Consider the following 72,089-nt stretch of genomic DNA (forward strand, 5'->3'; position numbering starts at 1 on the left):
CTTACTCCCTTTCTGGACAAGACTTCCATTATCACAGGTGGGCAAGATTGTCATCTCCAAAACCCTGGTGCTGCCCAATCTCCTTTATTATTTCACAGCCATTCCGGTGACCCTATGGAAGCCCTTATTTAGGGAATTATACAGATTGTTGACAGAACTAGTGTGGGAAGATGTCAGGTCCCGGGTGGCCCTTGGCAAGCTTCACTCTCCATTAGAGGAGGGTGGACTGAGAGTGACCAGTTGTGAACTGTATTACACTGCAGCCTAGTTGCAGTGGCTGTTGCGTTGACTGTCTCAGGCACTACCATTGGAGTATGCAGGTATACTGAATGAACTAGATGGTCATCCCTTCCTGCAATGCTTACTACATGTCACCCCACCCAGTGCGTATTACTGTGTGTAGCCCTTCAAACTCGGAGGTGGTAAATTCACTGAGGTGTAAGACCTGCATCTTATGACCCCAGTCTCCCTATTTGGGCAATGCCGGAATGTACTACCCTCCATATGGCATATTGGACTAAAGACAGGACAAAGGTGAGGATTCAGATGTAGGCTGACGTGACGTCAGATGGTGGGTTGTGCATCTTTGAAGACTTACTGGATGACTATGGGCTAGGACCAAAGTAGTTTATGCTTTACTCTAACCTGAGGGGGTTGATGCAGAAGATGTGGGGCACTGATCATAGCGTGACACACATGGAATTCCCATTGAGACCCTACGGGTAGGTAGTGCGCTCTATAAATGTCTTTGATTGATTGATTGATTGGAAGTACTATTGACTGGTGGGAGATGTTGAAGGGACGTTACCTACCTTTATGCCACATTGAGGCAGCACTCTGTCGTGGAGGACTGGAGCATTTAAGGAGTAAGTGGCTGAGCTAGCCACTGATATAACACATAAGTTGTGGGGGGTCGGTGCTCCCAATTGGTTCGACAGGTGTTGTGAAATGCTTGGTTCTGATTTGTTGAGTTCAATTACCTCCACCACACTTACCTGAACCCAAAGAGAATTGGGAAGATATTCCCAGTGGCGAAGAGTGTGTACCCTAGGTGCAGGACAGCCAGTGCAGACGTTATACACATGGTTTACTCGTGTCCGGTGATATCCCAGTTTTGGATGCAGGTGACACAGAGTACATCAGGGGTGACAAATGTCAGCTGTATCCGCTTCGGTTCTTGTTAGACATAGGACCCATTACTCAAAAAACAAAGTGTCTCCTGCACTTCCAAAATCTGGCCCTGATCTTAGTGAAGAGAAGCAAAGCATGGAAATCGGCCGTGGCTCCACCTCTAACCCACTGGTGGGCTGATGTGGTGAAGTGGCCCACGGCTGAGTTGGCTGGGCACAAGGTAGGGGGAGGACCCATGTATGGCAGGGCTGCCATGTGTGTCAGAGAGAGTGTGGTCTTTGGGGGTTGTACGAACACGTGTGAGTATGAATGGGATATATGTGTAAGGGTGAATGTGATTTACATTGTACTTGTGACACAGCACATACCTTTCGCCACATTGCTACATGTATAACACAAACATGCAACCATTTTTTTTAAATGAGAGAAATTCAAACTACAGAAAATAATTTTGCAAAAAAATCTTTATAAAATGAAACAATTTTCTGCACTTTAAATTTCTCCCACTTAAAAAATGGCTCTATTTTGCATTTATAAATATGACACTGCGTCTACCAGACACTGGGAGCAAGATGCTGTGTTAAAATGCAACACTTTGAAAAAATGCCTCATATCGAACAGAAAATCGGAGGAAAAGCATTGTAAGTGACAGTAAAGATACAGTACTCGTTTCCTCATCATTTTAAAGCCTGGAAACTAAAAATAGATCCGAAAATATGTATAATACCCTCCAGATAATTAACACAGTAAAGTGACAGTGCAATCCAGTACTTGTATGGTTGAGCTAATTACTGACTTGGCAGCAATCAAGCAACAGTGCAAAGGACCTATTGTTAGCCAGACAGGTGACGCTATAAAGTGACAATGCAAAGCCAGTAAAGTGCTAACTTCCCCTTTTATCTGAAACTAAGTCGGAAAAATGATAATGGCAACGAAATGTCTTGCACAGTGAAATGATAGTGCAGATACAGTGCTTACATGGCCAAGACTAACTGATTACATGGTGGCAGAATAAAGTGACAGTGCAACTAGAATACTAGCTACCCTCTAGAACACAACTAAAAAAAGTGACAAAAAGTCAAAATACCAGCATTGTAGCAATAAAGTGCTGAGTGGAATCCATATCTAATTCTCCTGTGCCATATCTTCCGCTGAAAATGCCCCCCCCCCCCCAAATCTTTTTATGACCCTGTACATTCTTCACCTGTGCATAATACCAGTATCCCCTTGTACTGATTTCCCTCATCTTACTGAACCCCTCCTCAAATGTAGGATTTGCAGGCGGCTTCCAATAGCAAGTAATAATAGACCGAGCCACAAAAGTGGAAATATAAATAAGTCATGAGCATTGCTTCCCAAACCGTAGAGGGATTGCGAGGCCTAACAAAATGGAGCTCGGTGAAGGTTAACCTCGTGTCCTACCTTTAGTGAGGTACGCTCAAAAGTCTGAGACCAAAATATGGAAACAGCCTTACATGACATAAACGTGTCTTACATTAAAGGGCACTTTCTAGTGGTGGTTCCAAACATTTTATTTAGCCTCCCAGGGGCATAGTAAAGCATTCAGGCATTAAAAACATGTTTCTAAGAAAGTTTGCCCCTTTCAGCAGCAAAAATCCATATTCGAAATACTATGACCTGGTGTCTCTGTCAATCTCTTTTAAGTCAAGTCAAGTCAAGTCAAGAGATTTGTATAGCGCGCTACATACCCGGAGGGTCTCAAGGCGCTTAAAGAAGGGAGGGGGAATTACTTGTCAAATATCCAAGTTTTAAGTTGCTTTCTGAATGCTAGGTGGTTCTGAGTGAGACGAAGGTGAGTGGGGAGTGAGTTCCAGGTTTTAGCTGCGAGGTAGGAGAAGGATCTACCTCCCATGGTGGTTTTATTGATGCGAGGAATGGTAGCAAGGGCTTGGTTGGAAGATCGTAGCTGGCGAGAGGGGGTGTAGAAGGAAAGTCGTGTGTTGAGGCATTCGGGTCCAAGTTCGTAGAGTGCTTTGTGAGCGTGGGTTAGGAGGCGGAAAGTAATCCTCTTATTGACGGGGAGCCAGTGGAGGTTTTTTAGGTTGCTAGAGATGTGGTCTTTACGCGGGATGTCTAGTATGAGTCTGGCTGAGGCGTTCTGGATGCGTTGGAGTTTTTTCTGGAGTTTTGCGGTGATACCGGCGTATAGGGTGTTTCCGTAGTCCAGGCGACTTGTAACCAGTGCATGGGTGACTGTTTTTCTAGTTTCAGTGGGGATACAGCGAAATGTTTTTTTGAGCATGCGGAGAATGTTGAAGCATGAGGATGAAACGGCGTTGACTTGTCTGTTCATAGAGAGTGAGGAGTCCAGGATGACGCCCAGGTTCCGTGCGTGGTCCATCCAGATGGGTGCTTTTCCAAGGGCCTCTGGCCACCAAGAGTCATCCCAAGCGGATGGGGAGGTACCTAAGATAAGGACTTCTGTTTTGTCTGAGTTCAGTTTCAGACGGCTGTGCTTCATCCACTCGGCTACTTCTTTCATTCCTTCATGTAGGTTGGTTTTGGCGGTGTTGGGGTCTTTGGTGAGTGATAGGATCAGTTGGGTGTCATCCGCGTAGGAGATGATGTTGAGGTTGTGTTGGCGTGCGATGGTCCGAGGGGGCTCATGTATACGTTGAAGAGGGTGGGACTAAGTGATGAGCCTTGGGGTACGCCGCAGATGACTTCAGTGGCCTCAGACTTGAATGGTGGGAGGCCGACTCTCTGGGTTCTTCCGGTGAGGAACGAGGTGATCCATTCCAGTGCTTTTCCTTGGATTCCGATGTTTCTGAGGCGCTGTAGAAGGGTGCTATGGCAGACTGTGTCGAAGGCTGCGGAGAGGTCGAGGAGATGAGGGCGACGGTGTCTCCATTGTCCAGTAGAGTTCGAATGTCGTCTGTTGCTGCGATGAGGGCAGTCTCCGTGCTGTGTTTGGCTCAGAATCCGGACTGTGAGGAGTCGAGGGATTTGTTGCTTTTGAGGAAGGCGGCGAGCTGGTTGTTGACGGCTTTCTCGATGACTTTGGCCGGGAATGGAAGGAACGAGATGGGGCGGTAATTTTTGAGTTCGGTGGGGTCCGCTGTGGTTTTTTTTAGAAGGGCGCTGAGTTTGGCGTGTTTCCAGCTTTCCGGGAAGGTGGCGGAGTTGAGGGAGCAATTGATGACGTCTCGGAGGTGTGGTGCTATGATGGAGTCTGCTTTGTTGAAGATGTGGTGAGGGCATGGGCCTGTAGGGGGTCCTGAGTGGATGGAGTTCATCAAATGGATGGTGTCCTCAGTGGAGATTGGGTTCCAGTTATTAAGGATGTTCAAGGGGGGTGAAGGTACGGAAGAAGGTAGGGTGGGATGGTCTCCGGGTTGGTTGTCGAAGCTGTTGTGGATGTCTGCGATTTTGTTGTGGAAGAACGAGGCTAGGGAGTCGCAGAGGGCTTGAGAGGGGGTGATATCATTGGAGTTGGCTGAGGGGTTGGTGAATTCTTTGACGATGTTGAATAGTTCCTTGCTGTTGTGGGCGTTGTTGTCTAGTCGGTCTTTGAGAGCGGCTTTCTTGGCAGACCGGATTAGTTGGTGGTGTATGCGGGTGGCGTTTTTGAAGGCGTCCCTGGTGCTGGTGTTTGGGTCTTTTTTCCAGGCCTTCCCTCCATTTCGTCCAAATATTAACAGCAACTGAAGAACTATCCCGCCGGAGTTCCTTAAACCAGTAACTCAGAGAATAATTCACTTTTTCTGGCCTGAAAAGTTTCCTAACTAACCAGGCTGTACGATAAACTTCGGATAGGGAAAGACTATTAAGTACAAAGACCATTTGTCTGTATGAAAAACGAAGAGATACATCATATGGGGTATTGCGATAGCAAATCGCTGCAAAGACTTTATTTTATTCTGATCTACGATGTCTCCTATTTTATGGATGTGACTCTTTTCCCAGTTCTTGATGGCAACTGATCATAGACAGGAGAATAATGGGAGCAGCATGCCAGGGGAGTTTTGGCATGCTGGTATTTTAAAATTATAGAAAAATTGTCACTTCTCAGCAGTAACGTTCTGCAAGGTCTTATACCTCACTTTCTTTGATATTTTTGGTTCGTTGATGGCTCTCGTCAAACTAGCTATACTATAGTGACAGAGCATATATAGGATTAAAAAATTGTCAAACTGGGACCCCTGCATGAAAAAACAGTGCACCTGACAGCGATGGAAGCTAAATAATAAAGGCCTAATTTATGGCATTTTGGCATAGAGGAGCGCATCAAGACACCTTGCTGAGCTGCCCTATGCTACAGTGAAAAGGCAGGAATGCACTGTATTTTAGCTATACAGTGCATTTCTGTCCTTTCTGCCTACGCTGGCACCATTTTAACAGCCTAGCATCAATGTAGCCACATTTCCACATGGCACAAGGGGGCCTCCATTGAAGGCAGGATTGTTTGTGAACTGGCAGGGGCACCTTCCTGCACAAAAACAATCCTACCAGGTGTTTTCCGTTTTCTATGTGTGCTGCAAAATGCGGCACACATGGAAAGAGGAAAAAACTAGAAATAAACATAATTCTCCTCATTACGCCTCATCTCTGGAGGTGTATGGATCTGATGCTTTCCCAGGTTTACATGACTTTGTAAATATGGGGCAGTGTCAAATTCAATTGGTGTTGTGTGGGCAAAATGCATTTATAAAACTCTGCCCCAATGCCATCTTCCCCCGGGACTTTGGACCCGGGCAGCTCTTTCCTGATCATTATTACCTCCTCAGGACAGATTGGATGTGTTAAAAGAGCAAGAGAAGATCTGGGTTGAATCCATCATTATTCTTTAGCTAAAGAATGATGATGGATTCAACCCAAATCTGTGACTGGGGGTGAGTGTCTGAAAGGTTTCAGCACTCTGTCCGTCATCTGCTTGTGTTTGCTTTGTTCACCCAAAGTTGGCATGGTATGCCCAGATGTGGGTCCCTTGCTCATTTTACCACTGGATTCAAGCTGGCCTGGCTGATGAGGGGTGTTACCCCGAAACCGGTCCCATGAAGCTTGTTTCAGGTCCAGGGAAGACATGGCTTGGCAGTTCAGGCTGGACTGTTCCCATGAGGCACAGGGTCAAGACTGATTTGCATATAGCTATGTCTGAACTAGGGTGGCAAACTGAGCTAAAGAATGATGATGGATTCAACCCAGATCTGTGACTGGGGGTGAGTGTCTAAAGGTTTGGGCACTCCGTCCATCATCTCCTTGTGTTTGCACTGTTACGTAGTGCACAGGCCTTCTAACTGGCAGTGCTGTGGGTGATGTCTCTTCTCTTGTGCACCTAAAAGCAAACAAGCATGAAGAACATCAGTCAAACATAGCATTGTTGCAGTTCAATTAGTAGTACAAACAAACAATATAATTTAGTGTGGTTACTTAAGTTAATATAAATAATTAGTAAAACAATGTAACTATCTATTCGTAAAACCACACCAATACACACTTTTATTGTGTACACTCAGGAAGGAAAAGAAAGAGCAACAGCAACAACATACAGATGTAACTGTTTGCTTTATGTGCATCACGTTGGGATGTGGCACTCGAGAGGCGATAGTGATAAAGGAATAATCCTTAGACAATCAATGCCTTTGTGCACCTATAGCGGACATGGGGTGGTTGATGCCAGATGTTAGGAAAATGGAGGGGAATTAGGATATACAAATGTAAAAAATACATAGAAAATATTTAAAATTAAAAGAAATTAAAAAAATTACAATTAAACAAAAACTAAAACTAAACATTTTAATAAAAACCTAAAAAAGAATATTTTTTAAAGTAAATAAGTGAAATTATCCTCAAGCATATAATTTATTAAACTGCTATCCAACCATCCATGCAACCCTATGGCAAAAGGCCACACTGGCTGGACGCCTAAAATGGCTGCCTGCCAGCCAGTGCCACACAGTCAACAACAACAACACTGAGCAAGAAGGTATGGGGAACAAGGAGAAGACATGCAGGCTTATGGCAAAAGCACTGTGGCTGCCTACACGAAATGGCTACTGGCCACATGTTCACAACAACAAGCAGGAAGGCATGGGGAACAAAGAAGGCATGCAGGCCTCTTGCAAAAGCACACTGGCTGTTTACACAAAATGGCCACCGACCACAAGGTCAAACAGCAAGCAAGGAGGCATCGCCAGCATTGGCCACAAACAAAGAACACATGCAGGCCTGTGGCAAAAGCACACTGGCTGCCTACACAAAATGGCCACCAGCCATATGGTCACAACAAGCAAGAAGGCATGGGGAAAAAAGAACACCTGCAGACCTATGGCAAAAGCACACTGGCAGCCTGCACAAACTGCCCACCAGCCACATGGTCACAACAACAAGCAAGAAGGCATGGGGAACAAAGAACAAATGCAGGCCTATAGCAAAAGCACACTGGCTGCATACACAAAATAGCCACTGATGACACATAGTGAAACAGCAAGCAAAGAGGCATGGCCAGGCCACAGCAAAGGAGACATGCATGCACATGGCAAAAGCACACTGGCTGCCTATACAAAATGGCCACCAACCACATGGTCAACCAGCAAGCACGAAGGCATGGCCACAGACAAAGAACGCATGCAAGCCTATGGCACTGACTCTACATAATGCCCCATGCCACATGACATGGGGAACAAAGACAAATGGTGCCTTCTGGCAAACACACTCGCACACTGGCCAGACAAAGGAGACATTGACTGGTAACACAGAAAAGAGGAACATTAATTCTGCAATGCCAAAAATGAAAATTAACTGGTCTAAGAAGTTTTACAACAACACACATCCTCCAAAGGCATCAAATATAATTACCCCACCTATACACTGTTTTCAGAAAAAAATATGAAATACCCCCAAAATCACATTTTACTATTTAATTTAATGCCACCCATGGCCTAAATGATGTTTCAATTCAACAGACACCACAGACACAGTTGTTTCATGTACCCATGACTAGTAATGGGCCTTGTGGCTGAAAGGCCCTTTGGCAGACTGGGCCACATATTGAATTAAATCAATGTTGCAAACTTATTATAAACATGGAGAAGAAAATGTACTAAACTGTTCAACATTTTTCCATTACAAAGGAAGAGAAATTACATGCAAAAAATAACTAGGCCCTACTAAAACTGCAAGCCACCCACCACAACTTAAAGTACAAATAAATCAAGGTGCATGCCACCAATCAAACAAACAACACCCTTATACACCAGCTTTTCAACTTACTTGCGAAATCTCAAATACAAAGTCCTTAAATCCAATGGTATATATGCAGCAGACAATGAGAGTGATCCTTGCAGCTCCAAATCCCAATGAAAAGTGACAAGGAGAGGGACAAAGCACTGCGAGGGGCCTACTGGACAGGAACAGGAAGTTGGAGTCTCTGGGGCACTTCCTTCTTGTTTGAAAAAAAAGTTAATAAAAATGCTACTCACACAAAAGAACAACTCCAACGGCCAGTTTGAGAAGAAAAGAAAATCCACTCCAAAAGACATCTCGAGCACAAAAGCTGCTCAAGAGCTCCATTTGAGATCCAGATCGGCACTAGATTTGTGCCGCTGCAGGCGGTAGCCATGCGAGTGAGCACAAAGATTGGCTGGAGCTCGCTAGTTGTGCGAAAAGTCTTGCATGTACTCGTAAGTGGCCTGATAGTATCTTGCCGCTCGCGGTCGAGTGGCAAAAGAAAACTCGAGGGTGTGAGTGGAAAAAAAATGCCCCTTCATACCCGAAAGTCGGAATTCAGGAACTCGGCGTTACTCTGCAGAGCTCGGAGTGTCCGAACTCCGCAAACCCCAAGAGCTGGTCAGAGTTTTACACCCAGGCCTAAAAATAATGTATGGTCTACTTAACCTCTTCGCCGCTAATGACAAGGGTAACTCGTCATGGACTTTCCATTGATTTCAATTGAAATTAAATCAGGGCAGGAATAATGCCTTAGCAGTAAAGGGGTTAATTATCAAAATGCATCTCTTCCTAATAGACATCATAATATGCTAATCTCTTTTTTGATAAAGTCTTTTATATGATATAATGTTTTATGTTAGCATTTGAAACATGAAAGGTTTAAAAGAAGAATTTGTGCAAAGCTTACAGCATCCTTTCATGCATTTTACATATTTTATGAGATTTTACACTTATTCATTTTGATGTTTCTTCTGATTTTATGAATTCATTTTAGATATGAAAGTTTTATGTATCCTTTCCGATAGCATGGATTTTACTTAATGATTTTTACAGAACAGAGTCCCTAAAACATGAGGTCATACGTCTGACTCAACTATATCACATTCAGACGTACAAGCCAGGGATGTCATACAGACCAGAAGGCCAGACTCCATTTTGCTTCCTATTGTTAAGTTAGCCTGTCTACCTTTGACTTATTTACTGCCTTTCCTTATCTTTTGAAGAATCTTTGAAAGTGTCAAATCAAAGTCATCCAGCCAACCACCTTTACAAATGCCAAAAGTGACCTAAGTCTGGAACAAGTTCCTTGTCATCTATCTTTCAAGGCCAGACAGGGAATGAATATTATAAACAATGTAGTCTGAATTGATGTAATTATGGCATACTGGTTTAAAATGGTTTGTCTTGAACAATCTTTTATATTCATACCAGAATTAAGAGGCAATTCTCCAATGTAGAGATAAGGTCGGTGGCCAATACCATAAAAACCCAGGGAAATGGCTACTGATTCAAAGAGGTCTTTGCCCCAAGTTATCAAATGAGGTCCTTCCAGAAATCCTGTCTGAGACTGCCACAGGCTGCCAGACTGCTGTACTGCCATAGCATCCATTCTATGCTGAGAGCTGATACTGAGCCTATTTTGAGAGGAGGGAAGCTCAGCTCAGCTGACGTGTATTTTCCTTTCGAAGGACACTCTCTCCCAGCAGAAGTTAGAAAATCACAGCGTCTTTGCCTAAAACAGGTATGCAGTGTGCTAAATCCCAAGAAACTCCAGATGCAAATCAGCTTCTCCATGCTCTCATAGTATAGTGTATAGAAGTAGTCTTTAGGGTGTTAGGTTGCCAATGTCATTCCACCTTTGTTAAAAATGTTCATATTATTCTCGCTGTTAGTGACATGCATGAGTGGTGCTTTAATTATATTCTGTGTGGTTACTGCTCATGTGCTAAATAACAGGATGAGACAATTGATATAAAGACTTTTAAATATAAACAGTTTTTTCATAGTATACTACTTGTGTGAGAAACTTTAAATTGGGTTTGAATTACCACTGTGTCCTTGACCCCTTTTTAAGGGACTGTTAGTAACCCAGAAAGCACGGACACCCCATTAACAACTATGTTGAGCGAAGTTGTGTGGGGTGTGTGGGGTTACAGCAACCTGGACATTCACGCTCAAGCTTCATTGCACTGAACCAAGTTAAGTTACTCATGAATGGGAAAGCGAGACTTTGTAGCACTAAGCCAGACCATTAGTTCACGAAACAAACTCACACTCACTGAGTGGGCGAAGAAAATATCATATGTTAAGCCAAAGTTCATTGCCTTTGCACAAGTATAGGCAAAACAACAAGTGGTTCGTTACTGGGGTCAAGGAAGAGCTCTAATGCATACACAATGGCTGCCAGACCTATTATACTAAAGTGAACAATTGGAGGTATATGAGGAATTGCTCCCAGAGTCATCTCGTCTGTAGCATATTTGGTTGCAATTCGACTCTTTCTGCTTCAGGACACTACTGCTATAGAACATAACAAGCATTAAGCTAACTACTGAAGAAGAACACAGAGGCTATGGCAGGTGATTAATACATTTGTACGAAATACCAGGGTAGCTTTTTAAGTGAAATGTCAATACTATATGGAACACTATTGAATATTTGGGGCAGATTTACAAGCCCCCTGCGCCACCACTACGTCACTTTTCGTGACGTACTGGTGGCGCAGGGGGCTCCTCCATACTGAGAAGGAGAAAAAGAGCAACCCTGCGTGACTTTTCCTCTCCTCGTAAATATGGCCCCTTCACATGCAGCACTGTGCATGGAAGGGTCATCCCATGGGTGTTGCTGTGGGTGTTCCCACCAACACCCATGGAACAAGACACATCTCCAGATTTACGAGAAATCGTAAATCTGGAGATGCGTGTGAATGCTACGTCACCCTAGAGGTGGCGCAGTGATGCGCAATGAGGAAAAATGTTTTCATTTCTCCTCGTTTTTTCATCTTTCAATGCGTGCTGCATTCTATTTTTTGTGCAGGAAGGAGTCCCTTCCTGCACAAAAACAATCTCCCCATGACTCAGGCATCCTTGCACCATGGAGCAAGGGTGCCTGTGCCGGCGCATGGCTGGAGTTTGTGTCCCAGCACAGAGGAAGCACAGAGATGCGACATAATCTTGTAAATATGTTGCATCTCTGTGCTTTCCAAACTAACGCAGCGCAGTGCAGCAAAATGACTTGCTGCACGGTGCTGCGTTACTTTAATGTAAATCTGCCCCGTGGTCTGTTCAAGCCCTTTCCTAGGATTTCGTGCTATGTCATTCTGCACAATTATGGGAGATAATCGCACAGTAGTAAATCCATTTGCATATGACACCTATCCTTATGTGGATGCTGGCAGGTATAAATTAAACCATTTACAGACATAAAATCAGGCTCAGTACATTTAAATCAAATTTAATAAGTGCAGTACTTAAGGCCGGTTTCTAGTACAAATTGTAGTAAACATAATCCCTTCGTGGACTGGAAACATTTACACGTCAAACCCCCTTACTGAACCACAAATATAAATGTATTTGTGGTCGAACCTTAAGCCAGCCCTACTTGTTCTTACAGGGTAAATGCTTGAGAACAAAACTGTTTGATGTCATGGCAGAGCTCAGTCTAACAATTACAGTGCTGTACAGCAGCCAACAGCTGATATATTTAATGACTGTGCTCGCTTGGTCTGCACTCGGACAAAACCTTTAGCTGCAGGCACAGGTAGTCTGCTAAAAAATGATAGTTATTTACTGAATGCGTTCTAAGCTTTGGTTTCGGCAGATACTTTCAAATGGGTTAAGTGCCCAGACAGGGTGTTGGAGATGTGTTGTTTGGCTAAAAAGCAGCCCTCTGAGGCGTTTCATTAGGCAGCAGAATTGGTCCCTAGGCAAATATGGCCAGGTTCCCAATTGAAAACATCATTTGCTGGTTAGCCACTGAAGTTCTTTGCTTTGGTTGCCTGCCTGTTTTGCTCTTATCTGATCCTATAATTGCTACCCACCATCATGCCTTCAGTTGTCAACACACTTTGATGCCAATCATTTGCTAAAAGCCAAATGTTATTCTACATCTCCCAGACCTGCCACTAATAAATGAATAAGAGGGTGCCGGCATTGAGGAAGAAAAACATGCCTTGCTGTAAATTCTACCACTCCTTTCATCGTCTTGTATGGGATGCTTGCGGCTCCAAACGCTAGATATTTAGAATAAGTCTATTTATTTGTTTGATTGAGAAATCTCTGGGCTCTGTTTTCCTGGATTTTTCTCTCCAAAGCTGGCCGCCTGCATCTATCTGACCCCTGCTTCTCACTTTCCCTTATTTCCTTGAGGAGGTTCTATCCAGATCATACTTATCATGAAATCTGAGTCGGCCATTAATCTCTAAAATCCCATGAGCCCCTCCATCTTTTTCTTTATAGTTATTATTTTATCATTGGTTCAGCAACCATGGCGTTTAGAACACAAATGTTTTACAAAACTGCACTAGCATTACCTAGCCTGTTATGCATCATTGGCATCGATTTGTGAGCGTAATAAGTGATTTTATATATATATATATATATTCACTGAAAAAACCATAGGTTTCATACCAGTTATAGTTAGGAATTAGCATTTAAAAAAACCTAATAAATTCATTGAAAAAACCATAGGTTTCACACCAGTTATAGTTAGCTGGAAATTTTACTGACATAAAACCAATGAAATTCCCACGTTATAGTTAGTTGGACTCACTATAACTTGCGCGTGTAATGCACTGCTGATGACATCACATATTACATCACTCATGACATGGTCAGTGACATCACTCATGACTTCACTGATGACACCATCCAGTGAATGTGTGTCTTTCTGAAAAATAAACATGTTTTATATATGTATATGTAAAGGTCGGTGGAAGAATGAATGTTTCAATAAGTGTCGTAATGGATGATTTAAAAAAAAAAATTTGATTGGTTAACTGGCTTATTAAGTGTATCATAGTGAATACATATATTAGCGAGTATGGTTTAAATATTTAAATGTTTGTATCAGTGTTTCACTTTGTGTATAAGTGGCTGCATGGGTTGGTGAGTAGCTACATGTGTGTGTATATGGGTTATTAGATGTTTTTTTTAGTATCAGTATAAGTGTTTATGATTTGGTGAGGGTGTTACTTAGCACATAGATGCATCAATGACTGACTCACTGTTTGTATGTGTTTTGAAGACAGCATATGTGCCGGACTGTATGGGTGAATGAGTGTGTATATGTATGTGTTAGTAAGTGAATGACTGTCTTACTAGTGTCTTTATCAGTAACTACATATGTTTTAATCTAGTATATGTGAGTATTGATGTATATAAGTGGAGAAGTGTGGCTCACTGGTTAGAGCAGGCAGACCCTGAAGCAGAGGTCAGACCCGGGACCTGGGTTTGATTCCCGACGAGGCAGGGTGTTGAGCTCAAATGTCCACGGACTCGATAATTCTCGCTTCGGTGCCTGACCTAATCATGGGTTCACACTCTGCAACTCTGGGCATTAAGCTTGCTTAATCTCCACAACGCCCCCCCGCGGCGGGATGCCTGGCTTTCACCTTGGGGATGCCCTGTAGGGGCTATCTCACAGGGAAAAACCAGGACGGGTTCCCAAGGCAAGCGCGGAGATACCACTTTGGGGGTCGATTCTGGCGCTATATAAGAAATATAATAATAATAAGTGAGTATATGTGAGAGATTGAAAGAGTTCCTGTTTTAATAAGTATGTGTTTCTATAAGTGATTGTTTAAGAGAGTAAGTATGTGTAAGTTTCCTTAGAAGTAAGGTGGTAGTGTGTGTATATCTGTATATTTAAATAAATGGATGTTTATTAGTTTATTTGCATGTGTGAATATGTGTGTGAGTAACTTTTGGATGACTGTCAGTGTGTAACAGGATGTATAGGTGTTTCACTACATATGATGAGTGAATATATGTATGAGTGACTATATAGAACTGTTGGTGAATGAGTGGATGTGTATATAGATGGTGGAATTACTGAATTGGTTGTTGTAACTGGTATGGGTATCTCCATTTTTTTGGAAATGTTAATTTCTATTTTTGAATATGTGTTTCAAGGGTTACTTTACAGTGAAAGGAAGTCTGTCACTCTGTCACAAGGATGGTGTCATCAGTGATGTCATGAGTGATGTCACTGACCATGTCATGAGTGATGTAATATGTGATGTCATCAGCAGTGCATTACACGCGCAAATTATAGTGAGTCCAACTAACTATAACGTGGGAATTTCATTGGTTTTATGTCAGTAAAATTTCCAGCTAACTATAACTGGTGTGAAACCTATGTTTTTTCCAGTGAATTTAATAGGTTTTTTAAATGCTAATTCCTAACTATAACTGGTATGAAACCTATGGTTTTTTCAGTGAATTTCATAGGTTTTTTTAATGCTAATTCCTAACTATAACTGATGTGAAACCTATGGTTTTTTTCAGTGAATTTCATAGGTTTTTTAACTGCTAATTCCTAATTATTTTATATGGACTCATACCTATGTGTTTTTTAGTGAATTTTTATGGTTATTTTTTCGCAAATATCTATAGCTTAGAAAGGTACGTTTTTCTAAAAATGAATCCTATATGGTATATTAATATAATATATTTTTTTTTAAAAAGAGTATTCTTTTTTTTAATATTTTACTTAGGAGCTCTCCCGGTGCGCGTACAGGTCTGCGCCCCGGTGCGCGTACCGGGCCGCGTTCCGTCAGAGCACCAACAAAAAAAGAAGAAAAAAAAAGGAGTGAGCATGAGGAATGGGGAAAAAAGAGAGTGGTGTAAAGAGAAAGAGAGCTAGAGAGAGAAACACAGAGGGACTGTGTAAGAGATAGTAAAACAGAGAAAAGGTATAATAGGAAGTAACTGAGAAAAGGAAAATGAATAAGGGAGCAAAAGAAGAGAAGAAAGAGGAAGAACACTAAAGCAGATGTTCTAGGAGAATGTGAATGAGTGATGACAGTAAAAGGAAGGAGAGTAAAGGATGAGGAATGAAAGGTAGTGACGGAACCAGAGAAAAGGAACAATGGTGATGGAGGGAAAGAAAATAGCAGTGAGTGTAAGTAAAGAGGAGTGAAAGAGGGTGGATAAAAGTGAATAAGGGTAAGACATGGGGAGTGATAGAAAGAAAGAACAGAGAGAGTAAAGGAAGGATTGTCAGAAAGGGACTAAGTGAAGCAGAAAAAAAAGGAAAGAGAGGGAGTGTGGGTGAGCAGGGACACTGAAAGAAGTTGAATATGGTAGGAAAGTAAGGAAAAAAGAAGTAAAAGGTATGTTCTCCAGGCACTGCAACCATTAATGGCACTGATAACCTCTAATTATACACACATATGCCTCATTTCAACCAATAAAAACTCTTCCCTCACTATTTTCAAACCAACACCTTTCCCCCTCTCAGACCTTTCTATCTGTTACCATAGCAACTCCCTCCTAACTGAACTCTCAGATTCAAAAGTTAATTGTACAATGTTGCAAATTAAGTCAGCAAGGATGTTTGCCCTCTCAATACACCAGCTTATCCAGGGCATTATTGCTTTTAGTGACTTTTTCTTAACCATTCAAATTGCTTCTTATATACAACACAACCATGCACCCTAACTTTCTGTTTTCAACTAACTGAATCCACCAATCATTGCTTGTGATTCAACAGCAGGGAAACTCCACAATTATTTTTTTGTAAACTCCTACTGTACCAACTGCCATTTCATTCCCACACTTCATCTGACTGCACCTGAACCTTCTCACATCATGTATTCTGTATGGATTATTGGACATAGCTACATCCACTGGGCTCAAAGGTATGCAGCAAGCAGAAATTATCACAACCTTGATTTATCAAATGTGGAAATCAAATGGATTGGCCAGAGAGGATTGAGATGTCATCAATTGATACCATTGGTGAAAACCTTTTTGCATCTGCCAAACCCTGACCGCTTAATAGTGTACTGTGGTGGAAATGATTTGGGCACTATGACTGGGGTTGGTCTGGAAATGCTTTTAAAGGACACCTTTGATCAATTGATGACACGTTTTCCACAAACTGCCTTGGTATATTCCAATATATGCCAAAGACAGAAATGGAACTGGTCCAACCAATTTTGTCCACAATTTGAAAAAGCACGGAAACATGTGAATAAATCTGTTTCTGCTTACATGAGAGACTTTGGAATGGGTTCAATATACAACAACAACTTGCGTTACAACATGCAAGACATCTACAGAGGAGATGGTGTTCACTTCTCAGATGAGGGGAATAGAATATTCCTCTTGAATTTAAGACTGTGCATTGGAACCTACTTGTAGGCACCTAAATCAGCCACAGAACCCAAAAGCTCTTTTCAGAGCTACCCAACCTATGATCATTCAAAACATTTATCTTTTTCTAACTTTTTTCACTATTTTTCACCAAAGTACTCTCCCCGGTACGCTTACCGGTGCGCGTACCGAGTGCTCCCCCGTGAAATATTTCCCCCAAAAATTTCATTTTTGGCCTATATGAGCGTCCTAAGCCCCCCTCATTAAACCTAGAGGGTCAGGAAGTGACTACCGTGCCCCCTTCTACCCATTCCCAACGTTGTTTGTCCTCCATTTTGTGTCTCAATTCTACCGAAACACAAAATGGAGGACTCCCGTAACGCTGCCGGTGCGCGTACCGGGGCGCGCACCGGAAAGCGCTCCCTAAAAAAAGGTGGGAAAGTAATTTACAGAAAAACCACTGGAGACACTTACACCAAATATAGAATAGGCCCAACTACATAGCAGTCCCTACCATTTACCCAAATTTGATGGAATTCCATTGAGACATTTATGCTGTAGGCCTGACTAAATATCCTGAGGTAAATCACATGACAAAAACACATATGAAGTGTTAGAATTGACAACCAATTAAAATGTTAGTTTCATTTTCTACTATTATTTCATGACATTTGATTGGTTATGTACCTGAATATATATTACGAAAGAGAGAGAAACACAGCCATTTTGACTACTAGTTCCTGAAGTACATTTCAAGAGCATTTTCACTGACAACTTAAACTTCTTTTTGAAAGGTAAGATGTTATTTCAAAAACTGAAATATGTTGTGCACTTTTAGTTAATTTGGAAAACATTTTCTGATAGTTATATACTATCCCTCTGTAATAGTTATAGAATAAGATAGACTTCTCTGTTATAGTTATGGATGGAGTTAGGCTTGTCTTGTATAATTATGAATTTAGTTAGGCTTTATCACATACACTTTTTTTATATTTCTACTTCCAGTCTGATACCATACACTGCCCAAAGAAAAAATCACTGTTAAAAAAACCAAAGTACCTGTCTGAACTTAAACCCAACAGTGCCCTATCTCTACTGATATATTTTTTTTTAAATGCAAATTACAGCACAAAAATGGAAGGAGAGCAAAAAATTTCCAACGAAATTGTTCTGGAGAGCAACAATAATAAAGTTATTGAACCCAATGACTCAGAATTCATGGATGAATCACGGGACTATGAACTACTTCAATGTGTACAATCAGTAGATTTCCTGATTCAAAATGAGTACATTTCTGACAATCAAATATTAGAAGTTCTGTTAAATTTGGAAAAGAAATCTGAAAAATAAATTTATATTTAATAATTCAAAAATTTTTGAGACATTATTCCTTTTTATATATATTTCTTAAACTACTACCAAATTGATTATAATGTAAAGTCAGACTTAAAATATTCTGTGCAACTTTTTTGTGTTACATAGTAAGTTTGCTCATAGTTACTTCCTTTCTCCCACTATATTATCTCCAATGTGTATTTAACATCTCTTTATCATCTCCTGCCTCCATATTGTTTCTGCATTCCTGACAGACTATGCTATGAATTCCATATACCACAATAACTTCTGTAACAACATGCAAGATATCTACAAAGAAGACGGTGTATATTACATTTTAGACTCTGCATTGGTACCTACATGTTGATACTTAAATAAAAAAAAAACAACAAAAAGAACAATTAATAAACATACAATATTTGAAAAGTCTGTCATTCTTTTTTCCCCATAGTACGCTCCCCGGTCCGCTCCCCGGTGCGCGTACCGGGCGCTCCCCCCGCAAAAATCGAAAAAAAAATATTATTTTTTTTTGCCCCGCGGGGCCCTTTTAAAGCCCCCACATCACACCTAGGGGGTCAGGGGGTCTACTCTGCCCCCTTATGGTCATTTCCCCCTTTGTTTTGGCCACCTCTCGTGTCTCGATCCTACCGAGACACAAGATGGCGGCCGCTCCGGACTGTTTAGAATGTTTACAGACACCCGAGAGCCAATCAGCTTTCCGTGGGCAAGTCGCGTGGCGCGCCCGGTGCGCTCCCCAGTGCGCGTACCGGGCGCGCCTATAGATATATATATTTTTTTGAACCTAAATTACTCAAAAACCACTGGAGCACATATCTTGAGACATAGCAAAGGCACATCGGGCTACCAGTCCCTACAATTTTGCTAAATTTGGTGTAAATCCATTCAGCCGTTCGGGCTAAAAGTGAGGCCGACCGCCCTATGGAAATTAACATGGGGAAAACACGTTTTGGGACCCCCCTTTTATCTCGGCTCCCGCTTGACGCATCCCCCCAAAACTTTCAGGGAAGGACCGGAGCGCAGCGACGCCATTTTGAAGACATTTTCAGGCAGATTCGTCAACCGGCGCCAAAGTTATTCCAAATAGAATTTTGAGATTTAACATTGAAAAAAAATCCTAACTATAACTACCTACTGGCGACCGCCAGTAGGTAATATATATATATATATATATATATATATATATATATATATATATATATATATGTATTAAGGGGCATATTTACGAGTTCTGGGGCATCTCTGCATATGCGCCAGAACAAATGCGTCACACAAAACTACCCTTGCGTCACGGCAGATGCGCTGCATTTACAATGCAAAACCAAAGGAAATGATGGACAGAGCGTTGACAATACAAGCACTCACCCCAGTCAACTGATCTGGGTTTAATCCATCACCATTCTTTAGCTCACTCAGCCACCCCAGTTCAGACATGGCCATATGCAAATCAGTCTGACCCTGTGCCTCATGGGAACAGTCCAGCCTGAAATGCCAAGCCATGCCTTCCCTGGACCGGAAACTATCTACTGAGGACCGGTTTCTGGCATTTCAGCCTTCTTCAGCCCTGCTTGCTTGAATCCAGTGGCAAAGTGAGCAAGGGACTCACGTCTGAGCATACCCTGCCAACTTATGGTGAACAAAGAAAAACCCAGTTGAACTGAGGTGGCTGAGTGAGCTAAAGAATGGAGATGGATTAAACCCAGATCAGTTGACTGGCGGTGAGTGTTTGATTTGCTCAAATGCTCCGTCCATCATCCCCTTTTGTATCGCATTTACAATGCGGCACGCCGTGGCGCAAGGATAGGCAGATGCGTGACGCATCTCGTGATGTAAGGGCGGCGCAACGCTGGAGTCGCGTTGCAAGCACGACGCAACTCAAGCAATGCTCATGGGTGCCCAATACTTAACATACTGCATCAGTCCTTACGCCTAACGTAAGGAATTGAGGTAGCATCGTCGCGGAAGTGCCTGCCTGAAATCTTGTAGATTTCACGCAGGCACTTTTGCGAGGCGCACAGGTGCAGGAACGCCCACCCTGCGTGGGAACGCCCCCATTGTGGTGCTGGGCTTTGTAACGTGACGCATCTCCCTAGATGTGTCATGTTGTAAATGCCTTGCAGGGATGCGCCACATTTACGCCGCTGTTGCGTCACGCAAGGCGGCATAAACGTGGCGCAAGGGGCTTGTAAATCTGCCCCATAGTATTTCCTGGGCTTGAGGCAACGACAGTGATTACAAGATATCCACTAATAACAGTAAAGCACATAGAAGATGGTCATTTATATATATGGATAGCTGGTACATTATCTAAAGCAATTAGTTTCTTGGTATGGATAAACAAAGTAAAAAATAACAAGACATGGGGGTGACTACGATGGTGAGGGGATGTGAGTCTTCCTGCCATCAAGGTGGTGAGTGGGACCGGCCGCCTGTATGGCGGCGGTCCCGCACATGAAATTGCGATGCGTGTGGAGGTCACATCTTGCATGTTTACCATTGCATCAGGTGCTGCTGGATGCAGCACCCGCCGCAATAGTAAATATGCATGTAGTGCCTTTCTCTGCACTATTTGGCAGGCACCACGCGGTGCTTGCCACTCAGTGCAGGGAAACCCAGTGCACAACCAACTCCCCCCAACACAAGGGGGACCTGCAACGGGCACCCAAAACCAAACCCCGCCAGCCTTTCAATGGTGGCTTACGCGCCACGGAAAGTCCGGCTGTGGCCAGCATCCTAATCTGGCGGACGGTGCCTGCTAGGCACCATCACCATTTTACTGATGCTGACCGCTCTGCCAGATAATCGTAATGATTGCCTGTTGCAGATCCGTGGCAGGCAGTCTTTGCGCCCGCCACAGTCGCGGTCATATTCCCCCGCCATTGTAATGTGGCGGGGGAAATTGCTTAGCTGCATGGTCAATAGTGATATTACAGTGACTTAATACACACATTAAAATATACATGGATCGAATCAGATGGCTAATAAATGTAATACATACCAAAAATATGTGAGTGTTTTATAAATAAACTGAAGGAGGAAGGGCATAGATTGTCATTCTTGTTGTTTTCAATAATATTTTTATAGGATATACTGATTGGAAATTAATGAAAATAATATTTGTACATGCATTTTTACATAATGAAAGCCTTAGTGAGATCATTCTGATGCATTGTGACCCTTCTGTGACTGCGTGTGGTATCATGTCCTTTGGAGAAGGAAAACAAAGAAGCTAGGTGGTGAAGGAGTGTTGACCATGTGCACCAGACCCAACCCCTTCACCAGCCACAGAGAAGTCTCTCTCTCCTCCACCAGCAGTTATGGCAAGGCGTATAATCTGTAGAAACCAGAACTGGTTGAATGAGGAGTGATGGGGTGAAAAGGTGAGTGGTCAAGAATAGAGTTGTGGTTCCTGCTATCGGGGGTGGAAGCGGTCAGCATCAGGTCGGTGCAGCTTGCTCCCGCTGGAGGTGGGGACCACTCCCACTCTCTCTCTCTGTAATTGCGTGCTCGTGTCCCCCTACACATTGGGTATGGCAGCGCACAATCTACCTTCTCTCCCTCACCACTCAGCAACCAGGAGAGTGCACCACTACTGTATTCGAATAGGGCTGCACAAATATGCCAGTGTGTGTGTGCTCATGCCCCCCTACAAGCTTGGTAAATGGTTCTGGCAACCGATCGGAAGGGGGTGAGGTGGCACAAAACTCAGCACAGCTAACTATATTACTGATTAAAGAAGGGTAGTAAAGCCCACATCAGAAAGACAATGTGTAGCAGAAAATCAGTCTATGCTACAGTGCCTTAGAAACCATCTGCAGACCGCAGAAATGTCCACAAACAGTCAGGGCAAGGTTTGCAAGTTGAACTCCATAAAAGCTCATAAATCTACTAAAGTGTCAATCTCACTAAACATTGTCAAACCTGTCAAGCAGACTACTCATAGGCAAAAGGAATATGAGGTAAGACAACAACAAGCTGTGCAGAAGACCCGAAATCACTAAAAATGCCCCAAAGATAACTAGTGGTGTGGCCAATGCATTAAATGCCGTTATTGGCCAGTTTAGCTCGCTAAGCCCGCTAGTATCAACTCTTCAAGTCTTTTTTGTTAAGCCAATAAGTGTTGGTAAATTAAAGTTTTTAAAGGATCCAGCTGCAGCTATTTACTCCACAACAGGACACATTGAGGGCTTGTCAAACTCGCTTGCACCTCAAAAACTGTGCTCATTTCTAACTGGCATGGACCAGCATCAAGACCTTATGGCAAAAGAAGATGCAAATGCCATAAACCCAACAACAAGTATGCCACATTGGGGCAATACATCACAATCCAAGTGCAGGTCCACACCTCAAACAGCCAATAGACAGTGTTTGGACCAGGCCAAAGATCAGCCCTAATACCCTCTGAAATTACAGGATGCAACATCGGCAAGGTACCACCACATACCCTGAAATACCAGCATTCAACACCTAGGACGGATCAAATATTGGACCCAACTTGCTTGCCGTTACATAGAAGTCTCATCACCAAGAATGCTGGTAATTCACATGAAAACCTGAATAACTCCTGGCTCAACTCAACTCTGATAATGAATATTGTAGAACTTATGCAAGCTCTGGGGGTCAAGACCATTAACTTATCTTGCAATTACAAAATATGTGCATCTTACCTCCCTCAATCAAGAAATTCTGAGTCATTCGGTCCTGTCAGATTCATCTAACGGCCCCAATGTAATAGAAACATATGACTCACCAGGTCTTACGCCCGACCAGTTCAGCGTGGCAGGCAGAAACCATCTAAGTTTACGTTGTTTTTGTTTTTTTGCATAGTTAACTAAAACCATTGCAATGCTACCAATTGAAAAAATATATATATATATATATATATATATAAAAAAGAAAACTGTTTTAAATAGACATTCAGTATGGTTTAACCATCTTTGTTAGTTATTACAGTTAGTCAAAATAAAACTTTGTTAAAACCAGTTAAAAGCAAGAGTAACGGTTCCTTACAATTTAAGATCACAGTTAATTATATTTCTTAAAGTGAAGTCATTGGCTCTCTGGAGCTATGATGAACTGTCTCAGATTTTCTTTGCTACAACCATACATGCCCTTTGTCACGTCGTTCAAATTATCTCGATTTGTTGCAAGGTTAGTCCCTCCGTTACTGGCAGTCATCCTTAATGTGATCCGGCTAAGACCTCTTCCCGGCTGCTGGACAACTTGCATTGACAGGGCATTGTGAAGCATTTTTGGGGATTTTGGGCATTTTTTGTTCAGCCATCATCAAATATTTTACCAATCTGCAGTTTAATTGGATGTTTGCTGGATTTAAGCAGGCCAGCACTGCTTGCGTCCTGGTGCGGATACCCACCTGTTTAGGAGTATCTATTAGAAGCTGTTGCCGTGCTTGGTGCAGATCTTTTCATAAGCAGATTAAGTGTAGAATGTCACCGTTCTCAATGTTACACAGCCTGCTGATATTTTGTCCTTTTTTCCTCATCCATGGTGGTAGGTGTTTGGCGCTCTTCCACGCATTGCCTTGCTGCCATACGTAATCGAGGGGAGAAGTTTAGCCTGGACTACCTTCAGGAGCGGGTTCAGAGTCGGACCCATCAATTGGTTTGAAAGGTTCTTCAACGTCAGGGCAGTTAGCAGACCTCTCCTTCTAATTTCCTCTTTCTGACGCCCAAACGACCCTTCCTTGTCGAATGTGAGGTACTTGTACTCGCTGGCTGGGTCGATTTCAATGCCACCAAGAAACCAATTCCTCTGCGAGTTCTTAATTTTATTTATGGACATTGTCCGAGTCTTGCTCATGTTTATTTTAAGTTGTTTTCCGTTGCGCAGTTCTGCATTTCCGTCAGCAGATGTTGGGGGCCGACGTGTGTGACTGAGCAGAACTTCATCATCTGCATACATGAGATTAGTTAGAGTTTTCCCTCCTACCCTTAGTGAGTGGGAGTTGCTGGCGTCAAGCACTTTTGGAAGGTTAGCAATGAATAGGTTGAACAGGGTTGGTGCAAGCACACAACCCTGTTTCAGGCCATTTGTTGTGGGGACTTTAGAGGAGAGGTGAGTGCTGCTGCCTAGTTTCACCTGCACCCAGGTGTCAGTATGTAAAACCTGCAGCATATTTAGAGTAGGCTGTGGTATACCCCATAGCGCCAGTTTCCCCCACAGTCTGCCTCTCTCTGCATTGTCAAAGGCAGCACTAAAGTCAAGATAACACAGGTGCAGAGGTTGTTTGGAGGCTTTTGCTGCATCGATTATTAGAGAGATTGGGAGGATGTTTGTAGATGTACTGGTCATTTTGCGGAAACCAGTCTGATTCAGCGGTATTATCTGATGTGTCTCAGCCAAGATTGTGACCTCCTCTAGTATGGTGCCAGCAAAGTATTTCGCTTCATTGTCTATCAAGGCTACTAAAAGGTAGTTGTTGGGATCGGCCTTGTCTCCTTTTTTATGAATTGGGACTATTGTCGAGCCCCTCGAAGATTCCGGTATTCTGTTCAGCAGCCTGATTTCCAGAAAGAAAGGTTGCAGGATATCCGCCCAATCTTCACTTTTTCGGTTTGAACAGGGCAGGTGGAATGCCATTTGCTCCCGGGGCTCCTTCTTTCCTCCCTTTAGCGATCTGTTGTTTAATTAAGAATGGCAGTGGGTGACTTGCTGCGCCTGATGGTTTGTTTCTGATGGCTGGGTAGTCCTGCTCCCTTTTCTTAGATATGCTCGCTTCTGCTTGACCCTCTGGGAACCTGCAGTTAGTCATTTGGGCCTCTGCAATTTCTATTTGGTTGTTGAAGTGGCCAGTAAGATATTTTATCCAGTTAGCTTCCAGGATATGAGACCCTATGCCCTTATGTTGGGTGGGCATGATCCCATTCACAGTTTTCCAGAAGCGGGCGCTGTTGTTACTGTTTGTATCGTGTAGGAGTTTTGCCCAAGATTCATTCTTGCAGTCTCTCCTAATGTTCCAATTCAGTCTTTTTAGCCCTGCCCTTTGGTCCTTCAGGGATGCTCGTGCGCTAATTTTCCCTGGAGGTCTTCTCAACCTGCGCAAACTCAAGTTTATTGATTTTTTGAGTGACTTTAGCTGTACTCTCTGAGCTTTCTGTATGTTGTTTCTTCCGCATGATTGCAGAGTATTGTCTTTTGTGGGGAGATTATCTGCAAGTTTTCCTAGTAGTGTGGCAGTGAAGTGTCCCCAATGGGCGATGTGATCATCTGTGCTGGGAGCTTGTAAGTTAAACAGTTAAATTGCAGCTTCGGCCTGCAAACTTGCATTGTTTGTTTTGCATATGATCCTTTTCAGGTTTGAGGTGTAAGTAGGCCCCAAGTTTGCATCTGGCCTAAATGATCTGTGTGCAGTGGCTGTTAGTTGAATTTCCTGGGGGTGATGGTCACTATCACCCTTGTTCCCCATTCAGTAACCGAGGATGTATGGGAACAGTGTGAGGCTTACAAAGGTATAGTCCAATATGGAACATGACAAGGCAGAGTTAAACGATTCAACTAGAGGAGAGTCTTCAGAAAATCTTCCATTCAATGCTCGGAGATTCAGATGTTCTATGTCATCAAGGAAGCGGCTGTTGCGGCAGTTCGTCTTTCTATGCAGTGGGACACATTGTATAGAAATGTTGTGAATTTCAGTTAGAGTCGATGCCTCCTCCCCTTCTGCCGAGCCGATTAGATAATGATTTATGTCCCCTGTCAGAATAAACATCTGATTTTTCATCTCTGAGGCATACTTTTCTAGTTGGTTAGTAAGTTTAGTTGAGTCTGACGCTTTACGTTTGGGATGGACATCAAGTTGATTATGCACATCTCTGTTTCTTCTTCATCAACGGCAATACTAATTGTGACTGCTAAAGTTGCATTTGACATTGAGTCCATGAGGGTTGCTGAATCTATGCACGTTGTGGAAACGTAGGTGGTCAGCCCACCAGAGCAATGGCCAAATCTGCCGGTCCTTATTGCTGGTGTGGCGAAGCTTGTGTAACCCTCAAGGTGCTGTGGGACCATGAGCCAAGTTTCTTGGAACAAGATTATATCGAAGGTTGTGACATAATTCAGGAAGTCAGGGTCCTCTATTTTAGTTGCTAAGCCGTTGATGTTCCACCATGGCAGGAACCATCTAGGATGCATCTAGGCAGCTACAATAACGAAGTAAACATGGGCTCCAAAGCCTAATGGGAATTATGAACAGATAAAGGCTGAGAATATTTCATTCTTACATTCCTCATTACTAAGCTTCCTATAGACCTCAATCTCGGTACTTAACATGCAATCAGACAAACTGGACCTCCAGATCGATCTCATGAATATGAAGGTGACACATATTGCTGGTATTAAAATTAAAATTGAAAAAATAGCACATTGGATTACTACCCCACAGGCAACACCTCTCCTAGCCCAACAAGAAGGCTGTAGGAGTGGCCCAATCATCAATAAGCTATGCTCCTTACCAGCTATTCTAGCTAGAATTCTAAATGAGATGAAGAATGTGAGAAGGCAACAACAGCAACCAGGCACACTGTAGTGGGGAACACCTGTCACCTCGCGCTAATAGTGCATAACATGCAAAAAATAGAGGCGAATAATACACTCAAGATCTCTTGCATGACAATTGTTAACACAAAGGACAGGGCTTTATCATCCCCAGAATTACCCATGTCCAAAACTATTTAATGATGCAAAACCAAGTCCCTGGCACAAACCAAATGACAGAAAAAAAACAGCAGGAATGCATGAAAGAACCCTCATCATATGGTGAAGAATGGTGCACACACCAAAAATGTATACCCTATCTTTACTGCCAAGCAGAAAGATCAAGCTTGTTTGGCAATTAATTCCCCAACGACGCTGCTAAAGCCACCGAACCGGAGACACTTGAAAATCCAGAGACAAAAATGACTTCTTCAGTCAACCCGGACATAGGTCAAGCACTGTCCAGGAGGTCCAACCAGCAAACACTGATCAATCCGGCAAAAGCCAGCAAGATGACACAATGAACAAGTGCCACTGTCATCACATGAAAACCACCAACTCTGACTGGACCATGCCCGCAAACCTGAACCTAGGGCATACGGTAAGGATGGCAATATTCCTTGCCCCCCCCTTCAAGAAAGTATAGAACCAATGGACCTGAATGCTTTGAAAACAACACACCGCCAGATTGTACCATCCTGTTCGCCTACGCCTTGCCGGAAGGTAGCGCCAAAGCCACAAAAAAACTTTGAGAACCATTGAGCATTTGTATACAAACACCTGGATCCAAATCAAGCAGGGAGATGGGTCGAGACTGTCTAGAAGAATACCCACAGCTATTGGCATTAAACACGGCTGTGTCTTTGCTCCCACCTTTTCAACATGCAGCAGTGTGTTGTGCAGCAGTGTGCAGCATGCAGCAGTGTGAGGTGTGCAGCAGTGTGAGGCGTGCAGCAGTGTGAGTAATGCAGCAGTGTTCAGCAGTGTGAGGCATGCAGCAGTTTAAGGCGTGCAGAAGTGTGAGGTATGCAGCAGTGCGGCGTGCAGCAGTGTGTGGCGTGCAGCAGTGTGAGGCGTGCAGCAGTGTGAGGCGTGCAGCAGTGTGCAGTATGCAGCAGTGTGAGTAATGCAGCAGTGTGCAGCGTGCAGCAGTCTGAGGAGTGCAGCGCTGTGAGGCGTGCAGCAATGTGAGGAGGGCAGCATTGTGAGGCGTGCAGCAGTGTGTGGTGTGCAGTAGTGTGTGGCGTGCGACAGTGTGTGGAGTGCAGCAGTGTGTCGTGCAGCAGTGTGCAGCATGCAGCAGTGTGAGGTGTGCAGCAGTGTGAGGCGTGCAGCAGTGTGTGGTGTGCAGCAGTGTTTGGCGTGCAGCAGTGTTTGGCGTGCAGCAGTGTGTCATGCAGCAGTGTTCAGCATGCAGCAGTGTGAGCCGTGCTGCAGTGTGAGGTGTGTGGCAGTCTGAGGCATGCAGCAGTGTGTGGCATGCAGCAGTGTGTCATGCAGCAGTGTGCAGCATGCAGCAGTGTGAGGTGTGCAGCAGTGTGAGGCTTGCGGCAGTGTGGGACGTGCAGCAGTGTGAGGCGTGCCGCAGTGTGAGGCGTGCAGCAGTGTGAGGCGTGCTGCAGTGTGCAGCATGCAGTAGTGTGAGGCTTGCGGCAGTGTGAGGCGTGCGGCAGTGTGAGGCGCGAGGCAGTGTGAGGCATGCAGCAGTGTGAGGCATACGGCAGTGTGCAGCATGCAGAAGTGTGAGTAATGCAGCAGTGTGCAGTGTGCAGCAGTGTGAGGCGTGCAGCAGTGTGAGGCGTGCAGCAGTGTGAGGCATGCAGCAGTGTGTGGCGTGCAGCAGTGTATGGCATGCAGCAGGGTGTCATGCAGCAGTGCGCAGCATGCAGCAGTGTGAGGTTTGCAGCAGTGTGAGGCATGCAGCAGTGTGTGGGGTGCATCAGTGTGTGGCGTGCATCAGTGTGTGGTGTGCAGCAGTGTGTCGTGCAGCAGTGTGCAGCATGCAGCAGTGTGCAGCAGTGTGAGACGTGCAGCAGTGTGAGGCTTGCAGCAGTGTGAGGCGTGCAGCAGTGTGGCGTGCAGCAGTGTGTGGCGAGTTGGGAAGGCATCAGCCTGAGCCACAGCTCAACGGTTAGCAAGAGGCCAGATCTTGAGACATGAGTATTCTGACCTGCAGCCGGTCATGCTTTGAACAGTGCAGTGAGAAGAATTGAAGCTGTTGAATGCCCAAGTTTAGGATTTGAAAAGACACTGCTTGTAGGCATCAATCGAAAGATATGGGGTTTCGTCGAGAAATTGTGCAATATCAAAACATCTGAGAGTATCCTGTTTCAGGGGTGATGTAATCACATAGATAAAGGGGGAAGAGTGAAAGAAACGGCAACAGATCAAAGAGAACAAAACAAAAGGAGGAAAACGGTGGGAATGAGCATCCTGTGGGGGAAAACAGGAATGAAAAAAGATGCAGTACAGGTACATGATAGAAATTCAAAGAATCAGATGGGCAGAGAATTAACAGAAACAGTCTTGTAACCAAGAAAGAGGAAAATCCTCCTTATCATGTTACTGTGCTCAGATGAAACTAGAGATATTCATTACAGAACGAGCTAGGAAGGCATCAGCCTGGGCCACAGCTCAACGGTTAGCAAGAGGCCAGATATGGAGACATGAGTATTCTGACCTGCAGCCGGCCATGCTTTAAACAGTGCAGTGAGAAGAATTGAAGCCGCTGAATGCCCAAGTTTAGGATTTGAAAAGACACTGCTTGCAGGCATCAATCCAAATATATGGGGTTTCGTCGAGAAATTGTGCAATATCAAAACATCTGCCAGTATCCTGTTTCAGGAATGATGTAATCACATAGATAAAGGGGGAAGAGTGAAAGAAACGGCAACAGATCAAAGAGAATGAAAAACAAGCTCTCTGCATTTGCGTGGCTCGAGAGCTGCTTCCTTTGAAGTTTGATGGGGGAGCGGCTTCCTTTGAAGTCTGATGCCTAGGCTCAGACAAATGGTGTGGGATATGGCTGGCATGGTGTGTGTGCATGTGCAATGTGCACGCGCCTGTCTCACATGAACTGTATGCGATCCGCAGCTAGGTAGACTTTTGGGACCGCTTACTATAATCTCGCCTATTCCATCCCTGCGGGATAGAATCGGCGAGACCTAAAAAGGCCTACTGCCGTAGTCATAATGTTTCATAATAAACAGATCAGGCCTACAGCATCAACATAAAGTTTCCCAGTGAACCTATTAGCCATATAGCCTTTGCCATTGGCTTACCACCATAACTCTTCCAGTGTATACATAAATACAGCAGAGGAAGCATAATACTACCTCACATATGAAAGGCTAACAAGGATTATCACAATGATAATCGTTTTTCCCACAGTGTATCAGAAGGGCTAACCAACTATAAACCCTTGCCTACTACCGCGATCTGTGAGATTCTAGGTAACAAAATACCTCTCGTCAAGTTTTAATACAGAGCAACAGCAATCCATCATTTAATGCTTCTTGACTTTAACAAATGTTTTTGAAAATAAATATGTCATACCTACTGACTTTAATTCAATCATTTATAACAAGCAGGTCAGGCCTTGAGCCTTTGCCATTGCCATACTACCATAGCCAACACGATCTTGCTGCATTGAGCATACGCTTTCCCACAAAGCAAAAAGTGCAATGCAAGCACATGTTTTCAGTAGAAACACAAAGTTAATGCCCAATCAAATGATGTACTCAAAGGAACCAACAAACAAGCAGGGTCTAAGTCCCTCTCACAGTAGTATTTCCGAAAGCTTTTTTTCTATTGGTGACATAAGATAGGTTGAGTTGTCAACTCAGACCTAAAAAGTAGAAAAATTCAGTCCAGGCCTACCAATAGCAACTCTTAGTTTTGTTACAATCCCACAGAGCAGTGAACGTTTTCTATGCAGAACTTCCTGTTGTGCAAGATACCTTACCATTATTTAGCAGATTGTATCTGTGACTAACTTAAATGTTTTTCAAGCAGATGATCCCAAATTACTTACCTGGAAACGTGGTGAAGTCACTTTTAGAAGTAGGAGGAGTATGAACACATTAGCTGTCACAAATATTCAAATGTGAAATCTAATGAAGAATTAATGCAATTATTATTATTATTATTATTGTTGTTGTTAATATTATAATATATTGCCTTGCTTGCAGTTATGATAGTTAAGCGTAAGACGCGAGAATGATTATGTATGTTGAATGGTGTCCAAGTATTAGCATTTCAAAGTGTTCCCTGAAGCCTTTGCAGCTGTGCAAAACTAAGCGAAACTGTTAACAAAGAATCTGAGATTGATGTTCTTAAACAGCAAATCTTGTGTCCAATAGGTGTGGAAAGTAGAAATGCTGCCAACTGTAGTCGAGCTCTCTGTTAGGTGAGGTCAGGCGTCAGGCCTGTGCACAGAGCATGATACTAATGAGAGAACACCTGGATCCAGGCATAATTAAGGATCCGACCCTGCATTCCGGGTCTGTCTTTTCCAGAGAGTCAGCCCATTGATAATTCTTATGTCTGTATATGGGATTTGCAAAACACCGAGTGGCTAGAGAGCTCTTCCATAGGAAGTGATTGAAATGGAACTGCAATTAAAATATAGGATATGATTACAAGCAAGGTTTATGCTCTTCTAAACTGTAAATAGTCTGATTGCTTGTGCTTTTCGCCTAGTAGTAGCCTTTTAAAATACTACGCTGAATAAGATCAAGATGGTCTTCTTCCAACTACTTCCCCGGGAAAGGGGATAGCATGACGAATGGTGTCTTTGGAAGGTAGCACCCGCATTTCTCAGTTAAAAAGATGGCCAGACTAGATACAGGAGCTTTAAAACAAGCACAAAGTCTTGAATTGAACATGCTTCTGGACTGGGAGCCACTTTGCCAGTGCTGGACTCTGTTAACTTGTTAGAAGGGGCGCAAAGATTCACCTTTAGACATAAGGTTAACTTCCAGTTTGGTTGGAGGCAAAAGGTGATTCTTTTTTGACCAACCACTTTTTATACAAAAATGGAAACATTGATTTTTTTATGTCAGAGGAGAACTGCCTGGTGCATCCTATGTTATTGTTTTCCTCACATCTCTTTGCTGACATTGTTTCAAACTTCACTCTCACGTAGTGTTTTTAGCTTGACTTACTATATTTGTCTCTATCATTTTGGCCGGCAGATTGCTCAGTCCACTGAATACCCTTTCTGTGAAAATAAATTTTTGGAATGGCACTTCAAGTTCTTAATGTGCTGTCTCATATCATGCCCTTTGTTAATGTACAAGGATAATTAGTTAAAAAAATGATTTACAGAACTTTAGAATGCAGATGACAATGAAGTGTGTGACTGCTGTCTAAAACAGTGATTGCCTATGTGCAGTCATTGTAATTGAACAAAAATATTTTAAGGCCATCTTATGACCATCAGTAGATTCTCATGCGTGTCCTTCCATCTAGATCATAGAAGGACCACCTAGCATCTAAGGAATGAGTTGAAAAGAACATGGATAGGAGTACTGCCTAGTTTATATGTAAGTCTATTAGGATCTTGAGAATTCTCAATTTGACTCACATCAATTTAATATATTTGCTCCTATGCTGGTGGCAGGGGGACTGCATTCTCGACTTTTCTGTAATCTTCTGGTTCTGTTGAATATACCAAAGTGATCCAAGGAGAAGGCTTTGACTTTGAAACTTGCATTAGAGAACAGGAGTAAAAAATCAGCTTCGCTGGTGAAGGTTTTTTTCATTACTTCTAGTGGCAGTGAAACAAGAACAAATATGCGACCTGGACTTCTTCTTAATCAGTTTAGGAATAAGTGGAAATGGAAGAAATGCAAGATTCACTGGTCTCTCCCAACTGAGGAGTCACATCGTCTAAGGAGAAGGGTTCCTTCAATATTTAGAACATTAGGTAGGAGAAATGGTCCCTTTTGCATATACACTTGCAGTAGAGAAACGTTATCAGTCAGGCAGATAGTTGAAAAGCCATTATTCTTATTTAGTATCCAATTCTAAAGCACTATCGCAAAGGTTGGGACAATGGAGGCCTTTTTGCAGATGAAGGCAACATCTTACTTTGTTATTTTCGTTGTAGATCACTCCTCTCTTACTTTGCATAGATGTAAGAAACACTTTTATGAGCATAGGATAGATCTTTATTTGGTGCTGTTTGTAGGAAGCCAGTGATTTACTAGGAGAAAAAAGCTTATTATTATTGTTATGATTGAAATCTCCAAGTCATTAATTAAAGGGAGCTGCCACTTCGAGGTTGTTCTCATTTCACCACGGCCACAATAGGATTTTCACATACAAGCTAAAAAATGTGCCCTAGCATGGATTTCAGGTTGTCCGTCCTGTTCCAAAACATGTGCCAGCTGAACCTGAGTAGATATTATCATTACATCATTTGGTGAACACATCAAACTATCTGAACACCAAATGCCTTCAGCAGGAATACCAATTGAAACCACAGAGATCTGGTGGGAAATCAAGAGTGGAGTTATGTTATGTTATGTTATGTTATGTTATGTTATGTTATGTTATGTTAAAAAGCTTATACCACGCACGTACACCGAAACGGTTTCTTGGCGCTCATAACAAACACAGCGGACAAGGGCAGGTGGTTACTCAAAGGCAGCTTTGAAGAGATACGTTTTTAGAGTTTTACGGAAGAGCTCATAAGAGGAGCAGTGACGAAAGGAGGAAGGAAGAGAGTTCCAAAAGGAAGGACCTAGAAAAGAGAAGCGCAGGCCGCCATGTTTCTTGCGGTGGTTGTATGTAATGCACAGAAGATTGTCGGCAGAAGAGCGTAGGTTGCAGGTTGGTAAATACCGCTTTAGCTTGGACGAGATGAAAGCGGGTGCACGATTGTGGAGAGATTTGAAAATAGTGCATCCGAGTTTGAAGGAACACCGTTTAGCAACTGGAAGCCAGTGGAGGCTCCTCAAAAGTGGGGAGACATGCTGGTGTTTAGGTTGGTGGAACACCAAGCGGGCGGCCTGATTGGCAGTTGAGTTGACAGTTAGCATTATGAAGGTGCAGAATTCTCTCAGGTTAAATGCCTTTTCTTCTACTATTCCAGTGCACTCTCTGAAATCAAAAATGCTACACTAAAGTTGCATATAGTCTAGGGTCATACACAAAATGTCACTGGTTGAAAGAAAGTGGGATCAGTGACATAATATCGAGACAACAAATATTATCTCAGACAATTGTCGAAAAATAAATATCAATGATGAAATATCAAGACTCTTATATCGAACACATATATACACTAACACAAATATCGATATTTACATATATTGAGTACAGAAATATCATAAACAAACATATTGTGACTTAGAAATAAGCATGTAATATGTAAAAAATATAGATCACAACAATATTGACTTCACAATTGTCGTTAAAACAAGTAGTAAATATGATTGAAACACACCAAAAACAATTATTTACACAAACAAACAACAATAAATATATCTTAAAATTATAACATTATATAATTGAAAAAAAATATTTTACTGTACCAAAATATTGAACATAAACACTAATAAAATACTACTCCTATAAAATGTACACCAAACATACTTACAAATCATATATTTACCATAAACATTTAAATAAAACAATCAAGATTAATCATATTATGAACACGAAGAAAAGCTTTTTTTTGTACTGTGTCAGTCATAAAAACTTTATTTTGATTCATCAAAAGGAATCATAAAAGTATAAATTTTTTTAAAACACATTTTTACAAATGGTTTATCGGATCTACAGATTCAGGTTACTTCCAAGTAATAAAAACCAAAAATATAGCAACAGTAAAGTGCATTGTGCTATTTAAATCCTGAATATCAGATGTAAACCAATTCAACCCTGCATGTTTACAAACTTACATTGCCCCGAAATTTTCTTCAAGTAATTACACAGTACTCCCGCTAAAACAACCAGAATTTTCAATATCGTTTTCTGATGGTAAGTGCCAATCTGATAAAACTAAGCATGGCGTTACACCTAGCATCGGTAGGCAACGATTTTAAGTACTCATATCCTTCTTTATAATTGCAGGGTCAAATGTCCAGCAAAATAGATTTAATAAACCGATTTCTTGGATCTTTATACAAAGAGCAAAAAAGAACAAGATGTAAAGTGTATTGTTGAGCTTTGTTATCACATGGACAAGGGGGTAGCCTCTCACACCAACACCCTTGTTTCGGAAAAGCAAAAAGAAAGTGCAATATATTCAGTCGAAATCTCGTCAAATAAAAACGCCATTGAGTATGTACAGTAAACGATAAATAAAATTGGTGCTGCAATTTAAAAAACACAAAGAAAATCAATATTAAATACATGAAATAATACATAATACAAATATAGAACCACATAAATTAGCGTTTACCAAATAAGGATCTAACTGCAAACATGTTTTGAATTAGACTAAAGCAACCAATAAAATACAACTATGTACAACTTTAACCAATACTATGTCTTAAACAATTAAACAAACAGTACAAAAGGCACACTAATTAAAGCAAATAATACCTCGCAAAATGACAAAACTTTCAAGAAGAGTTAACTATGCAGTTTTTTCCCAACTAAAATTGAAGACTGCAAAATATATAACTCAACAACTTCACATCCACGTATGTTTCAACTATATGTAAATAAAAATTAAAATAATGCAAAACTGTAAACCAATTAATTAACAAATAATAGCTAACAAGCTGTTTAACTTTTCTTGTTGTACACAGATTTGTTTCCAACCTGTTATTAAGTACCAACCTCAACAAAACATCAAACATTACAAAATAAAGTAAGTATATTTAAATAATTATTTTAAGTTCAGCCCAACAATGCTAAAAAATAAATAACCCCCAAAAATCATCAAACATAACAAATATATCAAAAATAATTAATTCAATACTTTTGTTCTCTACCTACAGGAAAGAAACACCTGTTTCAAAATCAAGTTTGGTCAAACAAAATGCTCCAAAAGACAAAAAACATCAGAAAAACACATACAAGTAAGTACAATAAATAATGAGTAAAGGCATGTTTAAGAGTATATAAATACATAACAGATATAATATAACTATATCTCATAATCATATTATGAGAGTGGTTACAGAAAATGGCAGAAGACACCAAGTTCATCACTTCACAAAAAGACAAACAGTTATTAATTTACATGGGGTACACCTACAGCCAAGAAAAGGTTTCTACTGAAAATGTTAACTGAAAATGTGCAAAATATCATTCCAATGCATTTTATGGGAGGACAACTACTAAAGAAAATATTGTAATTAATGTAAGGGAGCATTACCACGGTTCCCAAATGTCACAGAGATATAAGTTATAGACGTTTTACAAGACATACGATAAGCACACACTAGTTCTCGAAAACCCACAACCTAAATGCTAAAGGATATACTACTCAAAGTCCCTGAACATATAATAGGGCAATTACCATCTATACCCACCTTAAAACACCTCATAACATGCTCTAAAAAGGCCACCAGTGCCACCCCAACTGCTTCTAAGAACATCCAGGGACATAGACATAGCAGCACATCTCACAATAACCCACAGGGCCTAATTACGAATCCGGTAGTCCGAAGATCACCAGACTCATGGGGGCATGGCTGTTATGGTACAGCCACCGCCGCACCGGTGATCCGACCGCCCAATTACAACTTTGGCGGTCAGACTGACATTATGCCACCGCAGCCACCAGGGAACTGTTTTTCCCTAGAAGTGGCACAGTGGTCAGGACCTAAGCAATATGCTGGTGGTGCTGCTGAAGCACCACAGTGTGTTTTACGAGTTTCAGGACTGCCAGTAGTGTCATGGGGGTCTTTCCTCCATGAAAAAGCTTGCAGTTATGAATAAAAGGTGGCCCTACAGAGCCTGCTGTTGCCCATGTGCATGAGGATGCAGGAAGGGGGCACAGAATTTGCCCCCATGTGCACATGCACCCTAGTTCCTGCATGGCATGCCATTTACAGTCCATGCTGTGCAGGAACTGGTTTTGGCATTCCCATTGTGGTGGCCATTTTCAGAGGCACTGCCGCTGGACCGCCCAAAAAATCCAGCCAGACACGAAGAAACTCGTAATCTGGCAGGTGGTGCACACACAGGTTTCACGGTGCAGGAGTGGGCTGCCGGTGTGGTGGTCCACTTCCTCACCGCCAAACTCATAATCAGGTCCATTGAGAGCAACCCTTCCTCCTATATGAAAATAACAACAATGAGAAAATAATACTAATATTCTTAACTGCAAGTAACTTTCTCAAACTATCCTAATGCCAAACCTGGATGATGGATAGGACAATTAAAATGCATCCCAAACCATTCCATCAATTATACACCATACATGGTAAATTTCAGAGCACCTAATAAGCAAGGCTGTACCTACATGGAGCTATTAACCCATGCAAAACAAGAAACAAACAACTCTTACCCCCAAAAAGTAATTAGACTTTGAACAAGTTATGATTCTTACCATCCAAAAAGGACAAGGAGGTTATTACTATTTTTACCAAAGTATATGGCATTACCTACAAAAATCTGCACTAGGTGTGGTATACGCCACTAACAGGCAATTTACTTTGAGGTTAAAAAAATTATTGCACTAGACTACGTTCCTGTCACAGAAATAGCCAACCACTACGGAGAAGTGTGGCTCAATGGTTAGAGCGGCAGACCTTGATGCAGAGCGCTGGCCAGGGACCAGGGTTCGATTCCCGCCTCAGCGGGATCGGGCTTAAATTCCTCTGACCGGATATTCTCGCCTCAGTGCCGAATCTAAGCATGGGCCCCACGCTGCAACTCTGGGCAATAGCTTGCTTAGTCTCCACAACGGCCCCCGATACACAAGGGATGCCTGGTTTCACCATGGGATGCCCAGGAGTGGACACCTTACAAGGAAAAGCCAGGAGGGGTTCCCTTGTGGTAGGAGTACAAGCGCCGGGATGCTTACGGGTTACTGTTCGCGCTATACAAATACAACACATTTACATTTACTACAACATCCTAGAAGAAAGCCCATATTTTCAAAGAAATAAAGACAAACGTACTCCCCAAATGGACTACTTCGAGGACACATAGGTTGGCAGACTGAATACGTCAGGTCACAGACCCCAACCTATATCCCAGGTGCTATGGTGGAAAATCTATGACAGCACCTTGGCACAGGTAGCCAAAAGAAACAAAGCAGTGGAAGGGTGGCATAATGCCTTCCAATCCACACTAGGGAGAATTCAACCTTCACTATACAAATAGCCATAAGCCTTACAAAAAGAACAACGCTACAAAGAACTAAGAATAGAAATTAACCCAAACTAGATGAACATACTAAACAAATGTATGAATTGCTACAAAGCAAAGTAGAATTATTTATAAATAGCAAAGGACTAGACTACTTCGAAGTAATAGCCAAATCTATCCTGTAACACATATATCAATGTACCATAAACCACATAAACAACAATATAGTACACACCAAAAATTACATATATTTGTTTTAAACAATAATACCAGAATAACACCAATTGACTACAAAATTTAGATAGCAGTAAAAAAAAATAGCCGCCTTTTTCTCTCCAACCGTTTCTACCAAGTCTGGGAAGGGGCAGAACAGTCTTCCCTATTCCCTCTTCAATGTGGAGTCCCTCAGGGCTCATCGTTGAGCCCTACTTTGTTCAATGCATATATGACTCCACTTGAAAGAGTGGTAGCCCCCTCGGGGCTGAAGATCATCAGCTATGCTGATGATACTCAGCTGGTGGTGGGCCTCACTCAGCTGGCGGAACAACCCAACTTGTTGCATGACTGCCTGGCTAATGTCTATCAATGGATGACCAACTCAGCTCTGAAGCTCAATGGAGGAAAAACTGAGCTGATGCTCTTGGGCAACACCAGTCCCTCCATCATTACCAGCTGTTGGCCCCGGTCTCTTGGCGACCCTCCATCTCCCAAGAAGGAGATCAAGTCCTTGGGAGTATGGTTGGAGGAAGATCTGTCCTTTAGGACCCACGCCAGAAAGACCGCGGGGGTTTGCTTCGGTCTACTGAAGTCAGCCCGAAAGGTTCTCCCACTGCTTCCGGATCCAGCTAAGAAGCTTTTGATGCGTGGCTTAATCCTTTCTAGGCTTGACTTTGGTAATGCCCTGTTTCTTGGTGCCCCTGAAGCCACCTTTAAAACCCTCCAACAGGTGCAAAATGCAGCTGCCAGAGTTTTGATGAAGATCCCTAGAAGGCAGTCTGCTGCCCCGGCCCTGAAAGCACTTCACTGGCTCCCTGTTAAGGAGCAGGTGAAATTTAAGGCGTTGTGTACGGCCCATAAAATTCTCCATGGCAAAGGCCCCCCCATCCTTTTTAATATGGCCCGTCCTTATAAACCTCCCCGCCTTTTGCGCTCAGACCAGCAACATCTTTTGCAATCTGCGAGAGTCAGGAGAGCTCGGACTGGGGGCAGGCGCTTCTCGGTACAGGTGGCATCTCTGTGGAATTCTCTGCCCCTTAAGATTCGCTCAGAGCACAAGATCCTAGTATTTAGGAAACTTCTTAAAACCTACTTGTTTCCACAGTAGTGAGTTATCGAGTTCCTCCTTCTTTGGTCTGTTGCGCCGGGATGCCCCCGGGTAAGCTGAGCGCATTACAAATTTCATATAATAATAATATAAGTACAAAAAAAAGCTATCCTCCCATAGGAATGAATGGAAAAATAGTAACAATGTTCTAAAAATACGTAAAAATGTTCTAAAAAATAATATAAAATATTATGCATGTAAAGCAATGTTAAAAATATCACAAAAATTAAAACATATATATTACATAAAATGATAACATATATATAATTATTTGATATGTACTAATAATGTTTATGTTAAACAACACTTAAAAAATGCATACAAAAGTATTTAAAAAATGTGCCAAACATGTTTACAATATTTCTAAAAATATAAAAAAGTATATTATACACAAACTAATAAATACACTTTTTCTATATTTGTTTTACAACTGATTTTTTTGATGTATTTACGTAACTAATTACTACTGTTTTATTTAATAAATGTATTTAACAACTAATACAATATTGCAATAAATATTTTTTGTTTAAAGGTAAAATGAGAGGGGCGTGCCCAAGGTGGCGACCTGGTAGGGTGCATCTCTGGGACTCTCTGCTCCCGCCCGGTGCAGCCTCGCTGAATCGGAGATGGAGGATGCCCCTCCGTAGTCCATAGTTGGAGATCCCCCCGGAGTCGCGTGGCAGACAAGGAAAATATCAGCGAGAATCGAACTGGTGTGGTGAGTAACTGCCCAGGGCTTTCTCTACGTGCTACACAGTCAGCCACGGTGGAGCCACGGGTGATGCGGAGACCCCGTTAACAGCCGCGCAATGGACAAGAAGGCTGCCAGAAGGCACGTGCATAGCGGAAGAGGTGCGATTCGGAGACGCTTTGGAGCTTCAGGAGCAGCCAAGTGACAAGTGCCTGCAGTGATCGGCAGAGGCGCCCTGCAGTGAAACCCCACAGACGAGGGCCCTGGGAGGAGCTGAGCCGACGCTGCTGAACAACAGCCCCGGCTGTTCCAGGTAGCACAAACCCAGATTAGCTGAGGCCTTCAAGGTTGGTGGCAGCGTTCTGAGGGCAGCCCCAGGGAGAATCAGGACCATCCTGGCTAAAAACCCGTAGCATCCGCCTCAGCAAAAGGTGAGAGGCAGAAATCGCACCCCTCATATATCACGGAGGCAGGGGGCAGCGGCTCATAGCCTCATTGCGCCCGCGAAGGGAAGAACTCCCCCAGTGCCTACAGTGGTGGCTACTGTGTAGGGCCCCCGAGGTCCAGTGTACAGAGGCCCAGTTCTGCGGCGGCCCTCATCAGTCTGTGGCAGCGCTCTGAGGTGTGGCCCGGTGGCACCCAGGGCCAGCTATAGGGTGAAGGAGGGTGAGTACTCTAAGCGGGAGGTGAAAGGTGGCAGCCATGCCACTGTTGAAGCAGGGAGACTGGCAGCAGCGGGCCACAATGCTACTGCACCAGTGAGAGTGAGTATCCCCCCCTGTGGCCGTGGAAGCGCCGTCAAGGAGTGAGGGAACTCTGCTGATTTTGCTTAGCCAACTAAGTGGGATTGCCCCCTGGTTAGTTAACACGCTTAGGGTGTGAGCTGACTGGAAGATAGTGCAGGGACGGAAGGACTGCTGCCCCACTGCTGGAGGCCTTGTAGCACTTTTGTTCCACTCTCTGCAGGTGCGGGGGAGCCAGTGAGATACTTTGGTAGGCCCGGACACATGCCTGAGTCACACCGGTTGGAGTTCTGTCCAGTTTGAGCTGGGGGCCCAACAACAGCGATTGCGCCTCACGGAGGCTTTCCCTTTGTGGGGCTTCTGGAAACTAGAACCTTCACCCTAGCGGGCTGGAAGATGTGAACCATTTGTCGAAGTCTGGGCCCATTAGTAGGAGGTTGTAGCGCTTCCTACGGAGGGAGTGAGCATCCTGGCTGGAGGGGCCCAGGGATTGCAGCTGAGGGGACAGGGGACAGCGGCATCTATCCCAGTCAGATAGCACCGCTGGTCGAGGTGGCGGCCCCAAAAGGCCTGAAAGACTGCTCAGTGATGGCTCTGCTGCTCAAGTCATAAAGCACACAGCCAGAGGGCCAAGCAGCCTCAAAGGCCGGAGAAGAGACAGAGGGCCCGGATGGTGCAGAGGTGCCAATCAGCCGCTCATTTCTTGAATCCCTCTTCTCCTCCCTCTGTGAAGATATGTCTGCCATGAAGCACGACATCTCGGCTGACCTGCGGGAGGTGGGTCATTATGTGGACTCCCTGGGAGTGAGGGTTAACACTGTGGAAGAACGGAACACAGGTCACAAGGAAAAACTGGAGAGCCTTCAGCAGGAAAACCTAAAGCTGCAGGAACAAAACATTGACCTTCAGGCTCACAAGGAGTACTTGGAGAACAGATCCCGGCGCAATAACATCCGCATCCGAGGCACGGCATATGACACAGATGACCCTGATGTTGAAACTTTGGTCTCTTCCGCTCTCTCCTGGGCGAGGCTCAGGACTTCCCAGTCAGGCTAGACTGCACCCATAGAGTGGGCCCCCGGAGGGTGCCACAGCTCCCCCAGCAGACATCCTGACATGTGCGCATGATTATCAATTAAAAGGATGCTACTCCGAGCAGCCAGGGCCAACCCTGCTTTCCAATATAAGGGCCAGAAGCCAGCACTCTATCAGGACTATATAAGGGGAGCGTGTACTCTTGTGAAGCGCAAAGATTTCTGTCCCATTACGTTACATCTCCAGGTGAATTGCATCTCTTACTCTTGGGGACATCCTTTTTGTTTGGTCTTAGCCTTTCAGGAGGAGCTCAGGCAGATACGCTCCCTCACAGTGACCTAGAAATTGTTGGGTATTGACAAACCCTCAACCAATAAGTCACAACAAAGCAGTTCAAGCAGATGACACTGCAGTGGTCACGGCTGGAAGACCATGAAACCCCTGAGCCATGCCTCGCGACCCAACTTGGACATCATGGCCAAGTAAAGACAGGCGGCCCTAGCGTCTTGGGCCGGGGCCTCAGAGGAGTAGCCCCCCAGTGGCTGTAGAACTGAACTTGCGACTATTATTATGCTCCTCATGTCCATCTCAAGGGACTCACTGCTGTAAGCTAGGGGCTGCGCTTGGGGGTAGAGGGGAAGTCGCAGGCCGCTGGTTTTCTCCAGGAGTTGATAGCTCCGGACATTGATTTACTACATGACTTTCTTCTTGTTTTGCATGTTTGCTTCGGGTTGGGATTTCTTTTTTCTTATGGGTCTCCTACCCTTCTTAATGGTGCATTGGGCTCTACCAAAAGCAGCACACCTCTGGGTCAGTCCTGCCACTAAACTCACCGTGATTGCTCATTTGGCGAGACTCCTAATGTCTGCAACTACCCTCTATAACATCCCCTTCCTAATCAAGCCCATATGATAGAGACTAGTAAAAATCTAACCCTAAATGTGAAAGGACTCAACAGTACTAAGAAGGGAAGTGCTGTCTTATACTACCTCCAGAACTCGGGTGCTCACCTTTGTCTAGTCCAAGAGACATACCTTTTGGCTAGGGATACTCAAACACTCCAATCCAAAGCCTTCCCATTGCAATACTTCTCTTCTCTCCCCTCCAAAAGGGCTGGAGTCACTATTTTTGTCTCTCGCACCTTTACGGGGAAAATAGGGGCAGGGGTCTCTGAGATCAAGAGGCGGCTTTTGGCCTTTTCTGTTTCTGTCAGAGTGCACACCTTCACAATAGCCACTGTTTATGTACCCAATGAAGGCCAGGAGGGGTTCCTTCATAGACATCACGACGTCCCCAGACCAGCAATTACTGATGGGGGAGACATTAACACTGTGCTTAATAATCAGCTTGACCGTTCCACTCAGAGACAAGGCCAAACTGGGGCACTGTCCGAGAGCGAGAGAGAATGCCTGCAACATCTAGGTCTGTTTGACATTTGGTGCACTCTTCACCCAGGCGAAACAGACTTTATATTTTACTTCCATGCCCACAAATCCTATACCAGGATAGATTACTTCATAGGTTCCCAATCTCTGCTCCCGCTGGCACATCCTTTAGACATAGAGCTGCGTGCGCTGTCGGAACACACAGCATTGACACTAACGCTAGCGTTCCATCCCATAGATAGACCACCATACATCCTGGCGGCTGCGCCATACTCTCCTCCACCGCACAGAGGTTGTGCAGCTCCTCACCAAGACCCTGTGTAGTGTAGTTCCTATATTCCCAATAGGCTCTTTGCATTGGAATAATATATCCTATACTTAGGTCAATAGGTCTCTATCGAATACACTAATCTTATTAGTGAGTACCAGCTAGCTCAGAGGTCACTAGAAACTGTCTCGAATACACAAGAAGGGATTAGTTTCTGACAACTGCAGAAATATGACAACTTTGTTTCCCTAGGACTGGAATAACTATCTTCAGAGTCGTGGAAACAATAGATAACTATTTTACTCAGTCTATCGTGCATGCTTCGTTTCTACAGAGTTGCAGAGAAATGGTGAGACGGGTGTTTTCAATAAAAGGTTTATTGAACAGTTTTCTTTCTCATGCAATAGAGGTGAACTGCTACAATAGTTAGACAGAATGCAAATTATAATGCGTACAGCGTAAACAGTAATATGAAATAATACTGTAATAGTATTGTATGGTTTCTAAGCCATATAAAAATACATACATAAATAACACAGGCTAAAATACTCAAATGGTGCTTCTAAAATACGCTTTCCCCAATGCACCTAACCTAGGTCTAGAACATGGGAAAAAGTAAGTATGGTCTTTAGCATAGATGTAGTTTTGCCAAGAATTTGCCAAAGGTTTCTCCAGGTTCTAATCAGTTCCATACCTTGGAATGAAGGAGGTCTGGTATATCTGTCTCGGGATTCGATTTACCAACACCCCGCAACGGGAGTCAGAAACACTGGACCTGGATTCTTGGCAGAGGAGTGCAGCTTCCTGATCAGTGCGTCACCTGGAGAGTCAGCTTCCTTCGGCACTTGCTGTAGCGAGCTGCGTCGGTAAAGTAGGTCGTCGAATTGCACCGAACCACACTGTGCTTTGCCATAGCAAATGAAGGTATATTTATACCTTGAAGGTGTTTAGGAATGCCATGTTTGACATAAAGTCAGGCATATGAACGTCATGAATGAACCCCCAAGGAATAGATGTTCATTGTAAAGTAACTGAGTTCTTGGAGAAATCAATATTCAAGCAAGTGGAAGTCCCTAAAGGCTTAAGCTGCTTTTCCAAGAAATTGTTGTGACGTTTGGTGAACGGATGGAAGTAGCAATGCCTGTATTTGGACTGCATGGGCTATGTCTAAATAAGGGCTTCATTTCTATTCCTATTTTTATTTCTATTCCTATATAAGGGCAACATGAATTGTACCTAAATTAGGGCATGAATCGGGAAAATCCATTCGGAATCTAAAATGCCATACAACACCCACTCCACTTTCTTATGTACGACTTCTATTAAGTACTAAGTTCTAAACATGTATAAACATATGTAAAAAACCATCTATACAACAAGTGTTTAAAACCCACCCAAAATACATAAAAAATACATTGGTACTGGTTGTACTAAACAAGCATTGGCATTGTAGGCATTGAAAGCAATGTTTTATTCTAAGCATATAGTTAACATGTGAACTGCTAAGTGAATGAATCATGAAAATATACATTTATGAAATGGCTCATAAATACAGAAGAAAAAGGTGCCGAAACCATTTCATGTCAGAATGCATATAACTGTTGGTATGAGGACAAGGTCAAATATTGTCTCTGGAAGTTTTTCAAAGAATTCTAGTACTCAATGAATAGTTCTACTTTAAGCTGATTACTTTGTTTCAAAAACAAAAAATACACATTTGGAAAAATGTATAATAATAGAAAAAGAGTCCCAAAGTTAGAACTTTGTTTTGAAAAATTGAAGGTCAAATTCAGAGTCTCTCAGAACACTGTGTGTCAAATCAAAAGTCAGTGTTTGTGGTGGGAGAAAACATCAAATCTTCAGACTCTGTAAAAAATGTGTCTACCATTGTAGGAGAAAGTTGGATTACCTTGTTAAGAAGATAAACCCCACATAGATGTGAAGCATCGCCGTCAGCATTTGGTTGCATTAGCAATGTTCGAATCAGATGGTACCTGTGAGCCTGTTGTTTCTCGTACCTCAGCAGTAGCATTTTGCGTCTGTGAGATCTAGATGAATGCCATCATCAGAATTGGTAGCCGCAGGGGACAACACAGTGCATGGGTCGTTACTGGTTCAAGCAAAGTATCAACATCCGTTGGCATGACTGACGGGAGTGTGCGACATGTGTCTAACACGCATTCTTCTCTGCATAGCAGGCAGCGCAGAACAGGTAAGATGCAATCTTGCCAAATTGGTCTGAATGACAGACACCATGTGGTATTTAATTCTCTTAGATGAGGTAGTCCCAAAATTTGGACGATGCGCTCACGACACTTCGTCGCCAGTAGAGTTGTCTCCATGGTGAACTGGGTGTCGCTGGTGAATTGACTTGCCATATCACAGCAGTAGGAGCAGAAATAGTATCCCTGCAGCGAGTCCCAAAATGAGTGGCAACCCGCCAAACACAGAGTGCATGAAGTTTAGAAATATTCCTAGAACTGCTTCAAAAGGTGCTGACAGTCCAGAAAATACAGTCTTAAATACAAGTACAATACCGCTCGTATCAGACATGTTTAAGATACAACTTAACATTTCTGAGAAATGTATTGGGCAATTTGTACTTAAGAGGGCATGTATCTCTGCAGAAGTCCTTACAACTTGCAGATCATAGGTTTCTTTGGCCGAGGCCAGTGGCACAGTTCTTTGCAAAAGAATTGCTTTAATTCTGCTCAAAGTATCAATTTGGATAGAAGAGATGTTCAGTGAAGGCCATAAAGGTGACTCCTGGTGTGTCTTGGTTTTAGGAAACAATACTTGCATACAGCAAGTGACCCTGGCTGACACAGTTACTAAATATAGAATTCCTGGCAACATGCCACAGCAGCTGTGATCGTTCAACATAATGTAACTTCTATTTGAAAGTTGTCCAAAAAGTGGATCAATCACTGCAGCCAGAGAACCTTGCAGGTGGCAGGCTAAGTTGTTAGAGGAACCATCGCAGGCTTATACCCTGACAAAGAAGTGAACTGCTTAGTGCATTTTCACAGTTTTTCCCGTTAAGAAACACTTAACGACCCCCACTCCAACATCTGTAAGTGTATGGTAATTTCCAGGATGTCTTGATGTATACTTTACCCAACCTTTCATATGTGCGCTCTGGTATGTGTTTTAGGCAATACTGAAAATGGAAAATTTGTAACATGCACAGTGATTTTTCCATGTATAATCCATTCAGTGGCTGGCTTTTCATCGACAGTAAATGGCAATCTTTCCAGTTTTTCAATGTTCAGTACCGTATAGACTGCTCCCCTCTGTGCCATTTTGATCTGTTTATCAGTGAGATTAAATTCTGAAAACAGTGATGTGGTATTGATTAGACGCCAAGGCACATAGCCTGAACAAAGGTTTTGTGAAGCTTAATAGCAAGATAGAATGTAATTGCGATTGACCATGTTGCAACATGACCAAGTCCTGTTCCATGATGTCTATGACAGAAGATTCTAAGCTGTCCAAAGAATATATCCTGGATGATAGAGTCATTAACCCATTGTCAACTACAGAGAGAGATTTCTCTAAGTTAATACGATCAATTTCTCGTATTCTTTCTGCATTCTCTGCTTGCGTAATCTTCCACATTTCATTATATGCAGCATATATACCGGCATATATAAAACGTTTATGACGCGGTGTTCTTGGTCATAGAGTATATGGCAATATTGTGATGTTTTGTATTCACTTAAAACAATAAAGTTTGACGAATTTTGAACTTTGTACTGTGTGTTCAGTAGGCCTTAGATTCTGCATTGTTATCCTTATCAATAAATAAATATGAATCAATGTCTTTGAATGAATAAATGAATGAATGAATGAATGAATGAATGAATTTAGACAGATAGAGCGCGAAACCTAGCTCAAGGGCGTCAAGGCGCTAGATGCAAGCCTCAGGAGACGGAGAGAGGAAGAACATGCTTAAACTGAAGAACCACGAAAAAGCCAGGTCTTTAAGGCCTTGCGAAATAGTGGAAGAGAGACCAGACTAGAAGTTTCTACTGGAAGGGAATTACACAGTTTGGGCGCAGCAGTGGAGAAAGCTCTACAGTCCCATTTTTGTCCGAAGACCAAAGGGATCAGTGGGAGCATAATGCTGGACAATCAACTTGAGGCCGGCAGAGCCAGAGTCATAAAATGCTTCATGAGTCAGGCATAAGATCTTGAACATGATCCTGCGGTCCATCGGGAGCCAGTGCAGAAGCTTGATCGAGGCTGTAACTGAATGATGTCTAGGAAGATTCAAAATAAGCCTGGCCGTGGCATTCTGCACCATCTGTAGCCGCTGAATAATGCCTTTATTAATGCCCAGATAGAGGGCATTACAACAGTCCAATCTGGATGTTACTAAGGCCATGATGGCCTGTTTGAGTGCTTTAAAAGAAAGGTAGTGAAAAATCTTTCTGAGAATTCTGATGATGCTGAAACAGGTGGAGATGGTCCTGTTTACCTGAAGATCCAGGGGGAGGGCATTGTCCACAATAAACCTTGGTTCTTCCCATCAGAAAATGGACAGGAGCAGAATCCCAGAGAAGCTGGCCACCAGTCACTGGACCAGATTTCCCGGTTTCTCCCAAACGTCAAGACCTCGGGCTTCTCTCCATTCAGCTTCAGAAAGTTTTCCACCATCCAAAGGGAGACTGCCTCCATACAGCTCCTAAAATGAAGGGCAGAATCGTTGACAGTATGCGTTATGGAGACCATTATTTGGGTGTCGTCCGCATAGGACAACACCTCCAGCTCAAAAGATCTCATCACTTTTGCTAGCGGGTCCACATAGATGTTAAAGAGTGTAGGGCTCAAAGAAGAGCCCTGGGGGCCTCACACTGCAAAGATTTAGGGGCTGAAAAGAACTGGCCCAGCTTCACCCTCTGCTCTTGTTCAATAAGGAAGGAGGCAAGGAGACTCAGAGCAGTACACCCGACACCTATCTCTTTAAGGTGAGCCACCAGCCTATGAGGAGACAGAGTGCCAAAGGCTGCGGTGAGATCCAAAAGTACCAGAAGAGTGGTGTGGCCAGCATCAACCTGAGTCCAGATGTTGTTAAAGACTGTTGTCAGGGCTGTCTCCGTACTATGGAATCTTTGGAAACCATGTTGAGAACCATCCAGGATATGGTGGTCTGTTAGGTAAGTGCTAAGATAGAGACTTAGATAAGCCTCCAAAATATTGGCAGGAACGGGAAGCAAAGAGATCAGTCAAAAAATGTTCAGTTCACCAGGATCAAAAGAGGGTTTCTTCAATAGTGGTTTCACCACCGCTATCTTCCACAGCGAGGGATAAACTCCCTTCGAAATGGCAGTATTCATAACTGCCATAAACGAGGGGATCAAAATCTCCCGGCATATTTTCAACACCTTAAGTGGACAGGGATCTAGAGGGGAGCCTGAGTTGACACGATCCAGGAGCCTATCTGTCACCTCCAATGACACGGGGGGAAGGTAAGAATGTCTTTCAACATATACTTCAATATTAGACCAATAGTATCAAAAACTGAAAAAAAGGTTACCTTTGCTTGGAATTTTTTCACGATGGAAACACTCACTTTAAGTCACTAAAGTGTATGTCTAGTGTTAAAAATTAAACATGAATTCTGTATTGAAGTAGCTTAGCAATGCATTACATATTATCTACATACCCATGATGTTGAAGACAGACTGAAACAAATATTTCTGGGAACCGACAAATGACTGCTACAACATAAATAAATACATAGCCCTTTTAACATTTCCTAAACACTTTAGTATAGTCATAAGCTTCTTCACATTTGACTCCTAAATATGTCTAGCTATTTGAACTTTGTTATATCTTTGTGAAATGATTTCATTAAATTTGCTGACCTTCATTGAACTCATGTTGTTGAACATCACACTAATCATTACATACAATCATTAATAAATGATATTTACTTCAGAGATAGAAGTGTGCATCAAAATATGCAACATATTACACCTTTATCCATTTCAACATTTGCCTAATGAGTCATGGGTTAGGCCTGAATCTGAGTGTTCTGTATGAGATACTCATACATATATGTGATGGAACATTCCATCTTCCAAAATATCTTGAAGTTTTCCGTTTTACTCCACCATTGATAGTTCATCTGGACATGACAAAGGGCATTAAGGAATGGTTTTGGGTAGCTGTTACTCTGTCACCTTTGTGTACACATTCGTGTATGTGTTTCATCAGAAATTGAACACCTATCTAAATTATTTGGCCAAAAACGCACTGCCTAACACACTAATTTGTGAAGCAGTGAGACATCATGCAAATCGGTTTTGTTTAACATGTATGAAACAGTATTTCTGATTCTGAACACAATTAGATATATCTTGATAGCAATATGTAGCCATCAATTCTGTGGTCACTAGTCACGTTGGATCACATGCTCACTCTGGTTTGTGTAGAAACCAAATTTACCTGTGTGACAGTTGGTATAGTCAATCAATCAATCAATTAATCAATTCAACATTATTCAGTTTCAACATATAAAACCATTAAAGTTATCAATACATCAAAATTTCATAAAATATAAACACAATTCATCACAATTAAATGACTTTCAACAATCTTCCATGGTGATCCACTATATAAAGTACAAAGTTAAATGCAAATGATCTTAACCCTTGATTTAAAAATCTGATGGCAAGGTAGATTTATCCCAAGGCTTTTATTAGGGTATATGTATTATGAAAATGAACTTCTGCCCTGACCCTTGTTAACTTTTATTCAAGACAAGCCCTAGCCTTCACCACGGATTTCAGGTAGCTAAGGAAAAAAAGATATATTCATCCTGCAACAATTGTAAATACAAGAGAGCTGGGCAAGCCTCCTCAAAATTCATCCTCTTTAAAACCGTGGCAATAAAAGACTTCCGGGGTACCTCATAAAATTTACAAAATAATGTGAAGTGTAGCAAATCCTGTGGAGACTCACCGTTGCAGCCACAGGATGCTAACAACTGGCCTCTACTACTCCCCCTAGGGGCAAGCAGGAAGTTCTTGCCACCAGCGAGCAGGAAGAGTCAAACCATCTACGGGTCTGAATGATGGCGCCGCGAGCTGGGACACATAAAACGTCACCTACTTTGTGCGATGAGGTACACAGAGCTAATTCACTAGCACATGATTATGTTACCGACTAATAAAAAGCATCATGGGAAATCTGTGTCCACTTTAACTGTCTTCTACCATCTGTTGGTCTCACTGATTCATTTTGGTCAACTCCTCTTTTGCATGTCAATAAGGGTCAACAAAATACAACACACAGAGGGTTATGGTCACTATGGGCACTCTTTCTTGTATGGTAAAACCCAAAAATGAAGATTGTAAAAACGAAGAGATTAATATAAAATCAATGAATGTGCCACCACCTCTGCCTTTAAAGGAAGGGATGGCGGCCTTGCTGCAAGGATCAATTAATCACATAAGGGACATTAGATCAAATTCGTGAAGGAGATCATTCAAAATATCCCCCATGCGCAGAATGTTCAAAGTGGATTCCTATCACATATGGGCAATCTAAGTCAGCCAATCTTGAAACCCTGGAGTCTCCACATGGGTGGTTGTTAAAGTCCCCAGCAATCATAAGGTTTTGGAGGACAGCTGTGCAGTGTTGCCTTATGAGAGACCATAACAAAGTGATATTAAACCCACCATTGAGACATGATACAGAGTTGTAAAAGTTGATAAGACTCAGTTTGTTTGACCCTGTTCTTAGTACCAGAGACTGTATGCACGAGCTTGTAGTAGGCAAGGCCTGTATCTGGCAATCTACAGCTAGAGAAATATAAATAACAAGACCACCCTTTGGTTTGCCAGCCGAAGAAGGGGAGACCGGAACAAAATGGGACTTGTATTCTTCCAGATATAAGCTACAGACCGTCAGCCATGTTTCCTGCAAATAGATCACACAAAATTGTTTCACAAATAGAGTCCACAACGGGTCAAAGAACTTATTCATTGACCTGCAACGTTCCAGGATATAACGTTATTATCATGTTCATAAAACACCCATGGCTTTGCCCCAAAGAATCCTGCTGGGCTTTGTGGTTCTCTGGGTCCAAGAGTGGAGGGCTACCAATTCAATCACCTGCATCCATCGGAGCCAGGGAGGTGAAACGATTAAACAGCTCCAAGGGTGGTGGTCAATAATCTTGTCAACGTACAGGCATCTGATTGGATAAACTAAAGAAGGAGGCAGGTTCAAATGAGCATTCCTGATAGTTGGAACTATCGGCACCGGCATCGGCAAGTTGTAGGGCCATGATGGACAACTTAGGACCAAAAGAAGCAAAATGTGATCTGTGAACAGAATCCGTTCTGCTATATGAGGCCTGTTGAAATTTATGATAACAAAGTCACCCACAGACGATATAGGAGAACTATCAATCCTGCTGACACTTCGCACCATATTAATGATTTTCTCCACCCTAATTCCTAGGGTGGTATTGTGCGATAGCCAATATAAGACTTTATTCTTTAACTGGCAAAAGTCCTTCTTAGTACCCTGGGGGAGAGTTGGCACATTCCCCAGTATCACTACATAGGGGTTTATTCCGCTTATAAATGAATAACTGGTAGGCGCTGCATAGGGGCGTCCCCTCCCCCCTGGGGCCACCCCCCTGTTAGATGGTCCTCCATTGAGGGCTGGGCCTGTGTGGCCGGGCAGGGCCTGTGTGGCTTGTCTGACCGTGTAGCTGTGATTTACACCCAGAATAGGCGCTGGGTAGCTTACAGGTACTTGACCCCCCACTGACTGTGATTGTCCCCAGTGTTTATAAGTGGATTGTCCAAACTTAGAGGGACCGATGGGGTGCTTAGTTTTGGTTGGACAATTGATCCTCCCATTAATGCAGGTGAAACACAACATTTGAGGTCCGATAGACCCTTTTCGATCGATGTCAGGCGATGAATTATCTGGCCCAATTTGGAATCCATCCTGCTCTTCATCATCTCCTGGAAAGATTCTAATGCAGCCATCAAATCTGGCTTGATCAATGGTTGAGTAGTCATTGGAGGTTTAGATAATAGGTCAGTTTTTGATCTTATAGCTTTACCCCCCATTATTAGGGATTTCCTTTTTGTTCCTGTCCCTAAACTACCGACTCAGCCATTAATAAACTCCCTCGCGTGGTTGAACCAATAGCTTTTAAAGTTTTCGGATGCTTACTGGGGGTAATAACGCATGCCCTTGATTTAAAGATGCTTCATTACCCCCTCGTTATTAATAATAATGGCAGGAGACAGTGATATCTGTTGAACTGTAGAATGGCAGGTTATCCTGGTACAGTCCTGTATACCCTCGCATGACCCATGATTATTTGACAGGTTTGATAAGTCGTCATCAGTGCTGGCAAAAGACAAGTGTATATCTGCGAGCATAGGGGATAGAGTAATAAAGGTAGACCTAGAAAGATGTCGATTTACCAGCACAATCGCCTTGTCCAGCACTGCTGCAGCTCACTGGAGGAACGAGTCCATGGTAACCACTGAGACGGATGTACCTGCCGCTGCCCTCCCAGGGGCTACTGCCTCTTTGCGCTTCCCCATAATGTATCCAAAATGTACAATTAAATGTGTGTAGATAACAGGGCGTGGACTCAGGAGCTGATTAGGTATAGTTGATTGCCTTAAATATGTTAACATACAACTCCAGGATACCAAAACGCAGGAACACACAGCTAACAAACTCTCCTGTAGCCAGTGCCCTTAATACCAATACAGATACAGTTCAAAATTAGGTCAGTCGCCTTCTTACCTTTTCCTTGATCGCTGTTAATACCCCGGGAGGTCAGACTGTGAGACTGTACGGTACTCAATAGGGCTGAAGCTGGGCGCAACAATGTAGACAGTCAATCAGCTGAGGCCCGTGAGAGGTATGACAAAATCCCAAAGACGTGCTGAGAGAATAGGCCCAGCAAGTCTGTGCTCGTCCCACAATGCGGGAACCCTGGCCAGGATTAGAGCACCTCCTGGCACAGAACGGGATGTGGGCAGCATGTGCACCGCTTGTAGGTGCCTGGAGTTGTGGTCTCCTAACCCCCTCTCCTCAGCCGGTAGTTCAGGGCGACAGCAGGCAGCAGAAATCAGCAGAAACGTCACAAAAGTTGTCTAGAGCTATCAGTTTCATAACTCATAAGTGACCATACAACATGTGCATTGTCAAATGCTGGCCTAAACCAATATCCTCACACACACTTTAATAGTGACCTGTTGCCCATCCTCATCCTATCTCATGGTCTAAACACATACATCCAGTCCTGTGAGATCATCTAGCCCCGGGTTCCCTATATAATCTGTGATGTGACCTACTTCTGATCAGTGCAAAAGATTGTGAACGACTGAAGGCTAAAAATTATTAATTATAGAACAGTGAATAGTGACCAGGAACCTGACGTTTGTACATGACATTCTTTGAAATGTGAGTCAATTTAAATGACGTGTTAACTCAAGAAGACAGGGAACTTTACCTTTTAACTGTTAACTATTTAAAAGCATTCAGGGGCATATTTTAAACACACCTCAAATATTGACCTGAAAAGAATAAATCCTCTTGACAGCCGTACTACAGTGCTTCAGTTGTAATACCCTTCGAATCTGCCCCAGCCTGGCCCAAAATTCTGAATGAGCACTGCTCAATGACAGGCCTTACTGTCTGCCGCCTGATGACCATGAATTCACATGAAAATCACCTTTCCTCAACTTTTAAATTACACAGCTCACCTTGTGCCCATCCAGTAAGTGACCTCAAGGCTGTGTGCTACTCTAAAGGGGTCTGGAAGCTACTGAGAGCTCCTAAGCAACATGTTGGAGAGCAAGATCTAAGCTGAGTGATTTGTGATTCCATACACATAGTTAACATCATCATTTTCAATTGTTGTTTACACTGTACATACATATCTCCAGATGTAAAGAGTATATGAAGTGTTTATCATTTACCTTTATGTTATTTGGCAAGTTAATACAAGTACATCAAACATATTCATGCATAGATCTCTACATCCACACCAATTTAAATCTAGGGCTTTAAACACATACCACATATTGATAGTGTTGTATATTTGACATTGGAGAGTGCATACAAATACCTAACATCATTGCTCTATTTAAGGAACAATTTATGTGGCACTTAATATAAATTACTACACTTCACTCCGGAACTCTAAGGGACTTTGTAGCCTGTGTAAATGGAAAAGATCCAGTTAAATAGATTCAAAGATGTATGCTAGGCATGTACCTATTCCTCTGATGAGCCATAGATCTGGCCACACTGGGAAAGGACTTCATTTGTCAGCAACTCCAGATCCTCTAGCTTGAAGGCAGGGGCACCCTCACATGTTGGACCTGCCAAGGTTGCTCCCAAAGGTGAGCAACAGCAGTAAAAATTGAGGAAGTCTTGATAGCAGAAGTGCTAGGAGTCAAATGAGCTTTTTTCCAACCGCTGCGTACATGTGATCTTCAGCGGAGACAAACACAGCCTTTGGCCTTCTGCCATTATGTTCACCAACATTAGCCTATGGCTGTGTCTGTCGCACAGTTTGCTTCCCACTGCATGGTCGACTTCCGCCGCTGCGTCTGATTCCAAATGTCCTATCGGCAAGGTCAGGCACCTGCTATTTTAGGAATTCAAACTATTGTGTTAGTGAGTTATAAGTGTGCCACCACCACTCCAAATGGGAGCTAGTTTGTTCACATAATCACACTTCAATGGACACTTAGGGCCCAATTCCGATGAGGTCTGTAAGACCTCTTAATGGCAGTTGCTCCATTTGAATTGGATTGGGAACCTGTGGAAAGGTTTCTGACCGACCAAGTACGTTGTGAGTTAGGCATTAAGAATATCCCAATCCGAACCTGACAACATTCAGAATGACTGAGCCAAACGGATCAGAATCGTATGTCTCAATGAGCCGCATTTCCGAACGACCGATTACGATGCTGGATTCGGACAGCCTTTTCAAATTATGCCATCTGACTTGGTAGTCGGAATCAGACTATGGAGCCCAGAGCGGGCCCCCCTGCACCTAGAGCCTTTATAATCACGCCCACGGGGGTAACCATATGTCCCTCCTTACCAGCCATTATCGGTGTGGCAGGCTTCAGGGGGTGCCAGCCACAGGGTGCCTGATTTTCCCCAACCACCCCTTTTTAGGTTTAGCCTGAGTCAGTGCATGTGCTGCTCTGCGAGACATTTAGTAAGTAGGTTTTTAAAAGTCCTGCCACAGGTGTTTGGGTGGCATAGAGCGTGCGGTTACGCGCACAATGATGAGCAGAGGCGCCATCTGGCTTTCGGCTCTCCTCATGGTGCGCACACATCGCATAGCTCGCGGCACCCTTACAGCGCGCGATCACTTCTGCGCCCACGCAGCCACTCACTTTCATTTTCTTCCCACAGGAATAAAATAACATTCATGAGTATGCAAAACTCCTTAAGACTCCCTTTGGCTCGGATGCCAAATTTTCTTAGCGCACCCTTGAAGCAAGATTACTTTCCAGCATCAGATATATTAAAATCTGGAACAACTACGGAATGTTGCAGTGAGGAACGAAATTAATTTCTCTGAGGCAGTTGTAATACACTAATGTTTTGGTTTTGGAGGCTATTTGAATTCAGAATCTTGCTAAATTCAGTTGGCTAGTGAACTCGGCCCCCACAATTTCTCTTTTAAAGAGGACAGTTCAATCTTCTGTTAAACAGAAGTTGCTTTTCTTCCACACACACATTACTGTGGCCAAATTTAGGCGACTCTTAATCTAGCTGTTACACAGTATTTGCGGAGTCATATATGTCGATACTCAAAATACTTTTGTCAAAGATAAACATATTAGTTCCATTCAAGTGTAAACTTGTAGCTATTTAAGGACTGCTCATGTTATTTGCCATATACGTTTTCTGATAAAAAATATTGCGGTACACTACTTTTCTATTTGGAAGACGTAAATTTCCAAATCTTTTATAGACCAGGCGCTCCAGCCACTTCCTTGTGCAAAGAAATTTACTGAAGGGTGGAACAATGGCCAAGATGATTTGTATAGGCCTTTATTTAGTAATCTAGCACCTACCCACCCCAATAAACTCCAGGCACTCAGCTAATTGTCCTTTGGTAGGTCGTAAGCATATGTGTAAGAGCAGGACGTGGCTTCTTGATATATGGGTCATACTACAGTGCCCAAATATTTTTTATTTGTATCTCACGCTGGTAAATGATTCTTTCTTTTATTTAAAAGCTTTTTGCAATTAATAGACGTAACTATGACCTACACCTGTGTTTAAGTAGGGGGATTTATCCTCTTTGAAACGTATATTCCTTGTATACTTCATTAATTTGACACTAATCTACAGATCTAGTTTGTTTTTCAAAACTAATTATGTGTCTATATCCGATGATATGATAGAGGTTTTTTCTTTAATTTAACATCACTCTTCCCTCGCTGCGTCTTCAGCAGGATGCCAGACCCCATTCTAAAACAATGAACTAATTCTCTGGAGCTTCACAAAGGGACCGATTTTCAAGCCTTTCCACGGTCTAAATGGCTGGATTTACTGCTACTTGATATCTTCAAAGGATGTCCCGTGCCGGAAGTGACAGCATTTACTCCTCTATAATTGCAGAAATCTCCAATTACACAAGTCGACGAGCAACCGCATAACTCGACCTTTTTTGTGTGGCAGCTTGGTGGGTGAGGCTCTTAAGGATGTCTCCCCAAACTATTTTTAACAAAGTATGACCCTCTTTAACCTGTCAGCCCTCTCTTTTCACCCTCTGATTAGAACCTCAGTGGCTATACAATGGTTACCCAGGCCTGTCAGGTGTTTAGTTTGTAACCGCCAACGTGCCGGGTTCAAAGCTCTGCTCTGCAGCTCACGGCCGGCGCCGAGGATTCCACCTTGTGCCCTTTGACCCAGCACCAGCCTCTCCCAGCCTTATAGATCACTCTTGCAGGGTCATGAGCTCCCCTTTGCAGCTGATTTTGCGTTTTTTCTCTTCCTCGTCCCTTGTGTTTGCGTCTCTCTTCCTTGGTGTCAAAGTCTGATGAGGAAAACTATGTCCTGGTCCCCATAGATAAGTGGCAGCGGGCCTCACCTGCAGCCACCGCCTCAAATTAAGCACAGCTATGTCAACTGGAGAATAGTGCTGTTAATTGTGACCTGTCTCTGTCTGCTACTCTTTGCTCCCAGCTGTGAACTGCAAGATTCAGGAGTGGCTAAATGACATGACACTTTGGAAAGGATTCCCAAACCCTCCCTAAAGTCACAATACATCTGTTTTACTTTATGTGACATACTATGTACAGGGCAAGGTATTGGAGTCAGTGGCGCCCATCAGCAAGGCGGATACGGAGGGGATGCTGGCAGGGCCGGTTCTAGGATTTGCGAGGCCCTGGGCTAAAAGAAAATGTGCGAGGCCCCTCTAATGAAGATAGGTGGCCCCTTGCAAGGAGACCATTCACAGACACTGTGGGAGGCCTATAGTCCAGCATTTTGTCACCCCCCACAGTTTTAACTTTGAGCCCACAAGCATTTCTCACACCTTCAGTCCGATAGGTGTGAGAATTGCTTGTGGGCTAAAAGTTAAAACTATGGGGGCGACAAAATGATGGACAATGGGCCTTCCACAGTGTCTGTGAATGGGTCTCCTTTCAATTGAAGGGAGCATATCCCTTTCTTATGTATCCAGATACCATCCCTGAGAGGCCAAGGGAGGGGGGGGGCCCTCCATTTTAAAGAAAGGTGACACCTTTCTTTGAAATGGATCGCCAGGGAACCGACAGGACACATCACCAGTGCGTGGCCCCATGCTGGTGCGAGGCCCTGGGCAGCTGCCCACGCTCCGGCCCTGGATGCTGGTGGGTGCAAGGCCTCAGGGTAGGTGAGTTGAGAGGAGTGTGTGAGCAAGTCATCCTTCTGACTGGTATCCTGAATTTATACTTGAATTAACAAGACACAGAATGCAAAACCGAAAACCTGTACTGGATGAGATACTCACACATGGGCTGGGAAATTTCTTTGAGCCCTGCAATGCACCTCGCAATGGCCTACAATGTTCACGAGTAACCCCCGGTAAGGGTGAGCTGTGGGAGGCTCAAGGCCAGCTTACTGTGTCCATTTGTTATCCCAGAGAGTACGATTCAGGAAGTGCGAGTCCTGGGTTTTGTGAGGACCGCTGGGGGTACAATTGAAAACGATGTTATGATGGTGACGTGGCCGGAAGGATGATGGGCTTACACATTTTTAATGATTCACACACGACTGTCATGACATAATTCATCATGTCTGATAACCCAAGCAGTTCCACATAGAAATGATAACAGAACATCAAGGCACAGTTCCCTGAGTCAGCCACTGTGTTTTATTGCAGGCAGGAGTCGGTAGGGCAGTAAGGGTGGCAGGCGCCCTTGTTTAAGCAGACAAAATGGACACCCACTCTGCTAATGGGCCAAAAAATAAAACCGTAACTGCAGTTCAGGTGTCGCCTAAGACTCCTGCTACCCGGTGCCACTGCGCCTGATGCACCAAATATAGCTCTTCCCCAGCACGTAAGCACTCTCTCTCTCTCTGTCTCTCTCGCTAATTTCTCACTCTTTAAATCTCTCTCTCTAAATATCTCTCTCTCTCTCTCTAAATCTCTCTCTCTCTCTAAATCTCTCTCTCTCTCTAAATCTCACTCTAAATCTCTCTCTCTCTAAATCTCTCTCTCTCACTCTGGTCAGTTGATCTGCTAGCTATCTATTTGGGAGTAGGACATAGCTGATACTCAACAGTTACTATGTAAACAAGCATTAGGTCTGGCTTTAGGGACCTTATAAGTGTTTACCCATACAACAGTTGATGTTGTTGCACCAAGGGTATTGTGTTGCATAACTAAATACTTATAAGGTCCCAAAAGTGAGACCTATTGGCTATGCCAATGCTTGTTTTAGTCTAGAATATAGGCACCCATTGAAGTCACGGGGAGTCCAACCAAATCGTATCTGGAAACATGTGGATGCATCGTAATCGATCGGTCGGACTCTCCGGATCGGAGTCCGTCAGAAACCATTCCGAAACTGATTTGATTAGGAAGATTTCCAAACCACATCGGAACCAGGCCCTTATGTTTTTTTAAAGAAGCATTTATGTATAGTGCGTTACTGTGCTGAAACGCGATATTAGCACAGTTTTGTGTCCACCTCTGGTAACTGTATTTTTGGAGGAAACATTTTTAAAAACAATTGTAAATAATACATTTGGAATAATTATTTACACAGTTAGTGTTCAGATTCATATCAAGGGCATTAATGTAATTCATGGTGGCTAATGGACAAGAAGCAAATGTTAGTTTAAAATATGTATTAAACCATATACATTTTGTCAAAATACATGTCTTTTGTGTTAATTATCAAATAGGTTGCTGTGGAAGCTGTAAAAAAAGTTCACATGTTATTCCAGTGCAGACATGTGAACCCTGGGAGTGTGAGGAGACAAAAGCTTCTGGTGTACTGCCCGTTTCCAAACCTTGCCACCATGGAAGAAAGGGATATACTCAAGAAGCTCAGTTTGAAATGGCAGACTATGCTGGTTTTATGTAATCAGCTCGAGCCAGATCTTTAGCCTCACTACAGAAATGCCAAGGCTATCACACCAATTATCAAAATCATGTCTGTACTTCATTATGTGGACAAAGGATCCTTCCAATACACTGTGGCAGTATCTAGTGGTATGCCACAACCAACTTTCATGGGTGTGGTACAAGAAATTCTTTTTTTCAATAGTGAGACACACCAACAGTTTCATCCAGTTTCCAGGTCAGCAGAATTTACCCAAGGTGAAGGGGGACTTCTACGGTTTAGGTTAACAGCCACATGTGGTTGGAGCAATTGATGGCACACATATTATCTCAGTGCCACCACACACCAGGGAAAAAATCTACTGGATTCGAAAGAACTTCCAACCAATGTGAAAGTTATCTGCTCAGTTTTGACCATGACAAGCATCTGTGGCAATTTCCCTGGTTCTGCCTATGATTCCTTTGCACTATGGTTCAGCCCCATGCCACTGAAAATGTCTCAACTGGTACATGAGAGGTCCTGGCTTGCTGGTCAGCACAATCTTTCATCATATTGTTTGGGGTATTGGTAGTTGCATACTTTGGAATTGTGATACATTATTTTGTGCCTTTTTGTTTTCCATCTAGAAGGCTCAGCTTATCCAAACCAACCATGGTTGTTTTTACAGCTGAGGAAACCACCAACGCCATGGGAAGTCCATTTCAATGAAGCCCATTGAGGGAACACAGTAACCAGTGGAGCGTGCTTTTGGGCTCCTAAAGGCCAGGCTTCATTTTCTGGATAAAACTGGTAGAGCCCACCTCTATTCACACGTTGAGGTGTGCCTGCTAAAATCTCCACAACATTGCCCTGCGGCAGTACATCCCTTACATAGCAGAGGATGGAGACCATGCAGAGTCTCCGGGTAAAAATACTGATATGCCAAATGAAGATGATAGTGGCGAAGAGGTCGAAGTTGACTTATGTCTAGATGTCAATGACAACTTCTTCCCATGAGTGTAAGTAAGTATTTACATCTTTACATGTCAAGTTTCCACAGTACATCAACTATCAATGTGGTGATGAGAGAAGGACGTGGTGGTACTTTGTTGGGAAGGGCAAGGTCAGGCAAAATCGGACTAACAGTGTTTGTAGATCAAAGTGTGGGCACATTAACTACTGTGTTTGTTTACATTGGTTAGTCCTTATTGTTTTATGAAACTGTGTCCTCCAAAAGTTGACTTTGTAATGCAGCCATCATGTTCTGTATGATTGTTAGCTTTTTTAATCTGTTTTAATTTCTTTCACTATGTCATCTTCATTTGGACATTTCCAAGTTGTGACATTTGCAGGTATATGGTGCTGTTTCCAAGTACAAAGGGAAGCTGGATTGATCCTGGGAAAGACATTGGGTGTAAACATCTTGTACCGAGGTAACTTGCACTGTGATTGAACGAGAGATTTGAAAGTAACATTGGACTTGTTCTCTGTTATACATTAGCACTAAAGCAATATGTGTTCTATCCTTTGATCAAAACACATCTGATAATGGAGCGAAATCATGATAATCCCCCTTCACATTGTGTGTAAAGTGTATGTGGGTGTTGATGTATCACATCATTGTGGTACATACTTCTTGTGGCACACCACTGTAACTTGGTGGTAACATTCCACCATATACTGGAACAGTGGTTTGTAATACAGTGCTGCCATGGTTTTGTCTTTTGGTGTTATTGATGTGAGGTTCCTTATGTGAGCCAGACGATCTGGCTACAGCTGATGACATAATTCAATGACACATTGCCTATGCTATCTTACTGCTTTGGACATATCCCCTTCTTCCTTGTTGGCACGGTCTTAAACCGGAATGTGCTAACTGGCACTGAGTATTAGTGTAATGTGTGGCTTGTTATATTAGTGCAAATGTTGACAAACAAGTATTGATCTAATGGGATAAACATAGTAGTTCATGATTGAATGGTATGGGAGTCATGTTTGGGCACTTAAAATAAACATATTTGCAAATCATCTATGTTGACAAAATCTTTTGATATTTTGTCATTGTCAAGTTATGATGGAATAAAACAAATGCATTAATAGAGTTGAGATATACAACACCAGACTATGAATGTTTGACTTGTAAGTTAATTGTACTAAACATGATGAAATTAAAGAGGGTGAACATAACAAAAGCAAAGCAAGCATTGAAGAAGGCAGTCACGGTGAATGAAGCAATAGTTTGAGAGCCAAAATTGCTAGAAGTCCAATGTCCAAAATACTACTGGCATCAAAAAGGCAAATGTGTACTGAAATAGTGTGCAGAGTAAATGGTAGGCACACACTGGAGAAAATTAGCGTTGACATTTCTTGCTGGTGGCGGCAGAGGTCTTTCCATCCTCACCTGATAATCTGTGTGGACGTCTCCTGCCGCAGTGGTGGGGGGTTACACAGCTGCAGGGGCTAGGGGGGTTGCAGGTTGTTTTTCTGGTGGCAGGGCCTCCCTTCTTGCAGTTGTTGCCAATATAGATGGTTCAGATGTTGTGGGACCAAAGGAAGAAGTGGCTGGTGCTTGGAAAGCCCTGTAGCACCCCAATCAGGGAGCCCATATTTGAGTTATTGGCCTCCATCTAGTAGTTGTGCTCCCTCTATAGCTGCTTCATCTCTTGGAGCTCAGTGAGTACCCAGCCCATCATGTCTTGGAACTGATAGTAAGCTCCCAAGACTTGCTCAATCATGGGCTGGGTGTCAATGACCCCAGTGGACCCCATCCAACGGGTTACTGGGTAAACTGGTAATGGTGTTGTCTCAACATCACCTAGGACTTTGGGGGATACACAATCAGAGTCACAGAAGGAGGAACAGAGGAAGTGGAGTCTTCAGTTTGCTGAGGTATCACAGCTGAGATGGGAGGTGTCGGTGTGGGCACAGGGAGTGGCAATGGAACAATATACCCAGACTGAGCGGATGTACCAGACTCATCAAATTCCTCCATATCACCAGGAGTCCTGTCCTCACTGAAGGCTTGATCCTGGGTTGAAGTCGAAGATTTCTCAGTGTCTGGGTCCTGCCCACATGCTCGGCCAGTTTGACCTATTGAGAAATGGAGAACATTCTTATTAGTAAAATTGTGTATTGTACATTCAAATCTTTAGAAACAAACAATGTCGACACCTAGAAGACAAAACAGGTAGAGATTATTGTAATGATAGCTTCAAGTGGTATTGCGCATATTACCCAAACTTTTATCAATTTCAAACAGTAAAACTTCAAATAAGCAGGTAATAAGATGTACTGAAATATTCATGATGTGAATAGGGAATATACCTAATATCTCTCAAACATTCACCCAAAACACAGTGGAGAGGTAAAATGTGTAATTGAAAATGCCAAAGCCTAGCTGACTGCAAATAGACACTTCCACCACTTGGGTGGATGTTTGACATAGTCATCATGTGAACAGTGCAGCATCCATTTTTGCAATAACCACTTATACTCAGCATAGTAATTTGCATATCTGACTTTTGTGTCAGCACAGTTTGATTAGTGAAACTCATGACATCAATACAATTGGTTAAAAAGAACAGGACACCATTCAGAAAACAACACAAGTCATTTTCAAAAGAGAGCATTGAAAAAGGATTGACTACTACATGACACTTTACCAAATGTTGAAATCTCTTTGGAAAGAGAGAATGAGCAAAATGACATAGCAATTTTAGAGACAACTTCCCAACACTTGTCAAATGGTTACTGGAACATACTTGTGGAAATATGCAGTGGAAATGGGTCAAACATTACATTTTGACACACATACGGGTAATGGGTTATTAGATGTTCTAACACTTACAGGCATCATACCATCATGTGACATGTTATGGGGACTGACACCTGTAATCTTAGATGCAACACAATGCACTCATGCAAACAATTAAAATGATCTGATACTGAACCACCACCAGTCCTTTGGGCCATAATGTGATGCTTGGAGGCCAGAGAGCACACCCTGTCTCGCAGATCATTCCATCTCTTCCTAATTTCCTCTTTTGTGTGCAGGTTGTGTGTTACAGCATTCACTCTGTCGACTATTCTTGACCACATTTGCTTTTTCTGGGAGAGGGGTGTATTTTGGACTTGGGCTCCAAACAATTGTGGCTCTACTCATGCAATTTCATCCTCCATGACTGACAATTGTCCCTCAGTAAACCTTGGATTTCTTGGGACTAGCATTGTGCAACAAATAAGATTAAAGTAAATAATTGACCACAAAGTACTAAATGAAAGGGGATAAAGGGACAGGAAACGGAGAATGAAAAAAACCTCACTTGACTGGCAAAGCCTCTGGTTGCAAAAGTTGTGCACGAGCTGGAATGGTAACGGATCATGGTCTGAAATGGGGTGTGTTTTATAGTGTGGTATGCAGGTGTTTCCATTTGTTCATTCGACATGAGGTGCGCTCTACTAACATCCAACCAATGGCCACAGTGATGGTGCATTGTTCCATCTGGGAACCATCGACTGCCTGTGTCAGGGTTTAACCCGAACCATTGCGCCTACTGGAGACGGAGCAGCCTTACCTTTTCCCTCACCTGATTACCTTTATGCTCTGTGTGATTTATTGGTCAGAGTGTGGGGAAGTCAGGAGGTGGACCCCATAGAGCATCACCCTGATCCAGAGGAGCCGAAGTAGATGTGACAGAATCACGTACCCACAAAATAATCTCCTCCGATCAGGGTCTACTCTTTATGGCGTCCTTGGACGACGTCCTTCAGGCTTTGGTCTTGGTACAACAGGAACTAGCCACTTCCTGAGCCGAAACTGCAGCCTTAAAGGAGAGGTTGGATAGGCAGGCAAGGAACCCCTTCGATGCTTCTACCTCTAGTCAACAGATACAGGTGACGGTTCCACTCCCGATTCCTTTAGCCAGCCCTGAAAGGTATGCGGGGGATCCCCAGAAAATCCAGACGTTTCTGACGCAGATTACCCTTCACTTTTCTTGTCGTCCAGCGTCCTTCCCCACCAATTTGTCTCGGGTGGCTTTTTCCATATCATACCTGACTGGGGATGCAGCCAACAGGGCTGTTCCGTTTGTGCGAAATGACGATCCGATACTCTCGGATTGGACCGCCTTTTGAAAGGAATTCGAGAGAGTGTTTGATCGTAGGGCCACCACACTTAGTGCTGATAGGGAGCTCTTGGAGTTACGTCAGGGTAGGAAGGATCTCATCTCGTACATGACGGCTTTTAATCGACTGGTAGTAGAGACCGAATGGCCTGAAGAGAAAAAGATGGCTCTCTACTATCAATGATTGAGGGACAACATAAAGGATGTCTTGGCCCAGATCGATCCCCAACCAACGACTTGTACCGATCTGATCGACCTTACCCTTCGTTTAGACCATAGAATGTCCGAGAGAGGGGGTGATCAGAGAAGAATAGATAGAGGGCTCATGGGGGTGACTCCTGATAGATCCACCTTGCCTCCTTTCAAAGGGAATGCACCCGAACCCATGGATGTGGGTGCTGTTCGTCCCTCATTATCTAAAGCAGAGAGTGAAAGCCGCAGGGCTCAGGGTCTCTCAATGTATTGTGGTAAAAAGGGCCACTTTGTCCAGGACTGTACTGTTAAACCAAAGAGGAGAGGCCCTTTTGTTCCAGGTAAACAGGTCGCAGTCACCTCCAGGGATAACATGGGGACCAAAGAAGTCAGTTGCAGGGCAGGTCCAGAGGCAGACACCTTAGGTAAAGAGTGGAAATTGACATCTCTCGTGGTTGCAGGAACAAGAAACACTGAAGCTCACATAGTCCTGACAATGGTCCTTCGGGTGGGGGAACTGGCACATACCGTTTTGACAATGATTGATTCAGGGGCCACCGGCAATTTTATTGATGATGGATTGGTCAAAAGGTTAGGCCTGCTTAGAGTACCCAGCGAGAAACCAGAAGAAGGTGTTAGCAGTAGATGGCACTCCACTGAAGTCAGGGCCCATCACGGAACGCACTGAGAACTTATGCTTGGTGTTGCAAGGTAAACCCCAAAATCATGAAGAGAAAATAGTCCTAAACATCACAGATGCTCCACAATACGAGGTGATACTGGGTATGCCTTGGCTATGGCAACACAACCCTACCTTGGATTGGAGGGTGAAGACCATTAGCTTCCAGTCAAACCATTGTATAGATAAATGCATGGTCCATGCCGTCTCTCAGGTACTGGCCTTGACCCAGGGGTATCAGATAGCTACTGCAGCAGAGAAAAACGTAATCTTGCCCAAAGAATATGCAGCTCATGTACACGTATTTAGTGAAGTGAAGGCCGAGTCTCTACCACCGCATCGCGACTATGACTGTCGGATAGATCTGGTGGAGGGAGCATCTATTCCTTCTTGCCGAGTATATGCTCTTCCTGATCCTGAAACCAGACACCTGAGGGAATACCTTGATCACTATTGTTCCATAGGCTTCATTCGTCCATCCCGGTCTCCAGCAGCATCTCCTCTCTTGTTCACGGCGAAAGCCAATGGAGAATTGAGGACATGTTTTGACTACCGCATGTTAAATAAGAACACCATTAAGAATCGATTCCTCTTTCCCTCATTCCGGTGTTGCTGGATCAGGTGAAAGAGGCACAAGTATATTCACGCTTGGATCTCAGAGGGGCCTATCACCTGGTCCGTATACGTGAAGGGGATGAGTGGAAGACGGCCTTCAAGACGCGGTACGAGCTGTTTGAGTATCTGGTGATGCCGTTCGAGCTTTGTAATGCCCCGGCAGCATTCCAGTACTTTCTCAATGATGTTCTGATAGAGTACATCGACCTGTTCGTTATCATTTATATCGATGATATATTGGTGTATTCATCTACCAGAGAACAGCATGAAGGGCATGTACTGATGATATTGAGGAGGTTGCAAGAAAACAGGTTGTTTTGTAAACTCAGTAAATGTGAGTTCAACGTAGAAGAGGTGGAATTTCTAGGAGTGAAATTGACACCGAAAGGGTTTGGTATGGCTGAGAGAAAGATTGATGCTGTCCAGAATTGGCCAGTACCCAAGAACGTCAGAGAGGTCCAATGTTTTTTGGGTTTCTCCAATTACTACCGGAGGTTCATTTCACATTTTCCGTTATTGGCTGCACCCATCACCCGATTGCTGAGAAAGGGAATACCGTTTCTATGGACTACCAAAGCCTCAGAAGCGTTTTCCCAAATGAAACAGGCTTTCTGTACGGCACCTATCCTGAGACGTCCGCAAACCGACGTTCCGTTTGTGGTAGAAGCGGACGCCTCTGATGAAGCCATCGGGGCCACGCTATCCCAGCGGGATCGATGCACAGGTCCGCTACATCCCGTGGCTATCCTGTCCAAAAAGCTGAATTCCTCTGAAATCAATTACACGGTGGCCGAAAAGGAATTGCTGTCCATAAAACGCGCCTTCCAGGAGTGGAGACACTATCTATGGGGGGCACTTCACCCCATCACTGTTTATTCGGACCATAGGAATCTCAAGTACATGAGAACAGCCCGACACTTGCCCCAAAGACAAATGCGGTGGATGCTGTTCTCCGCAGAATACAACTTTTTGATAACTTTCAGGCCAGGGGCTGACAACAAAAAAGTGGATTCCTTGTCCAGGAAGGGAGCAGATTCTTTGACCCGCCAGGAAAGCGCCAACACGATAGTAGGTCCGACAAAGTCATGTGTGTGGTGACCGCGAATAACTTCCTTGAACAGGTCAAAAGTCATCGAACCCTGACTCAATGGCAACAGTGGCCTAGACTAAACCGACATCTGTCTCTAAAACATGATATGCCGATGTATGATGACAAACTGTACCTACCTAGTCATGCTTTGCGTCTAAAAGCATTTAATTGGTGTCATGATGCTGTGACGGCGGGACATCCTGGATCTAGGAAAACCCTGCAATTGGTCAAACGTCGGTTCTGGTGGGAAGGTATGGCCAAGGACGTGGGTGCTTTGGTGGGAGAATGTGAAACCTGTGCCCGAGAAAAGGGAGATCAAAATAAGAGCAAGGGATTGTTGATGCCTCTTCCCACTCCCTCGCAACCGTGGCACACCATCAGTCTTGACTTCGTCCTTGGGCTGCCTGTTCAGCCGAGCAGGGGAGGTTCCACTGCCCGCCGCAGCCGCGAGCGGGCGAAGAGCAAAGGAAAGTTTACGCTCAGCCGAGCAAAAAAGAAAAGCAACGAAGGATGGCCCGCCACAGAAGGTCGCGGGCTCAGGAACAGATGCAAGGACACTTCTTGGGCACAAAAAGAACACAGCGTTACCTCTCTCCCAGCAGCGCTGCTGCAAGGAAAGTGGCCAGAACTCCAGAATCAAGTACAACGTGGCCGCGTTGGTACGTGTGATTTATGCCGATCAGACACACATCCCCAGAAGGCCTTCTGGGAGATGTAGTTCCCCGCTGCTCCATCTCCAGTAGGCGCAATGGTTCGGGTCAAACCCTGACAGTATGTCCTCCTCCCAAGCGCCTCCTAGCTCCAGGCTTCCCGGGATGACGGACGTGGAACAGACGTACCTCACGAGGAGCGTGCACATCAGCACAGGGTTCCCAGGAATCGTCCTCTGCCGAATACCCCTTCCAGGAAACCAGGTACCACAGGCGGCCACGACGGATCTTGGAATCCAGGATGCGACGCACTTCATACTCGAGCTGTCCATCCTTCATCACTGGGGGCGGAGCCCGGCATCGTACTGCACCGGCCGGTTTCAGCAAACCACAGTGGAATCTGGGATGGATCCGCAGAGATGCAGGACGTTTCTATTTGCACGCCACAGGATTGATCCTCTGAAGAACCGCATACGGGCCAATGAACCAAGGGTGAAAGATATTGCGGTACCGAAACCGGAGGTTCTTCGTAGAGAGCCACACCATATCCCCAACTCGGTACTCCGGACCGACTTGCCGCCGCTTGTCTGCCCAATGTTTATAGGTATCTTTGGCCCGGACAAGAGTAGCCTGGATGCGTCTATGAATAGACAAGAGAGAGTGCACCTGTGACTGAACGGTCGGCTGGTTTTGCACATCGCTAGGGAGGGATAAAGGCAGTGTACGGGCATGAAAACCTGTGTTAGCCCGGAAAGGCATCTCCCTGATCAAGCTATGCCACGCATTGTTGTAAGAAAGTTCTGCCAGCCAGAGCAACGATACCCAAGAGTCCGACGCCTCCTTGGAGTAACACCTGAGATACGTCTTCAAGGTCTGGTTGAGACGCTCCGTCTGCCCATCGGTCTGAGGGTGGAAGCTGGTAGAAAGGGCGCCTTCGATCTGCAAGGCCTTACACCAAGATCTCCAGAACCGAGCTATGAACTGCGGACCCCTGTCCGAGACGATCACTCGGGGCAGTCCATGAGCCCGTACTACGTTCTGCATGACTAGCTGAGAGGTTTGACTTGCTGTGGGCAGGTTTCTACAGGGTATGAAATGGCCCATTTTCGTCAGACTGTCTACTACCACCAGTATGGCATTGAATCCCTGATCCCGAGGAGCCGAAGTAGACGTGACAGCCTGCTCAACTGTGAAATCTAAATATGCTTGGCAGGAACTTACTTCCCTGGTGGCACCAAACATTGAACAAATGTTTTCTACCCCTAATAAAAATATTTTTAAAATAGTACTATCATAGGTAAAAAACATATATATTTACCTATAAAACTATAGTATTTGAAAAATTGTAAAACATTTAAATATTTATTTTCTCTTTTACAAATATAAAAAATATTTTACATTTTTCACATTACATTTTTGCATTTTATAAATTGAAAACATATTTCACATGTTCACTTATAAATATTATTATATATAAAAATGTAAACATTTGATGTACTAGCACTTGATGCATATATTAATGTTTTTAATGAATTGTATCCTTTTATGGTTATTTTAACCGAAATAAAGATTTAATGAATGAATGAATGAATGAAAAATGTAAACAATTAAAATATTTGTAAGAATATTAAAAATTGATTAAATGCATTCTTATATTATAAAATATACATTTCTTATCAATTTTAATTTTAAATGTATACATTTTGTGGACAGTTATTGAAAAATAAAAAAGAAATGATATTAAAACAATATTGTATTATAAAGAAAAATAATAATAACATATATTTAAAAGTCTCTCCATCCCACTACTAGAATATTAAAAATAACATGTAAAGATTTTACATAATAAAGTGAACATTAATACATATTTTTTAAAACTTACCACCCTTATATCCTACAACCCCAAAATCCTGCTACTAATTCTTTTTTTTCAAACATTTAAAAAGTGTACATTATAAACATTAATACATATTTTTTAATAATTTCCCCACCCTTATCCTCTAATAACCCAAAATCCTGCTACTAAACATATATTTGTACATATCAAAACAAATATTAAAACAATTTAAATTACAAAGTAGACATTTTTGTAAATAATTTGTATTCACATTTTGTTTAAAAATATAAATAAAAAACACATATAACATAAAAAATACAATATATAACACTATTTACCACTAACAAACGATAAAATAGCAAATGCTATATACCACATCAATATTAAATTGAATATTTTAGACAAAACCTACAGCGCTATTTTTACCAATGATGTTAACATCCACAATATTAATTTCTCACGATATTCTTGACACAATGTGTATGTAACAATATATTTTTGATTCAATATTGTGTCCAAATACAAAGAAAGTGACCTCTTCTGAACAAAATGGCCAATATGCTATTCGGGTGAGGAGTAGCCAGGTGGATAATTAGGGGTGGGCCGAATTCCGTGGAGTACAACGCTGCGAGTTATAGAAAAACTTTGTGTGATTCCGCGGAGTTCCACTGACCCATGGAATAGATTCACAGAAAATGAGCAATTGGCTAGTGTGAACTGTGAAGGGCAAGAACAGAAATTTTCTGCCTTTAAGGCAACAAGTCCTCTGCTTTCTTGCTTAATTCTACACTCTTCCATTCCCTCTTAAAATTAAGACAGAGGCTTCGTGTTTTGTCAAAGGGGGGACCCAGGGAGAGCTAGGCGCGAGCCGGTCTCTTCCTGGGTATGTTCGCGCGAGAGTCAGGGCAACAGGTGGGGTCTGATTAGGGGAGTAGATATAAGGGAGTCAGGCTGACAGTTGGGAACTGCGTGGCGGGAAGCTAGGGAAGGGAGGTTTTGTTTTGCGGCGCGCGTGTGTTTACCTTTCTCTGGCTCCATGGAGGAAGCAGCGGAGGTGCGGAGGGCCGTGCAGACACTCTGCGAGGCCAGGCGAGAGGACCTGCTGCGGCCGGGTGTACCGGCGGAGGCGTGGGTCGGAATGGCCCGCCCCCCTCGCAAGGCTGCGGAGGGTGTGTCCAGGGCGGTGACGGCGTGTTTGTCCCCAGGCCCGGCGGAGGAGGAAGACGGCGAGGCGGCCATGCCGGCGGACGGGCCTATGCCGGTTCCGCCCCGAGCAGCTGTGGAGCCCCCGCCGGGTGTCCCGGGCGCCCTCCAGCAGGTATGTGCTTTACCGTTATTCAGTGCTGGTATGCGTGGGGCGCCTGGGGGGAGGCGGGGGCGTTCTGTGGGCCGGCAGGCTCATCGCTCAGGCGGTCTTGCCCCGGGGAAGTCTGGGAAGCCACAGGCGGGTCCCAAAGCTAAACGGGGGCGGAGCCTGGAATTGAATGGGCATACACAGCCCCCTCTCCCTGCTGCAGAGCATGTGGGCACACCAGCTTCAGTGTCTGCCTTGCCGGAGGGCGTTTCCCCGTACCTATGGATAAATGGGCAATGTTTCCTGCTCTCCCCTGCCACGCCGGTGCCTGGCCCTGCCCCCCATCACACTTTTGGCCCCCCACTACTGGGCTTTGCAGATGTTGGGCCACCTACTGCCGCGCCGCCTGCCTATTTCCCCAATGGGGCTACTACTCATGCTTCTGTTTTGGACCCAGCGGGTGCTGTACCTCGCATGCTGCCCCCCCCGGCCACCAAGCCTGCGGCCCCCGGTGCGCCTGGCCCCCATACTGCCCCTCCCACGCCCTTGGCCCCTGGTGGGTTGGGTTTGGTCCACAGGGGGGCGCCCCCGGTTTCTGGGCAAGCTCTGTTCCCGGTCCCTCGGGGACGGCCAGGTGTCCTTCAGGGCGGTCCTGCGACTGGGTCGGGTGGTGTCAATGGTCTGGCGTCGGTGGGTCGTCCATTGGGGGGTGATTGCGATTCCGCTCTAAGGGAGGCTGTTTTTGCGAATTCTTCTTTGTCTGGCTTGAGCGGCCGCAGTTTTCAACCTGCGCCTCCGGCTGGGCGGCTGTTGGCTGCTTCTACGGGCCCGGGAACTG

The sequence above is a fragment of the Lissotriton vulgaris genome, chromosome 10, assembly GCF_964263255.1.
Source record: "Lissotriton vulgaris chromosome 10, aLisVul1.2, whole genome shotgun sequence".
NCBI classification, from domain to species: domain Eukaryota; kingdom Metazoa; phylum Chordata; class Amphibia; order Caudata; family Salamandridae; genus Lissotriton; species Lissotriton vulgaris.